Below are 61,239 nucleotides of genomic sequence, written 5' to 3'. Positions count from 1 at the left end.
GCTTCTCCCGCTAAGCGGCGGGGAATAAATTGCTCGACCCGTCAGACAAAGCGGGAGGATCCGGCTGGTGTTTTTTCCCCCCTTTTCTTTAATGCCCGCCGTCGTTTTGCATCATCCCCATCAGCTCCCACCGGAGCTATTGGGGATCAGAAGGCTTGGCAGCGTAGACCCCTAAATTTTAGCGACCAAGGGTGCTGAAGGGACGTGCTGATCCTGTCCAAAACCAACCGACCAACCCCTGCAGAAGCCTTTGCCAGCGGCAGGCAGAGTTTCATTTACACGTTGAAAAGCAGAAAGCACACAATGGAACAGATGACTCCCTTGTAATATTAGCTTCTGAATCTTTTGAAATCAGTAACCTAGCATTTCAGAGGTGAACGAATGAAAAGAAAGCTGTTTAATGGTTGCCTTTCAGGGACTTCTTTCTTTACTCAAAATCTGCTCCTTCCTGGCTGTTTTCCACTGGTGTGGTAAAGACATATTTGTAGCTTGTAAAGGGAGTTAGGCTTCAGCAAGTCCTGCCTGCAGAAGCTGTTTTCAACTGAACAAAAGAAGTCAGAGGACCCACTAACATTGGGCTGATTATCATTCCCTGCAGCTGAATCTTGCTCTCCAAATAGAGTATGAGATTTGGCATGAAAATCACAGCAGCATCAGCAGGCATTAAGAGCTGCAATTGTGATGGCTCACTTTGGGCAGAGATAGCGGTAAGTAGCTTGGGTGGTGAATATATATATATATGGACACCTGAGAATGAGCAGAGAGCAGGTTTCTGTCCAAACACTTTAACTTGTTCACGGATTATCTGAACCTGGGTGGGTGAACAGTGGAATATACATTTGGAAGGAATACTAATTTGCTCAGTATAGTGTAATTCCGTGAAAAAAGATCCCAAAAGATATCTACTAAATGAAAAAAAATTTTTTTTTGCCCATTTTTATTCCATGTTATTGACAAGCATGTTGATCATTACAGAATTCAACCAAACATTCTTAAATGTCCAAAATGAATTGCTTTCCTTAAAAGGAGCTGAAAGACCAACCTGATGTGGAACAAAAGGAGGCCCTGTAATATTTACCTCGTTACCCAGATGGCTTCCTGCCTTCTTTCCAGATCCTCAGTTCACATTCATTTTGTATTCTGGAATTCACACAGCATTCTGTGGTTTCAGCAGTTAAAGCATATGCTGAGTCTTCATTGACTACTTTGAAGGGGAACAGCCTTCTTGGACATTCAAATGCACTCCAGCTTACCAAATACCTGGTTCCATTTTATCTCCCATCTTGTCTATACTCATTCCCTGCTATTAGGGCAGGCATAAAAAATTTGGACTAACAAAGAATAGAAAAAAAGATTGATCCAAAAATTGTCACTCAAATTCTACAGCCTCTAGCAATATAAATTTGCTAGGTTTTATTGAGTATGTCAAATTCACTCTTAATTTTTGTAGTTTTATTATATGTTTCTGTTCAGGAACAAACAACTGTGCAGCATTCCTAGGATCCCTTCAAATTAAATGTACTTGCTTTACTTCCCCCCCACAAAAATACTGATACATACCACACTGGTAGATAGGCAGCAAAAACGTCTTGGCAGGTTTTCAAGCCCCCGACCTTCTGACTAGGAACACACTAGCTGAGAGTGCTTTAAAAGACACCCAGAGCTCCACCATCTGAAAACAAAAATCTATTGGATTTTTGGGAGAGCAGCAAGATAGATCAGGGCTTCAGCTGCAGAGCTTTATCATTACAGGTTAGACTTACACCCACCCTTTCTGTAAGAGCTCCAGGCATCCTATACAGAATTCTCCCTTTATTTTATTCCCCATGATCATGTTAAAAAGGCTGAACTGGGGAGTGTGGATTAAGACTTTGGTCTCTCCAATCCTTCTCCAACATCATAACACTATACCATGCTGCACCTGTGTGCAATTAAGTTTAAAATACAGCCTTTTGTTTTTAAAATTCCATATACGTAATTTGCCACTTTTAAAATCCAAACCCACCATCTCAGAAAGCAACCAGGAACCAATGAAATTGGTTTATGATTAAATGAAGCCAAATTACGCTCTGCATAAAGTTGTGTGTGCTTGCTTGCAATGTCTATTAGCCTTCTGCAAAATTGTTCCAAGAATTTTAAAGCTTTTGCCCGCCCCAGATAACAAGCCTATATTTATTAATCATTGCATAGCCCCAAGTGTTGAACTCGGTTGCAGATGACAAGGAAGTGCTATCCAGACACATCATGAAATCAAGGAAAATTTTAATGAGAGGTAGGGGTCTCATACAAATAGTCTCTGCCCTTCAACAGGCTAAAAATAAATGAAGCATCTGAAGTGCAAAGGGGAAATGCCTGATCACTTTTGCACAAGTCTTGCCAGGACACATTATCTTGGTAGTCAAGATCTCCCACCAGTCATCCCAGAATTGCCAGCAATTATTCCATGGTGTATCAAACATAATGGCCTCCTCCTACTGTGGGTTTCGTTGTACCCTGCCCTTTTTTCTGGGAGTTGACTTAGCCCTTAGTCCTCCAGGAGAGGGCCAAGCAGCATTCAAGAGTCTGGACTTTTTCTGAAAGTTGCTTTGTTTGGAGGCAGCAAGCGCTTTCTTCTTTTTATTAGCTTTCAACTCCCCTTTAGCCTCCTTCCTGGCTGCGACTGCAGCTGAAAGCTCTTGCTTTGAAGCCTGCTGCGGACTGGCTTTACTTTCTGCATCTTTTTTCTTTTTAGGTGGAGGTTCAGTTGGAGCAGATCCATTTTTTACTGTTTGCATTGCTAGCTCCTCACTGGGCACTTCATCTAGAAGTTAAAAAATAAAATTAGATTAGGAGCAGTCATCAGATTACGACGTTTTTCAGTTTTTAATTTATTTCAGTTTTTAACATCTTTTAACAGGAGATTTCTGGGTCCCAATTATTACTAAAGGTTCTGAGAAGAGGTGGTACAAACCCAATTCTCATTTTAATTTAAACTGCACCTTCCTCACTGCTATTAGAGAAAGGTATTGGAATGTTCAAACCACACAGTAATTTACAGTTGATTAATTTACTTTTAAGAGTTAGCTTCACTGGAACACGTTTGTAAAATGTCAAATTCATGTACACATATTATTGTAAAGGTGTGCAGCGTTTGGGTCTAATGCAGGCAAGAGGGCTTTGGATCGAAAAAGGCATCCTTGGCCTACACTGCAAAGGAGATTTTCTGGCCTTGCATGATAGTTTCCTGGGCTCAGCAAAATACTTGTCTGAGTTAAACATGCATAGCAGCCTGCCTCCATAGGTTATGTATCTCAACTCAAACATCGACTGCAGAGTATCTACTTGTGACATCTAATATAATAGTGAGGTGCGACATTCACAATCTCCCCAACGTACTTAATTTTCTCCTTGGTTTCCATTCTTTAGCCCTTTTCCTAGCAATTATTTAGGTACTGTTCAGGTCCATCTCAAAATAAAAGCTTGTTACTCAACTAAATAGATTCTGTGGATAGCAAGATGAAGGGTAATCCAGCAAAGTAATGTAGTCTGGTTGAAGATGTTAATTTATTTCCAGGTTTATGATTCCTGGTGGGTGTTTGTTAGCAAAACAAGGTTTCTGAAAAGGCAAGCTCTCAGACTTATTACCTTTCTGAGGTTTAGGAATGGCATTGGAAAATTTTTTCAATTTGGCCACAAAAAAACCATCCATATTGTGGGTATGAGGATAGAAACGGCGTGTGGATTTCAAGGACGGATGGAAACGACGCTCCCTAAACCTAGATAAATAAATGCAAAGAAAAAGTGATGCATTTCCAATACCCGAAGCATTTGAATGAATCTCCACTGTCCCACTTTATTTTTCAGAATACAAACCGGGTAAATCCTTCTTTGCCAAAGTCCAGACCCGTTGGCACCAAGCGGACGTTGCGCTTCTTCAGGGCATAATCCACCACCCACTCGTTCTCTTCCACCTGTCACCACAGAGCACAGGCAGTCAGGTGGGTCAATGTCTCCAGCAGAACAAAAGCGTCAGTGCAGGCAGCAAATAAAACAGACACCTACCATGACTGAACAAGTGCAGTACACAACGTATCCCCCGGTCTCAGAGGCTGCGTTAACAGAGTCAATGGCACTGAGGATCAACTCCTTCTGTAGGTGAGCACTGCGCAAAATGTCCTTTTCATCCTGAAGAAAGACAGGAAGGTGAATGTTAATAGAAACAAATCTCAGTACTTTTTTTAAAAGGGGAGATTACAACTTTCCACCAGCAGACAGAGGGGGGACTGAACTCTGTATTTTTTAGTGCCTTTTTTACCATCAGCAAGGGTCTAGAACAGGGGTGGCGAACCTATGGCATGCGTGCCCAAAGTGGCACACAGAGCCATGTCGTCAGTGCACCCGTTCCTCTTCCAGGTTTCTTGTGCACATGTGCACACAAAGATCACCTGGACTTTGTGTGTGTGGCAGTGCTGGAATCCGGAAAACCTGGTCTTCCATTTTCCGGTGTGAGCCTGCACGCAGGGCAGCTGATTGGTGCATGTGCATGCATGGCAGTAACCGAAGACTTGCTGACTTGCGTATGCGCGCGCTAGAAACCAGAATTTCAGTTTCTGGCACACGCAGGCCCCCTGGGCAGCTCCTCTTCCTGGTTGCAGCCCAGACAAGTGCTCCCTTTTTCAGTACTCGATGTTCCTTTTTGGCAAAGTGCTCCCTTTTTGGCACTCAGTGCCACACGCGCATGCACACACTCCCTTTTTGGCATTTGGTGCTGAAAAGGTTCACCATCATTGGTGTAGAACAGTGTGCTCGTCTGGGCTGCAATCAGGAAGAGGAGCTGCCCAGGGGGGGCATGCACGCACTGGATACACATGCACCGATCAGCTAGCCAGCGCGCATGCTCATGCGGGGAAACGGAAGACCAGCTCTTCTGGTTTCCGGCACTGCCACACACATAGACCAGCTGATTGTCACGTGTGCATGCACACCAGAAACCTGGAAGAGGAACGGGCAACACCCGCGTGCCATAGGTTCGCCATCACAGGTCTAGAATGTGGACAGAAGAGGATTGCCTGGATAGTGCTCATAGTTGGGGAGTTGCTTCCTGGAGGTGTTGCTAAGGAATTTGGTCAAAGCATTCATTTTGCCAGAATTTGTGTTGTTAAAATTTTTTAAAATTTATTTGAGTTCTATAGCCACTCATCTCAACAAGTAATTCAAACCAATTATTTTCAGACTATTATTACAAAAATATTATTTCAGCATACTGGCATACCCTTTGAACCTGTTAAAACCAGTTTTATTCAGCAATATACATTTTATTATCAGGGTTCTAAATATACTCTGGAGATCCACAAGAGTTCAGACTATTCCGCAACTTCAATTATTTCAAATTCTCTTTGAACTAATCTCATTTATATGCCAGACCTGCACCAACCCAGTGTGGACCTTTCACACAGTTTAGTTCCATGACCAATTCTTCCAAGGGACAGATCCAGCCAAAAGTTTTAACTCCTGGCGTGATAAAACCTCTCACCTCTTTCAGGTATCCTTAAAGAGGCACCTCGGTCCAGCTTGTAGCAATTTATCAGAAGGAACAATGGATGTATCGTTCTGAGCTACTCCATGTGCCCATTCCGATACTGCTGTGCTTCATGTAGTGAGAATGAATAAATTTACCTTATTAGTTTTGACTGTGGGGTCCTTTGAAATAACACCAGTACCACTGCAGGGAGCATCAAGCAGGACTCTGTCAAATCCACCCAGTACCTTAAGATGAAGAAAAATGGACTTAGAAGGAACTTTCTCTCGATTCTACCTGCTCTTGATTTGATCAGCTTAATAGCTGAAGAATAAACTCTGATTTTGAAGTCTAGTCTTCCCCACAGAGCAGAAGGCAAACCAGCCATGCCTGGTCCTCCCTGGCCTCCTCAGCAACCTGGGCACGAGTCCAGCCCAGAAGGGGGAGGTTGAGGCAGCTTTGCCCCTGATAGTTACCCCAAGAAGGTGCCCCTCATCCCAAAAGACACATGGGGCCAATGTCCTCAGCAGCAGCATACCTTAGGAAACTGGCGCCCATCACAGTTGCTCACAACAGTGTTTGTGACTCCTAAGCGGTGCAAGTTTCCCACCACACTGTGCAAACGCTCCGAATTGCTGTCATTAGCTAGTATCACCCCTGTGTTCTTCATCAGCTGGGCTGCCGGGCAGAAGAGAAAAGTGCGCGTCAGGGCTGCCTTTGCAGCAATGATGCAGCAACTCCCAAGAGGCTTCCCTTTCTTCCACACAATTTGCTGTTTTGGAGTGTCCTACATAGGCAAATCCTTCTCCTCTGTACAAAATGGAGAAAATTGCTTGCATTCCTATAAAGTAGCCTTCTCTGTGGGTTACTCAGCACAGCTCTAAACTCCTTACACCATCTTTAAAAATAGTTGGTTGAGGACAAGATTTCTCCATTTCTTCCCTAAAGCCAGAGATGACATTTAGTTCCCTCTAGGCTGCTAGTTATGAAACAACTTAGCAACAACCAAGGCAACAAGGGTGGCAACTGTCTTTTTATGGCATTTGAAGGCTGGCAGGGGAATTTTGGGAGCTGAACTCCACACGGCTTAAAGGTTGTCGAGGTTGAAAAACACTGGTTTAGTAAACAAAACTGAAAAGCACATTAACCCTACTTCCTATGAGAAATGCAGAGAACAAGGAGGATGAGCAGGATATGCAGGCTTCATTACCAAAGCAACAAGAGGTGAAATATAGCAGTGGACTTATATACCGCTTCATAGGCCTTTCAGGCCTCTCTAAGCGGTTTACAGAGAGTCAGCATATTGCCCCCAACAATCTGGGTCCTCATTTTACCCACCTTGGAAGGATGGAAGGCTGAGTCAACCCTGAGCCGGTGAGATTTGAACCGCTGACCTGCTGATCTAGCAGTAGCCTGCAGTGCTGCATTTAACCACTGCGCCACCTTGGCTCTAAATATGTCAAGAGTCCACGATAGATAACATTTGAAAGGGATTTAGAAATCTCCCTATTTCACAGGAGTATAAGAAGGGAGAGGACAAAAGATCTGCCAGTTAGCCTGGGGGACCAAATGGGTGAGCAGAGGGCAAGTGGTTCCACGTGGTGGAGGCTTCTAGACTGATGGCAGACTCTACCTCCCCACTTGCCCTCTACCCACTCATCTTTGTGGTTATCATTTTGTGTTCCTTTCTCATTGTTTATTGTTCTATTATTTTACTTCTGTTTGAGCTTCTTTCCTTTTCTTCCTTTTTATTATTGTTAAGCTGCCTAGAGTAGCCCCATGGCAAGATAGGTAGTAAATAGGTTTCACAAATAAAATAAATAAATATAGCACAGACTTGCACGGCTCTGTTATTATGCCAATCTCAATCAAAGTAGTTTCAGATTTCCTATGAAGTTGATGGTCTGGTTCAACTAGTGCAGTTGAACTAGCAGAGCTGGCTAGAGAATTCTGGGAGTTGAAGTCCACAAGTCTTAAAGTTGCCAAGTTTGGGAACCACTGAACTAGTGGGACGGACAACAAGGGGCTCAAATGAGACAAAGGTGCTAAAGTTGAAGAGATGAACCTAAACCTTGACTGCACTGGTTCCTACCAAACAATTACCTCAGGACAGGAGGAAAGACTATACGTATGCACACACTTTCCCTCTAGCCATGCCATGAGGGGCCGCAACAACTGAAGAAGAAATTATATCAATTTAAAAACCCTCTGCCTGACATTAAGAGACCTTGATAAAGTCCAATTCTCCATGCCATTTCTACTAAATTCCAGGAAATAAATAAAAAAATTCCTTTTTAATCCAGGGATTAGGGAAATGGAATGGGAACAGAACCAGAAATATTCTTTAATTCATCATATGCACTTCTGTGTTTATTGCAGGCATTCAAATACTAGTCTGGCTGAAATATTAACAGGGTTCTTCTTTTCTGTCAACTCAGGATATCTCTATCCCTGCCCCCATTGAATCCTCGACATTCCCTCTCAAGAATAAAAAATAAAATGGTAGCTACAGGAAAACAAAGTGTTACTCTTCTAATTTCTCCACCTAAAGCTCACCCTGTGATAGCTGCGTTTTATCCTTGGGCTTAACAATCAAAGGAGGAAATTGGAAAAGAACATAGAAGGGGGATCTACAACCAATTCTATGGAAGTCCACGGAAACATGGAGCTATACTTTACTCTGTTAAAGGCCTTAAAACTGAATCTCCTGGCATTATTTCTATTCTTGTTTTCATCTGGTTCTCTTGCTAGGAGAATGAGAAATCAGAGGGTGAAGAGTAAGCCCAGATCTTATTACTTGGTTTTTTTTTAACCTTTTCAACTCTCTGCCTGTCCTGTAAGTGAGAGCTATGTTGCAAGAACTCAACTAAGCCAATATGAAACCTACAACTGTTCCTACAGAAGGAAGAGAATGACAATTTCTGTCTTCAGAGGAGAAGTGGACCTTCAGAAGGAGCCTGCCTTTTAATGGAGAGTAAAGAGCAGCACTGATGGTGGGCAGTCTCCAAAACGGGGAATTTGAACCCATTCTTCCCCAACAAACATTAGTACCTATGTAACTGGTCTTGCCTCCTGGGGCACAGCACATGTCCAGAATGCGCTCGTTCTCCTGAGGGGCCAGAGCCATAACAGGGAGAAGGCTGGAAGCACCTTGCAGCATGTAGTGTCCAGCTAAGTATTCTGGGGTGGCACCTAAGAGAGGGGAATAAAAGGAAAAACCAAAGGGATAAATACAGGGAAAGCAATGGCAGAGCGCATGTATACAGGCAGGATTTGGGGGAGAAAGAGAAGAAGGGGGTACCCACCTATAGGTACAGAGGAGTCATAAACAACAAGCCCAGTTTTTGACCACTTTCCTAAAGGGTCTAAGTTCACTCCACGATTTATCAAGGCCTGCAACACAAAGGAGGCAATTTAGCTCTTCCAATCATGGCAAAAGAGGAGAGAAAAAGGCTGGGGATGCTCAGGTACAGACCTGGGCTAAATCACGGCGTCTTGTCTTCAGTGTATTGGTGCGGAGGGTCACTGGTCGAGAGACCTCATTGGCTTCCAAGAATTCAACCAGCTAAAGGTAGGCAGAACGAAAGAATGGGAATTTTTCCTCATCAAGAAGCAGTGGTTATACACCCATTGTTTTTCCCCCCATGGAGTAGAAGTATTGAGCTGACACTTGATTTAAAGAATACTGATCTATCTAAAGAGGTGAATAGGACAAAACTGAACATTCTTTGTTCTTGTCAATTGATGCTATGCAAGAAACCAAGACCAGTTCTTAGTCTCCCGATAATAATCTAAAGGCAAAAAGCATCTTGTCAGCCAGAACTAATATTATATGGGAAGAAGCTTTTATGGCAGGGAAGAAGAGGAATATTTACAATTATACTGGAGTTCTTGCAGCAAGCAGATCTGCACTAATGTAAGTGTGCACATTGATCTGCATGTCAATACAGTGAAACTTACAAACAAAAGAAATTGAAGACTGAGAAAAGTTTGGCACCAACATAATTATCTGCCAAGATTTCAGGTCTGTTGTTGATTGCAGCCACCACATTTTTGTGTTTCTGACTAAAAATCTTTTTAGAAAAAGAGTACCTCAGACAGAGGGAAGAGTTCTGTCATCTTTCCAATTAAGAAATCACTGTAAGAGTAATAGGCGGCAAGATCCTGATGCAGAAGGGATAAATATTCCTGCCTTGAGCGTCCTTCCTCTCGCTTTGAACTGAAATTCTGAAGCACCTCCATGTTATCTTTTATACGCTGATGAATGAGTTGGAGATCAGGAGGCTGAGCAGGTGAAAAGGAGTTAAGGAACAACCACAAATTAAACTGTCTTATACAAAGTCAGATAAAATACCAAGCTATTTTACTAATAGCTTACTCAGCCTTTTGCAGTACAGAATCCAGAGATTATTGATTCCATCAGCAACTTCTTCACGCCTCCACAACGGGGGCACAAAAGAGTAACTGGAACCTACCAAACAAGGGACCACTAGTTAGGATTACACAAATACAAACTAAGACTATTAGTTGACAGAAAAAAATATTCTTTTGCAGCCCAGATTTGGTAATCCCCGTACTTAGTTTGGTCCTCTTGCACAAATATAAAAGTTACAAGCAAAGTACTTTGAATCCCAAAAAGGCAACTTTAGGAGTTGAAGCTTTAAACCTTCATATTCTACCATCCAAAATACAAACTGGTTGCGAAAGTGTGTCACACTGTAACCACACCACATTCATTTACTTATTACATATTTATCTCATTTAAAAACAGTCCTAAAATGGCAATGAACTGAAATGTTTTAGAGAGGTATTGATACCCAAGCTGTCTTCCAAGAAAGCAATTCAGGACTGCCATCCTTCTATGGAAAGTTTAACAGAGTATTAAGGGGTCTATATGAATTCACCATACAGACACTATAATCAAGGGTTTCCTTTGACATGTGGACTTCAACTCCCAGAATTCCCCATCCAGCCATGCTGGGGAATTCTGGGAGCTGAAGTCCATGTGTTTTAAAGTTGCTACGGTTGGGAAACCTTCCCTGTAACAAAATTGTGCCATACAAAGGGATCTCTAGGGAAAGACTCAGGAAGAGGCACAGAGCAACTCTGGACAACCCCCTTAATATTATCTGGGTCCACCATGATAAGGATATTTTCTTTCTCTATCTCCTGCCCACTGGGAAGCACGAAGCACTCCTCTGCCTCCATGTTGAGCTGTAGGTCTGCATCCTTTTCTTCCTTTTGCTCTATCCTCTGGCTGGATGGTGGTGTCTCATCCTCACTGTCATCCTCACTGATGTCCTGCCTGCAACCCAGAAGAAAACCATTTTGCAAAGGGACTCACAGAGTAGGAGAAACATTGGATCCACTGTAAGGGGGGAAGGCTCAGCAATTCCCCCAAATTAAATATTCTGGATTACTCACCCTTCCATCTTTTGTTTTCGAGCAGCTCGTTCTATGGGCAGAAGCTGAATGTAAAAGCACACAAAGAACCACTTAATCAAAGGCCAGGAGTATCCTCTCCCCACCCATTCTAAATAATGCAGATCTACAATATAAGGAATGGGAAGGAAAAGTATATTAACATCAATTTCATTGAATTAGATCGAGAAGGCTTCCTGAATCTGGGTGGTCTTAGAGCAGGGGTCTCCAACCCCCAAGCTGTGCCCATTAGGAAACAAGCCACGCAAGTGAGTGAAGCTTCATCTGCACATGCACAGGAGCTAGGTAGCATGTGAAACCACACACACCCCTCAGGTCCGTGGCAAAATTGTTTTCCACTGATCCAGTCCCTGGTGCCTGAAAGCTTGGGGACCATTGCCTTAGAGCAGTGGTCTCCAACCTTGGCAACTTTAAGACCTGTGGACTTCAACTCCCAGAGTTCCTCAGCCAGCTTTGCTGGCTGAGGAACTCTGGGATTTGAAGTCCACAAGTCTTAAAGTTGCCAAGGTTGGAGACCACTGCTTTAGAGAATCCCATGTGTGGTTTTTTAAAAAAATATATAAAATATGTACTCATTCTGTGAACGCAGCTACCTTTTTATAAACTGTAATGGTGACACTAGAACAGACTAGAACCAGTCACGAAAAAAAAAAAAGGAGTAGGAGATCCTTATAAAAATAATTTCATTAAACTTCACTGTTGCAGCAGACCATCCTATTTCAGTGGAGGAGCTTTCCCCCAGGACTTTAATACTGGGGAATGTATGGAGGTGGAAGGAGAGAGGAAGGAAGGAGCAAGATTAACGTGACCATTATTTTTCATTATTACTCAGCAAGGCTCAAAGCAAACCTTTGGAAAAGCTAGGAGGCAAATAAATAAAACAAACTTCCCACCACCCTTGGAAAGCCACCGTGGTATCTCTTGCACAACAGTCAAAACTGACAGTTTTGTCCTAGGCGCGAGACAAACATCATCTTCAGCCTTTCAGGTGTTCTTGGTCATTCAGGCAGATCCCCAGAGTTGGTCTTAGTAACCAAGTTAAATGAAAAACATACAAGTCTCCTAGTATACTCCGTTTGTATTGATAGCCCAGCTGCTTTGAAATGTTAGATTACAGTGCATCCCAACACAGAATATAGGGTCCTAAGTCAGGGACAAAATGGCCCAAGAGACAGAGCAGAGACACAAATTTCAAATAAGAGACAATGACAACAACTTCCACCTTAATAAATAAGGAACATTTCCATCTATCTGAGTAACAGCCACCAAAAAGCCAAATATTCTTACCTCTTCATCACTAGAGGAAGCAACTCCATAGTCATCCCTAATCTCATCCTCACTTAGATCATCTTCATCACTGAAAGCCATGCTCTCTTCTTTGTCTTCTTCACTCTCTTCGGTCCTGGACCTTTTCTTCCTTAAGGCAGGGGAAGAGAGCTGCATGGCCGCATCAGTGCTGCCGTTAGTTGGGTTGTCCTCTGGGGAACTTTTCCCCTTCTTTGCATTCTTGAGTGTTTTCTTTTTAGCTGCCAAGAAGGACAATAGAACACCGTGAGACAACTACAATGAATTTGTCTGCCTACTTTGGAGCACAGCCCTTCACCTCATGTAGATGGTGAAGAATGAAAGGAGAAAGATGGTGAAAGTCCGATGAGGTCGGCAGGGCCAATGAAGGCAGGGTAGCTGCGCTGTCAAAAGGCAGGAGAGAGATGAAGGGTGTGTGTGGCAGAGGACATGGGGCAGTTATGGCACCTGCGCTCGTCAGAGCTGCAACCCGGAAAAGGACCTGCTCAGGGGGCATGCGTGCGCCGGAAAATTAACTTCCTGTTTCTGGCATGCACGTGTGCCCCGTCTAGCTAGTCTTCCAGTGACTGGTGTGCATCAGCAGGCTGGCATACATGCTAATGCTGGAAAACGGAAGACAAGCTCTTCCAGTTTCTGGCACTGCCGCATGCATGAAGGCCAGATGATTGTCGCACGTGCATGTACGCCACAAACCCGGAAGAGGAATGGGAGACTTTGTCCATGCCAGGCGACATGGCTCCACGTGCCACTTCGGGCACCCATGCCATAGGTTCACCATCATGGACATAGGGCATAGGCAGATGAAGAGAGTTGAGGAAGAGACATTTTGTCCTTTATCTTACTGAAGCTCGGGGCTGGGAGGGACCAAGTTTGAAGTGGGTCCTCGCCTAATAACTAGCGGGGTTCAGTTAACGATGGCAACAGAAAATACTGGGATTGCCATTGCTGCGTGATGTGGTCACATTTCCAAGCAAATCAATGCCAGCAGAGTAGTAACTGAATCCCAATTCGACTACTTTTCAACCATTCCTATTTTTGTTTTTTGTACTTAACTGAGGAATCCTGATCCTGCTTAATGTATATGTCACAGAACTTTCATTTGGACTAAGATTATATATGCCAAGTGATCAATCTTGCTAAAGTTCTGCTGATTCGTTGAATAGAATTGCTAAATAACCTTTAGTCTACAAGTGGTAAACGAATAGGCGTACCAAAGTGGCACAAAAATAGCTTTCGTTTACCAAACTTACATCTGAGAATATAGAGCATTATGAAATTTGTTAACAGTGGTTTGTTAATCTTTTTGTATCTGTCGAGGACAGAACACTCGGTTATTCTCATCGGGTGGGAAAAGGAAAGTTTTCTAAAAAGATTTATAAATGACATAGAATGAGCCTTTGAGTCCCTGGGGTCCAAGCGACTGACATGAACAGACTGCAATAAGCAGATGTTGGGCCTGGAGGAAGAAAAGGACAGATCCCATCCTCATTCTGCCTACACTGTCCCACTAGAACCCAGGTTCTGAATACTAGCCAGTGACTGAAGTGGAATATCCTTCCTAGTCTCCTGAATTAGGATGATACAAAGTTGGGAAAACACATTGCTGCTCTACATCCATCAATTGTAAACCCTGAATAGTAATAGCTCCAACTAACCTGCCTAAATAAGCTTAATGAAATATTTTTTTGATTCTATCAATGTACCTGTCACATTTTGGTGATTGGGGGCATTCTTGTTCTTCTGCAGTTGCTCAGATTTAACCCGTCTTTTTGCAGCTCTAAAATGAAATAGAAGAATTAATAAAAAGCTACCATGTTCAAGACAGTAAAAACCAGGAACGTGGATGTAACACTTTTGAGTAAATTCATTTAAAATGATTAATTAGCAAAACAACTGTTTGAGAACAAAAAATGTTGGGTTTCCCTTATTGCCATTTTAAATTCTTCACATTTACTATAAATAGGTGGAGGTGCTTATTTCAGGAAAATTGTGTCAACTGTTGCTAAAAAGCCTAATAAAAAAACTGGGTTGAATGAAAAGCAACACCTCTAATATTATAGGTCATCGGTAGATGGCAGGATTGATGCGTTGCAAGCTCTGATGTGGTTTTTTTTAGCATCAATTCTTTCACTTCATTTGTTGGGAAGTTGCTATGAGAAAATGTTAGGTGGCCATGGTTTGAGAAATAGAAACCTGCAATGAATACTTGACAGTGCAATGTACCATGATTGAATTTCTGACTACCAAAAAAGTCTCTCCAACTAAAATTCCACAACTATATGCAGGTTGTTTATCATGATAATTATTCTTTCATGAGTACTGTGCACTAATGGCAAAAATAAAATCTAAAGATAGTGATCTAAAGAGAGCTGATTTGTATGATCAAGAACAAAAGGGAGGATTTGTGATAGAAACCAACAGGTTTTACATGAGAAAGGCTGATGAATTAATGAAGGAGAGCTGGCAGATCTCTCAAAGAGAAGTTGCTGCTAAATTTGTATTCCACAGAAAGATTTGTATCACATTATATGATGTTCTTCAATATCAGAAGGTACAGGGCTCATATTACCACATGTGGTGGACTTGCATTGAAGCTAAAAGATACTGGACTAAAATCCACATGTGGCTGGAGAAAATGACACACAAACAAATAGACTTTAAACCAGAGGTCTTTTATTGGGGATCATACCAGAAATCTATAACAAAGACTTAAAATATCTGATTGTAAATGTGTTAACAGCAGCCAGAATCGTATTTACAAAAAACTGGAAAAATGAAACAATACCAAAACAGGAAGAAGTTATTTGAAAAATAATGGACTGTGCTGAAATGAGTAAATTGACATTTGAAAATAGAGAACAAGAGGACGAGCAATTTTATAAGATATGGGACTTGTTTTATCAGTGGCTGGGGGAAAAAACTTGGAAATGAAAAATGATTTACTCATGCTGTAACTGAAGAAGTTAAATGATAACACAATCATGCTGTGAAATAAATTAACAATGATACAATGAAAAATTAATATATCTATGAATTGAATACTTTAGAACTTTTTGCTTTAAAAAGGATAAGGATAATAATGATTTCATGTATACTTAATAGAGGACTGGTGATATAATGTATAACGTTAAGAATGTACTATAATGATATCTTGTTGTTGATAAATAATTTTAATAAGGGAATAATTGAAAATTGTTATATATATGTAGCGACTATTTAGAATATTTTGTCGAAAAATGAAGGAATAAGACTTCTGTTTGAAAGTATGATGTACAAGGATAATAATGAACATAAGCATATTTTCTGGGAAAAAATAATACTAATGGTAACTGAATATATATTGTAGAATGAAAGTGAGGTATTTAGTTATACTAGATGGAAAATCTGAGATGGTAAATATTATTCGAGAATATGGATGTTAAAATACCTGTAACCAAACGACATGCTGTATGTGATGATGGGTTTTTTTTGGTTTTTTTGTTGTTGTGTGTATTAATTATATCAGTATATATACAACAGAGAGATACAAAGTGTGTGTGTGGGGGGGGAAATATAGTTAGGATAGATTAGCATAGGTAAGGGAATAAGAAATGATACTAAAATATGTTTGGGTTGGCGGAAATACCATCCCAAGGAAACATAAACTGAGATTCAAAATAGGCACACCAACAACAATAGAAAAGAAAGGGAGAGAGGAGGAGAGAATGAAAGGAAGACGGGGGAAAGAAGAAAGAGGTAAGGAGAGGAGGTTGGAAAGGAGAGAAACAGGAGGAGAGAGGGTAGGAAGGGGAAGAGGAAGAGCAGGAGTAGGAGAAAGGTACAGGAAGAAGGAAGGGGAAGGAGAGGAGGAAGGAAGAAAGTAGAGAAGGGAGAGAGGGTGGAAAGAAAGAGGTAAGGAGAGGAGGATGGAAAGGAGAGAAAGAGGAGGAGAGAGGGTAGGAAGGGGAAGAAGAGCAAGAGTAGGAGAAAGGTACAGGAAGAAGGAAGGGAAAGGAGAGGAGGAAGGAAGAAAGTAGAGAAGGGAGGGAGGGAGAAAAGAAAGGGAAAATAAGGTGGTGTTACAACAGGAGGAAGGGATGGTAAACAAAGCAACCCAAGCTGTATATTATAACCTATTAAATGAAATAATAAATGTATAAGAATGATAAATGTTAAAACACCTGTAACCAAACGACATGCTGTATGTGATTATGGGTTTTTTGTGTGTTTGTTTTTTTTCCATTGTTGTGTGTATGTGTTGTCTATGTAATAAAAATATAAAAAAAATATAAAAAAAAACCAGAATTGATGCAAGATGGGTTCCTTACGTGGTGAAAAATGAAAGCTTCAAGAGTTTAAATTTGCCAGCAATTCTCATCACAGACTCTGAATTGCAGACTCTTTCTGCAATTGCTGTCACATCATGAGGAATTTCTTCATTGCACCGTGAATGCAATGAAACACACACTCATCATTATGACCCAGAAATGAAACATTAGTCTATGAATATAGTCAAAAGGTTTCACCTAAAAAAAATAATTCAAAATTCAGGCACTGGCAGGAAAACCCATGGTTCTGATGATAATCACTTTTATTTCCTTGAACTTTACGCTACTATCAATTAGCATGCCAAGTTGCAATACTGAAAACTTTGAAATAACAAGCATAATTTGTAAGCAGAAAAAGGGTATTTTGCTGCAACATAAACCTTAGACCAGTGTTTCTCAACCTTGGCAACTTGGCAAATGCTGGCTGGGGAATTCTGGGAGTTGAGGTCCAGACATCTTCAAGTTGCCAAGGTTGAGAAACACTGCCTTAGACCTCATAAGCCATCCAAGAGGCAATGGCAAAATTAAATCTGACCATTTTACTTCATCAGATTAGACTAGCACATGTGACTTCCACCTTTTCCCAAAATTAAAACTTGGTGGATATCTGTGTGACTCAAAAGAGGTGGAAAGGACTGGTTGGAGAGACAAAGTATGGAGCTCTTTCCTGACAGTTTTAAGAAGCTTGTTCATAATACTTCACTGGACCAAACATGTAAACATGGTGAACCAATAAGAACTGATTTGTGCAATCAAGAACAAAGCAGGCAACTTGTGGCAGGAACTGATGAGTTTCACATGAAAAAGTTAATGAACGTGAGGTTGATTAAGGACAATAGATGAATCAAAGACAAATGGGTGTCACATTTGGCATTTCATATGAAGAGAAATGGGCAGCAAATAGTAATTATAAGCAGAAATAAAAATAGATAACAAAAAAACCTAAAGATCGCAAAGATTATTTTCCTGCTTCATTTATTAAAATACTCCCATGTAAAGTTATAGAGATGAAGGCGTTACTTTCATTCAAGCCTCATATCACAGCTTATATATAATATGCTTTCCTAATAATGTTGAAGCTATCTGCAAAACTACAAAAGCTCCTATTAAACTGCAGATACATGTATTGCAAAGCTATATAAAATTGAATAGCATAAAACGGGGGGGGGGGGGGGGGACCTGTGGCCCGGATGCATCACACGCTAGCCACGTCCACCCCCATTTTAGCAAAGGGGGGGAAAGTCACGATACGTCATGTGACGGCAATGTGACGCCGCAATTTGACACCCCTGGCATAAAAGATCACATTAAATCTTATGGTTTGCTCTGAGCACTGATCAATCACTACCTGAGATCTAGAGGATGTTCTACTAAGTATGTAGTAACTTAGCACTAATTTCAAATGCTAATCTGCACAATTTAGGAAAAATAGGAACTATGATTCAGAGACAACTAATCTCGGGATCTAAAATGAGCATTAAAAAAACAAGTCTAAACCAAAGCACTCCTGATATCTCATTGAAAATGCCCTAGCAATAAGTGTCAGATGTTGCGCACTAAATTGTAAATATTTACATTTTTAGTATCTTCATGGTATCTTAGTATCTTCTTATATTGGGGGTTCTTTTGGCTACAACCAAATGCACTTCAGGGTTGATGAAACCCTTCATACTGCACTTCATGACATTCCATACTTTTCATGTGAAGAAGACTTTTGTCCCGCCTAGAAAAAAGCCTCCTTCCCCATGCTGAGGAAGTGGGTGGAGCAAAGTAAACTAACCTGCCTCCCTGCTGACATCAACATGGTCTTGAAAGGCCAGAATCTGACTAAACCAGAAGCTGTTAAGATATATCAAAGAGCTGGATATGGAATGCTGGGATTGTTGCCCATGTGTCTGTGTCTGTGCTGGTCAGTCTACCTGCTTCATCAGGATGGGGGCAGAGCCGGGGAGGGAACACAGCACGTGTGTGTGCGCGTGCACGTGCATGTGTGTTTCCAGTTTCCGGCACTGCTGCACGCACAAAAGCCAGCTGATTGTTGCGTGCGCATGCGCACCAGAAACCAGGAAGAGGAATGGCCGGCGCTGCGGGCACGCATGCCACAGGTTCGCCATCACAGCTTTAGGATATCAATGTACAATATGGTAATTTAAAAAATAAGCATTACCAGTATAATAAATGCAATTATCAGCTGAAAACATTTTTACCAATAGGCAGGCATATTAAAAAAAGACACCGTGAAATATGTTTTAATGTAAACTAACCTTCGTCGGGCATGACTGGAAAGTTTGGCTGCATTGTCATCAAGTGCTGGGGGAAAAAAAAAGACCAAATCACAACATTTCAAGAAGGGAAAATCTTTGTAAGAAATACAAAAACTTTCATGACATTTAAACACCAATAAGTTTCTCAGGTTATAAACCTTTGTAGATAATCTACAACCCACAAACTTTTCAGAGCTTATGGGAAAGCTGATACAAACAAATCTGAATTTGACAGAACAGAGAAGTGAGACTTTTAATGCCAAAAACAACAATTTTTTTTTTAAATTGTCAAACTACAAAATGCACATCTATGGAAAAAATAGAACCAAAAGATCCTATTGCCTCAAGTCCTCCACATAAAATTGAAAATATCTGCAAAAGTCCCAGAGTCTTCTCTGAGATGATTTCTATTAAAAATATTGGGGACTTTCATAATGAAGGATATATGGCATTTGGGTTTAGCGTGGTTGTCATGTAATTGATTAAATACTGAAAACTGATTTTTATGAAGAAGAAAATGTGCATCAAATTGTACATCCAAGTTTACAGCAAGAAAATGAAATATCTTGCTACTGATTTAGTAAGATACATGTTTTTGGTAAATAACATAGTTTGATTTCCATACCTCTTCCCTCCCCAGCACAAAATTAAATATGCACCCATACAACAGAAAACACTTTCCCTCATAACTTTTTGAATGGCCTCTTTTTACATTAACAAAAATTGGGACTTTTGTTCAAGAGAATTCTGGTTCCACACAGATACAAAGAAATCTCATTCTCAATAGAAACATGTCAACAAATGTTTCGAAGTACTGTACTACAGCCAGCCTTAGAATTCTTACAACTAGCCTAAAAAGGAAAGCAGAGACATTGCCTCGCTACATGAAATAGTGTGCGAAGTTTAGTGCCCTACCCAAAGCCAACCCTGCACTTGAGCTCACAGATTTGAACACATTTATCTCCTTAACAGGTATGGAACAATATTAGGAATATGAACCTGACTTCCAACTAAGCACAGCAACAGGCAAAATTCTGAATACTTAATCACCTAAATCAAATACAGGAAAAAAGAGCTCATAAAATCAACTTGCTGGTGGAGTGCTGGAATAGCACCATAGCAAAAAAGGCTGTGCTTCATGTACTGTAATCCACCAAAAAAACAATCCAATTCAATCTTCATTCCTAAAAACTGGAGGCCAGGGGAAAGAACTGAAACCTATTTTGTTTCATCCAGGTGCCCAGCCCTGAGAGAAAAAACAGGAGTTTGCTAGCAATTTCCCCAACTAATAAATTTTAGCAAAAACATTAACTTTTGTGAGTTGTAGCTCACTTCATCCAATGCACAGAAAGGCTAAACTGATATAGAATTTAAATTGGGGTGAGGCCATGGAGGGGAGGGAATTAAAAAGAGGTTGGTGATTAAAACCATTGCTGAAATCATCTGAGATGACCAGAACCATTTGATGTATATAAATTCAGCATTTTCTTTTCTAAACAATGAAGTTAAAGTCTTGCTTTTTTCAAAACAGTAACTTTGAGAGCTGCTATAGATGGGGTGAGATGCCTTGCCTGATATTTACCTTGTCCTTGTTTTGAGCCAAGATCTCAAATGTGTGCCTATACATTCTTAGACATCACAACTCAAAACAAGGACAAATTAATATCTCAGCTACCAGGTCACTCTGCAGCAAATCTCAAAGTGACTGTTTTCGAAAAGCAGGAGTTTGAACGCATCATCCATTAAGAAATTGTGGGATTTCAATAGAAGAGAATCTACGCAGCTCAGGATTGAATTGTGGAGTCCTTGATACTCCTGAGCTTGGTTGTTTTCTTGCAGACGTTTCATTACCACCCAGGCTGCCACCATACAAGAAGTGCTCTGAAGAGGTTACCTGGTTGGGTAACGAAATGTCCACAGGAAAATTAAGTAAGCTCAGGCACCAAGGACTCCATATCAGAGGCTTTTCGTCTATTTCAGAAGGCTGCAACAAACCCAAGGGATTTAACCCAATACAATTGCTAATCCATTAAAATGCTTGTAATCTTTCTCATCTGTAACCCCCATCTTTACAACCAGCCGATCTCAGCCCAACCCTAATTCCCCACCGTAACCATCCATGAGTCCAGCCATTTCATGCGTGGGGCAGATGAACCGCATGTCATGAAAGCTGATGCCTTCGAAAATGGGTTAGTCAGAAAAGGTGCCACCAGATTAATTTTTTTTTAACCATCATCGTAGGCTAATAACTAAGTTCTGGCAGAGGGACTTACCGGGCGGCAAAAAGCGGGCGAGCTCCTCCTCCGCCCCACGCTGCTTGCGGGCCTTCCGACCTGGCCCCCGCTTTACCTGCCGGGTCGGGTCCAACTTGCGCCCCATGGTTTACTGAGAAGGCCTCCGCTTTGGCGTGGAGTGGGACACGTGGGTAAGCTCCGCCCCCTCTGTGAACATCCCGACTTCCTTCCGTTTTCGGACAAGCCTCATTGGCCGTTCTTTTCTCCCACCTCCGCTTACTTCTGCGGCCTTGTGATTGGTTAGTTGGTTGCCGCTTTCTTTGATTCATAGATTGTGAGTGCGAATACTTTGGTGCAGAGGTCTCCAACCTTTAAGACTTGTGAACAGCTGGCTGAGGAACTCTGGGAGTTGAAGTCCACAAGTCTTAAAGTTGCCGAGGTTGGAGACCCTCTGCTTTGGTGGGATTCGTTGCTCTTTTCCCTGCCTTTTCTCTTACACTCCCAGTACAGCAAGGGGGGTGGGGGAAAGGCTGGTCCGCAGAAATAAATAGGGGGTGGGGGGGATTCGAAAGCGGGATCTGGTTTATCCACTCAGTTTAATCTCTCCATCACCTTCTATTTTATGCAGAAATTAGGGTTTGTTTTTTTACGAAACCAGTTACAAAAAAGAAGAGCCACTAAAGTTCGACGCCATATTCCCAGTTGGGGAGACGAGCTTCTGGTCCATCGCAGCTACTTCCAGAATGTGAATGTTATTTCCAGCATAGGTCCACGCTTCTAGTCCGCAGGAAAAGACGCCGAAAGCGGAAATAGGAGTCACGCCGTTTCAGCAATCTATGCTTGAACTTTCCTGCAGCCTCTGACTTGCGCATAATTCTGCCAATTCTATTAGACGGTGAACTTTTCAGTGAAGTCAAAGACATGCTTATTCCAGGAGTGTTTTACAATCTGAAGTGTTCTCTTCTGATTCGATATGACATGTTTCTCCATTAAAAGGTGCAGCGTGTATTAAGTATCCTTTCTCGGTCTTTTATCAGCCAACTGGACTTGGAAAATGATTTCTCCAGAAGAAGTGTTGACAGAAAACAAGATATCTGCAGCCAGGGTTAGAAGCATTTCACAACTGTGTTTCTCAACCATGGCAACTTTTAAGATGTGTGTACTTTCAACTCCCAGAATTAGTTATGCTGAAGTTTAGAAACACTAGCATAAGTAATTAATTGGATTGTGCATTTTTTTCCATTGCTGCATCTACAAAAGATACTGTTGGATCTCAGGAATTTGGAGAGGACATGTGACTCAAGGCAATTCTATGTATTTAGTTTAGTCACAATTACTATTATTTTTTTAAAATGCCATCATTCAACGCAACTATTCCAAATATACCTACAGCCCTGGGACTTCCTGGTGGTAGCCTATGCAAACACTATGGACATGAATGAAAGATGCTTGCTGCTCATTTTCTTACAATTTCTATATAGAAAAATACTTGCAGAGAATTATCATGTGGGCCCTATCAAAAACGCATGAGGTGCATGTCTTTTTTAGAAAATATCTTAGATTAACACATTGTCAAGAGCCCCTGTGACAACTGCTTCTACAAGTGTCAGCATTATGTCCCAATGTAAATCAACTGTGTGTCTGGTTTGTTGAATACCACTCTGAAAATAAAGCATTTCTCAGAACAGAAGCTTGGGGTTTACTCAGAAAAACTCCATAATATCTTTTAATTGCAATCTTTTTACAATCCCATGTGAGGTTGTTGGATAGAGTAACCATGGCTGGGTTCACACATTGTGCTAAGTAATAAAGTAATGAATCCAACCATGATAGTCAATAATCCAATTCATGGGCCAACAAATCGCATGAATGAGCTTGTAAGTTGCTTGTGTGCACTTTGTGACATTCCAAGATACAAAACCATTATTTATGATATAAAAGGAACAGATTTAAAGTATACTGAGCCTATAGTTTAGATAAATTCAGACAAAATGTGACACTGTCATGTAGGTGCTGCCTGTAATTGCACATTGCAGCACATTTTTATTTTCTATTACAAAGCCTTTTAAAGTTTATCAACTGGAAAAATTATCTAGGACAGCCTGGAATCTCTCTATCTTGGGCTAAGCTGGAAGTGTACGTATTGTTTGCACATGTACACTTTTCTATCAAGATCACAAGTCACATTAAAATTTTAATAAAGAAGCTGTTACATCCCCCATATATTTTGCCCAAAGCAAATAAAATACAAGGAAACCTTTATTTTTAACTTTATCAAGATTTGTCTTTTTTCCAGCTGTTTCAGAGGACAAGTCCAGTCAGTTTTTGTATTAAAAGGATCTTGATGGAGGTAGCTGTGTCTGTCCTGACGTTTGCTTTCACTCATCTTGGTAAACAAACTGAAAATAAAATTAAAATCAAAGGAAGAGTGGGCCAAGGTGATGAGCATTGCAGCCAGGTCTGTGTAACAGATGTGACGCTGCAGCCTCCAGTCACTATATACAGAGTCCATCCAATGTTCCTTTTCACCCAAGTGCAATCTAAGTGCAACTGGCAGCTTATGGAAGATTGCACTTCCTCCTTTCTCCAGTCATATCCTCCATCTGAGAGGACATCATCTGTTTAGGAGTGCCAGACGGAGGGGATGGGGATGGGGCCAGAACTGAAACAAGGGTACACGTGTCACTTTAGCTGAATCACTGGATTGATGGCACCAGTCAGGTATTTCACTGCTGCTGAGCCACCTAGGTTTAAGGGGAGAAAGGGAGAGAGAGAGAGAGAGAGAGAGAGAGAAAGAAAGAAAGAAAGAAACATTTAGTACAGTATACTCTATGCAACGCCCAGTCCCCTATCTTATGCAGTCACCATGGGCTCCCTCCCTCCAGGATAGGGATAGAAATGGCAGGGTCTGGTGCTTACCTGCTGGTTTGGTGGTGGTGGAGGAGGTTCACTGCTACGATTTGCCAAGCGGCTGAGGATGTTGCGCTCCGACATCTGGAGACGCACAGCCACCGGAGGAATGCGGGCAATTGTGGCAGGTAGCCGTGTCACATCGGCCTTCATGTCGCTCAACAACTCTTCCAGCTGCTTCAGCACTGGAAGAAATAAAAAGGAAATTCTGGACTCTCTGTAAATGTATTTTCCTTAAGGAAAGGAAGGCAGCTCATTTTGGGAAACCTCTCCCCAAGGACCAGAAAGACAACTACAAATCTGAACTGGAGAAGGGCACATTCACTTGACTTCCTAAACACAATTGCTAACAGTACAACAGTGTCTAAACCATAGCTATAGTCAATGGCTGTAGAGAACATGAGACTGAAGGAGTGACTCCAGCCCTACATAAAAAATATCCTTACCATGAGATGCAACATTACTATATACACCTTGGCACAACTGCCCTTTCTTTAGAATAAAAATTCAGTAAGTTCAGAATCTCTCTCAACAGGGGAGAAGTGGAGGGTAAAGGGCAGCTAGCACAAGTGATGCATACTGGGAGCAGGTTTGGCATTTCCAAAGGCTTTTACAGCCAATAGTTGCGTTAGCCAAATCTGTACAATTCAAGTAAACTGAACACACAGAAATGTAATGGTATCCATACCCTAAACCTGTGATAGCGAACCTATGGCATGCGTGCCAGAAGTGGTATGCAGAGTCATCTCTCTGGGCACACGAGCCGTTGCCCGTTGCTCTTCTGGGTTCCGGCGTGCCGACCAACTGGTCTTCATGTGCACAGGAGTGCTGGAAACCGGAAGAGCAGCCACCCGGTGCAAATGCACACCAGGAAGATGATCTTCCGGTTTCCGGCACGTGCATGCACACTGGCCACCTGGCCTTCCAGTTTCTGGCATGCACGTGCACGCAAAGACCAGATGGCTGTTGTGCATGGCAACACTGCCCTAAACCAAGGGAGCTCGGGAGAGGGGGGTAATGTGATTTAAGAAAGCTGCATGCAATTTCCCTGTGACTAGTTGCTTGAAAATTGTCTTTTTCAATTTTACTGTCAAGCTGCCATGTAATCAATCTTTATATCCATGAAAATGGGTTAGCAAACTACAACATAATGCACAGTTAATCTCAGAATTGAGTTAATGAATATTTTGTCCTTCTACAGCACCAAAATAAATATTAGAAATAACTTTTGAAGACCAAACTTTCAAAGAGGGATTCTTTTTCAGATGGAAACTTAACTAAAGCCCTGAATTCATATTCAGGCAGGGCAGAAGAATGAATAGGAAAAGGGTCACAAGGTAAACAGATTTGAAGAAGTGAAATTATCTGGCCTGCTGAATAGACAAGAGAATAATTGGATAGTCACAGCAGTAGCAATTTTTAAAAATAATCTGCTGTTATTAGTCAATGAAGACTTTGTGCCACCTGGATGTTAAAAAAAATATTGAAATGGCTTTTTAAAAAAATCCATGACAATTGATGATCTCCTACACTGTTTTCCAAATAGCTAGCTACTGATCTTTTGATATTTGATCTTGGAGACTTAAAAGTAGACATTAGTTGCCAATAGAAAAATACATTTAAGCACTATGAGTCCTTCCCCTAACTAAATTGCTACAGATTATATTTGACTTTTATCTATTTTCTGGATGTTTGAAATAAAGCAATGGAAAAACAGTGACATTTTGTGTATATTGCTTATCTCTCCCCACCCCCCGCATCTTAAATTCAATCTAAGGAACATTTTTTGTAAAAGTGGTGGCAAGAACTGTGGTGAATTCTATGGTATTACTATGGCAAAGATCCATATATTCAATGACATAATCAAAAATATCTATTTCAAAAAATTAATCTTATTCTGACGTTCCAACTGTTTAAGCAAGAGCTTCCGGTGCAGTTTAGTAGTTCTCTATCAGGATACATATAGCTACAATATAATAATGTATATATTGTGTCTATTGGTGGGGAAATCTGATTTATAGACGTTAACCCCTAGGTTGAGAAAAAACCCCAGATGACGGCTCAAGCAGATAATTAGAAATAGCAATAATATCTTTGCCAATTATCACTCAACCAATAAGCAGATATCCCTGCTCCCACAAGGGAAAAATGAACATTGATGAGGGGCCTGGAGAGATATCAAATTGGTAATACTGGTTTATAAATGTGAAAAAATACAGCAATTTATATTTGTAAATAGGAAGGTTTTCAAAGAAGAGTCTGAGAAAAAAGAAAGCTGGAGTGCCTGGGCCTCTGACAAATCATCCATCAACAGGTACATACACATAAACAACGTCTACATACAAAAAAATAAAAAAAAAGGGAACAAAAAGACCAAAAAACCTCCTCACCAGCAATCAATACCCAGATGAGCAAAGATTAACATCAAGATTAATATTAGACTAACAATCAAGAAGCAAACAATATCCCCATCAAGAAACTGCCAAATAAGCTAACAACAAACAACCAAAGAACCACCAAGATCTCTCACACAAATAATGATAGAGCAAGTATATAAAATGAGAGCAACCTCCACTCCCTTCCAGCATTGATGATGTTAATAGTTAAGAGTAATGAAATGTCTGCAAGAAAACAAGCTCAGAGAACACTCACTGAGAAAAAAAAATTATGTGGAGATTTCTGTATGCAGAATTTGCTTTAAGCAAAACAATGACTTGCAAACTTTCAAGCTAGTGTTTTTTTAGAATGAAGAAAAGTGTGTACTTTAGCATTTTGGAAAATTCTGTGACCTAACTTCTGAAGAGTGATCCTTTTTTTTTCTTTGTTTCAGTTTTAACTAGAAGAATCTTGCAGGAAGCTGAACACAAGCTACAATAGTATTTTAAAGTTTATGGTCTTTTTGAATTTTCATATTTCTACATAAACATGATCCAAAATGTAATTCGTTCTCCACACAAATCTAAATAAACCAAATTAAACAAATGTCAAAAACAGACGTGTTCATTTATTTATTGAAGAAAATGATACAAAGCTACATATTTGTGTGGCAAAAGTACATGAACCTTTGTTTGGTAACTGGTCCTGTTCCCCCCACCCCCCCAGGGCAGCAAAAGTTGCAACTAAACTTTTCTGATAACTATTGATAAATTCTGCACATCAGCTTGGAAGAAATTTAACTCATTCCTCCTTACAAAAGTGTCAATTTAGGGATGTTGGTGCGCTTCTTCATATCAACTGTCCACTTCAGATCGTTCCATAACATTTCTATAAGATGAAGGTCAGGACTTTGATTTGTCCATTCCAAAACATTAATTTTCTTCTGCTTTAACAATTCTTTGGTCATATTACTTGTGCGCTTTGGGTTGTCGTCTTGCTGCAGGACCCATTTTCTCCTGAGCTTCAGTTCACAGGCAGAAACACTGGTGTTTTTCTGTAGAATTTACTGGTTCAATTCAGAATGTATAGTTTCATGAATGATGGCAAGCTGTCCTGATCCAGAAACAGCAAAGCAGGCCCAAACCTTGATACCGCTACCACCAAATTTCATAGATAGGATAAGTTTATGCAGGAACGCAATGTTGGCCTTTTGCCAAACATAATAATTTTCATTCAAGCCTCAACATTTCTATTTTGATTTCATCTATCCACAGAACATTCTTCTAATGCCTCCTGACTTATTTATGTTGCAAGCGGTAGACAAGCAGCAATGCTATTTGGGAGTTATTTAGTGGCTTTTTCTTTGTATCTTTGCCATGTGCACTGGTGTCATTCAGTTTTCCTGATGGTGGTTTTTTGAACACTAATATTTAGGAATGCAAAAGAGGTCTTTAGTTCCTTAGACTTCTTTTGAGACCTCCTGGAGTACTGCATGCCTTGCTCTTGGTGTGACCTTGGTTGGTTGATCACTCCTGGGGAGGGCAACAATGGTGTTTAATTGCCTCAAAGTGTATATTATCTGCCTGTCAGTGGATTTGTGGAGTCCACGTGCTTTGGAAATATTTTTGTAACCTTTTCCAGCCTGCTGCTTTTTGAAGATCTTCAGAAATTGTTCAGTCCACGCCACACCTCCACAACGTTGTGTTGGAAGATCAGATTTTGACAGTGAATTCAGAATTATGTTGTTTAAATAAGGCAGGCCTACATTCATATATGATTGTCATTCCATTGATTGAGACATCTGACCCTAATTTTTCCTTCAAATGAACTAATAATCCTAAAGGTTCACCTATTTTTGCCCCACACAAATATGTAGCTTTGGATTATTTTCTTCAAAAGTTTAATTGGCTTACCCAATTTTAGAACCTGTATGAAGAACAAATTACATTATACTTATGTAGACATTTTGAAAATTCAAAGGAGTTCACAAACTTCCAGAATACTACGTAGTCATCAGAGCTGGATCTTGTTAAGTCTTTAAGAAGGGCTTACTATCCTTCTTAAGAAAGAAAAGAAGCAAGGTTTGGAAAAAGTTTTTTTTAGTACAGGCGGTACATTTTATCATTTATTACATACTTCTGAAGGTTCCTGAAGAATCTGTAATCCAATAAAGAAACATTATTTATAATGTAGAATTGCTTGTACTTGAATAACTATATATAGTTTCTCTATTTTCATCAGATAGCCATTCAGACCATGATGCTGTCCCCCTCTTCCCCAATCACTATAGAGCAGACTGTGCAAAAGATGTTCTTAATATGTAGCTTAGAAATATAATTTTCAGAATAGATTAGCCTTATAACTGTATTAGTATATAAGAAAGCATTCACAAGAGTGATATTTTTGAGGCAATGGTTATCACAGAGCTCTTATCTTTTGGGACAGTCCAATCTTAAACATGTCTTCAATATCTTGCAGGACTTATTTTCTTTCTTTACAGTCTGCACAGGGCCTTATACACAAACCCATGTTTTTATTTTTAGGTAGTGATATGATCTATAGCATCTACGAAAAAAGCAACACTCCCATGCTCTACACTTTCTTTCTGCCTGTACTTATAAGAGGAAGAAGAGAAGGATGGAGAATGAAATTTGAGAAAGTTATTCCCTGATTTCTGCTGATATTATGGGGAATATAAGCATTTTCAATCCTATGGAAAGAACTTCCAACATTTATTTATTTATTTATTTATTTATTTATTAATTATATTAATTAATGTATCTGCCCTCTCACCAGAGGATTCTGGGCAGCACACAATAGAATTTTAAGGATGGACTTCTTGTTGCCATTTGAAAAAGAAATATTCAAGTTGCCTGAATTCACTACAAAAGAAGTACAGTAGATATAGAAAGTCTACACATCCTTGTTAAAATGCCAGGTTTTTGAGACACACACACACACAAAATCAGACCAAGATAAACCACTTCAGAATTTTATTCACCTTTAATGTAACATATAAGCTGTACACTTCAACTGAAAAACAAATTGAAGTCTTTTTTTGGGGGGGTGGGGGTGGATTTACAGTAAAAAACTTACAATAATGTGGCTGTAAACTAACAGTTTAAACTAGTACTTTGTTGAAGCATGTTTTGATTTTATCACAGCATTTGGGGCAGGAGCCTATCAACAAGGCACATCTTGCCTTGAGACTCTCTGCCTACTCTTCCTTGCAAAAGTGCTCCAAATTAGGGCATCTCCTATTAGGGCATCTCCTGTACACAGCCCTCTTCAGGTCAAACCCCCCCCCCCATTTTTAATTGGATTTAGTCCTGGGCTCCGATTGTGGCATTCCAAACCTTTGATCTTCTTTTGGTGAAGCCATCCTTTTTTGGATTTGGAGGTATTTTGGGTTGTTGTCATGTTGAAAAGTGAAATTGCTCTTCAGCATTTAAAAGAGACCTGAAGGTTTTGTGTCAAAATTGACTGATATTTGGAGCCATTCATAATTTCCATCACCTTCACTAAAGCCCCAGTTCCAACTGAAGAAGCCCCAAAGCATAATGCTTCACTCTGGATATGATGTACTTTGATGACGCATAGTATTGTTTTTGTGCCAAACATACTTTTTGGAATTATGGCCAAGAAGTTCCACTTTGGACCATAACATATTTTCTCACATGCATTTGAGACATGATGTTTTTGCAAAATGTAACTGGGCTTAGATATTTTTCTTTGTAAGAAAATGCTTCTGTTCCACCATGCTATTCCACAGCCCAGACATATGAAGAATACGGGAGATTGTTGTCACATGTAATACACAACCAGTTTTGGCCAGGAATTCCTGCAGCTCCTTTAATGTTGCTGTAGGCCTCTTGGCAGCCTCTCGGACCAGTTTTCTTCTCGTTTTTTCATCAATTTTGGAGGGACATCCAGTTCTTGGTAATGTCATTGTTGTGCCACGTTTTCTCCACTTGTTAATGACTGTCTTCACTGTGTTCCATGGTATATCCAGGGCCTTGGAAATTTTTTTGTACCCTTCTCCTGACTGATACCTTCCAATAATGAGGTCTCTTTGATGCTTTGTAAGCTCTTTGCAGACCATGGGTTTTGCTGTAAGAGGCAAATGTCAGAAAATTCCTACTAAAAATTGAATTTTCTATGGGACTGGTCAGTTATTTTAATTAATGGCATTTATTTAACCTCAGTTTGATTGTAATTGGTGAATTCTGAACACAGGCACATCCCTACTTATAAGAGGATGTGAACACTTAAAGTGGATATAAAAAGTCCACACACCCCTGTTAAAATGCCAGATTTTTGAGTTATACAAAAATCAGACCAATATAAATCACTTCAGATTTTTTCCACCTTTAATACAACACATGAGCTGTAAAATGAAACAAACTTAAATCTTTTACGGGGGTAAATGACAAAAACTAGAATAATGTGGCTGCATAATTGTTCACACCCTCTTATAAGTAGGGTTGTGGCTGTGTTCAGAATTAACCAATCCCAGGGATGTGATTGTGTTCAAAATTAACCAATTTCATTCAAACTGATATTAAATAGTAATCAGTACAGACGGCCCATCAATTAAAGTGACTCAGGATCAATCCCACATAAAATCCAGCTGTTGTAGTAGTTTGACATTTACTCAGTTGCCTCTTACAGCAAAAGCCATGGTCTGCAAAGAGCTTACACAGCATAAAAGGGACCTCACTGTTGAAAGGTATCAGTCAGGAGGAGGGTTTAAACAAATTTCCAAGGCATTGGATAAACCATGGAACACAGTGAAGGTAGTCATCAACACATGGAGAAAATATGGCACAACAGTGACATTAGTAAAAACTGGATGTTCCTCCAAAATTGATGAAAAAATAAGAAAACTGGTTCAAGAGACTACTAAGAAGCCACAGCAACATTAAAGGAGCTGCAGGAATTCCTGTCAAGTATTGGTTGTGTACTACATGTGACAACAATCTCCTGTATTCTTTGTATGTCTGGACTGTGAGGAAGGGTGGCAAGATGGAAACGTTTTCTTACTAAAAATAAAAATCTAAGCCCAGCTATATTTTGCAAAACCCTACATCATATCTGACAATTTCGTGTGAGAAAATGTGCTATGGTCTGATGAAACCAAAATTGAACTTTTGGGCCATTAATTCCCAAAAGAATTTTGGTGCATCATCGAAATACACCATACCCACAGTGAAGTATGATGGTGGCTTCATCTAGAACTGGGGCTTTAGTCAAGGTGGAGGAAATTATGAACCGTTCCAAATATCAGCCCTTTTTTGCACAAAACCTTCTGGCCTCTGCTAAAATATTGAACCTTCAAATCAACAAAAGATCAAAGTTTTGGAATGGCCCAATCAGAGCTCAGGCCTGAATCCAATTGAAAATCTGGGGGGTGACCTAAAGAGCTTGCAATCTAACAGACTTGGATCACTTTTGCAAGGAAGAGTAGGCAAGGATTCCCAAGGCAAGATGTGCCATGCTGATAGGCTGCTACCCCAAAAGACTGGATGTTGTCATAAAATCAAAAGGTGTTTCAACGAAGTATTAGTTTAGGGGTGTGCATCTTTATGCAACCATGTTATTGTAAGTTTTTTTATTATTTCCCCCTAAAAGATTTTAGTTTCTTTTCAAATTGAATTGTAAAGCGTATATATTATATTAAAGGTGGAAAAATTCTGAAGTGATTCTATTTTTTTACATCTCAAAAACCTGGCATTTTAACAGGATATGTAGAGTTTCTATATCCATTGTAAGTTGGAACTTTTTCCATTATCCTAAATTGAGCACTAAAAACCTTCTTGGAAATGTAACCAGGACTTCCTTTGTGGCAACTATTTCCTAATTAGAAATGTCACCAAATTTAAAATATTGAGAAAATTACCTTATGCAGGAAATAAACTCTTGGGCCATATTTACTGGAGGAAAAAATGCTCCTCTATAGTTACAAATACTAGGACAATTTTGCACAAAGGCTAACCTGGCATCCACCTCATTTTCTGCTCTATTTTTGGAGTAGTTTTTTATATTGTTTTGTATTTGTAAAACCACCAGTTGTTTGGGGAGCTTTCCTACTCATTTCAAAATGGACTTGTTTTCTTGAACTGAAACAGAGGCTTTCCCCAAGTACTAGCTGCCCTCCTTCCCTTGAAGAAAAGGAAAGGTGCATGGAACAATGTGTGTCAAGGGAGAAAGGGGGGGGAGGGCCCAGTGAAACACAATTCAACCCCTAATGTTTCCCCAGTCCTCACCTTTGTGAAGCACTGCATTGGCTGGTTTATTCCCAGCCATAGATTCCTTGGATAGATGCTGATGGCTCTCAGCTAGGCACTCCACTTCAGCAAAACGGGTATTAAGAGCCATAGAAGGATGAGATGGATCTTCTGACATGTTTAGATATGCAGCTCTCCGTAGTTGCTCTTCAATCACTAGGGCTTGTTCCAACAGCTGTAAAAAGCAATGTTGGTCCTCAGTTTTTGGTACAAGATCCACATTGCTTATCATCCCTATAATGTTACATTCAGTTGAACTCAGTTTATAATCTCTTGTAAGACCTATACACTGTTGTTCTAAGTCAGGGGTCGGCAAACTTAAACACTCAGAGAGCCATTTGGACCCATTTCCCACAGAAAAGAAAACACCGGGAGCCACAAAGGTCCTAACAAGAAGCCCCCTGTTCAATTCTGGAGCTGACCGGAAGTTCAGTTCCCCCACCATGGAGTCTCCTCCTCGTGCGGCATACTTTTTCCTCTACCTGTCATAACGAAAGCCCTATCAATTGTCGACACAACTGGAAAACCCTCTTCTTGCCATAGTCTTCTCCTGGTGCACTGTGCTTCCCCCCCCCCCCCCCCCGAAGCTCTTCTTAAAATTGTGGCGCCGACTGGCGACAGAGCTGCAGCAGAGGGAGGAAAGAGCCACATGCAGCCCCAGAGCCGCAGTTTGCGGCTGTTCTAAGTGAACATTCAAAATTCTCTAACAAGATATCATAAAATTTTAATTGCAAGGCCATGTGGCACAAATGCACAGCTAATTCTTTGCCCTGTTGCCGCAAAGAGACATGGATAAAAATCTTAAACCTAACCACTAAAATAAGAGTAATAAATAACTTGACAGAATATTTTAAGAAGAGTTTTGCTTAAAAATTACAATTCTTTATGAGCTGAATTAAGCTTTACCATATGGTCAACAGCATTATCATAACCTGAGACATTCTATATAAATAAATATATATATTTATATTATATTATATTATATTATATTATACATACATACATACATACATACATACATACATACATACATATATATATATATATATAAACCTGACTTAACTGCATGTAAAATCAGAAATTTCCCTGTTTTTATATGGCAAATTTTAAGGGGCAAAAGGGATGCCTTAAATCAAGTCAGAGGGCATTCATTTTGCCTTTAAAGCCCACCCTTACCCTTCAAACAAAAAAGGGAACGATACTTTCAACTCATTCACCCATCTATCCTGTCCTTAAGCCCCCCCCAAAAAAATCTAAAAAAGGGGAAAAAAGCTGACTTGTTTTTGAAGAAAAATCTAACCTGTTCATTTGCCACATTTAAAAAGAAACTGTATCCTAAGAAGGATGCTCACCTTAAACCTCCTCGCCAAGAACTTATTCTTTATTTCTAGAAAGTTACCCCTGTTCATTTCACCCTTGAAAGGCTCATTGAGGATGGCATAACGGGAATCGTTCTGGATATCTTGCCATCGAGCATAACCATGACTGTAATTGGAGAAGCTCAGGAAAAAAATAACCTGGAAAATGTGGTAAATCAGTAACAATTACAGTTTATTTGAATTAGTGAGTAGTGATATTCAAGCTCAATTTAGGGATTATAGTAGGATTCAAATTTATTCACAGGGAAGACTTTCAGGTAAAATCCTTTCTTTGGACACTCTCAGTCAGGTTTCCTCATATTATTACTTCATCTGCCAAGTCACTGCTGAAAAATTTGGTATAGCAGACCCTCCTTGCAAAGAGGGATCTATTTGATCCCAATAAGTAATAGGATACGCTGAACCACAGGACAGAATACAGCTCCAAAAGTTGGTGAGAACAACAGTAAATGTAAAATGAAGTAAAGCAGGAAATCTGAAAATCCACCAGAAGCAAACAAGCATTTCTATTAAAGAAAGCATTTAAATATAATACAAATGTATAGACTGCAGTGTGCAGAATCTATTCTTGTTTAGAGATATGAATGCAAATACCAGACTTGTTTTAAACTCAAGAATCATACTGTTTTGCCGTAGCTAAGTCAAATTCTCAATCAAATCTATCATGGCTCCTAGAGAAAGGATATCCTAAAGGTGCTTTTTCAAGCGGCAACCGGACTCCCCGCCACCAAAGACGTTTCATTTTTCATCCAAGAAACTTCTTCAGCTGATCCAAGAAGCTTCTTGGATGAGAAGCGAAACATCTTCAAAGAAAAACCAGAAAGTCCAGCTGCCCCTTGAAAAAGCACCTTTGGGACAACCATGACTTGGATGACTGAGAATCTCCATAGACATAGGGGAAGGATACTTTATAATTCCTGCCAAGAGCCAGTAGTCATGGCGCCGGTGCCAGATCTCGTATGTCTTCTTGGTAACAGTAGCTGCTCGCTCTTCATTTTGCCACAAGGAATGCAATTCTGCAAGGAAGTAAAAAGGCAAAAGTGTTTACAATTGAGTAGAAAAAAAGCTCCCAGAAAACATCTATCCTCATCATCAGTTAGTACCAGTGAAGCCGCCATCTGCAATGTTGAACATGAACCGTTGTTTTATGGCTTTCTTGTGCCGATCATCCGCAGGATCTTTAAGTGTTTCCCCATTTTGCAGCATGACTATATCTTTCTTCTCATCTTTTTTCTCTTCTGAAAAGAGAACAAATAATTAGATCACAATTACCAATGAGTTCATCTCAATATTCCAAACATACCCTAGCCTCTGCCTAGAAAACCTATTTTATTGGGTGAATTAAATATACAATAAATAGCACCCTTGCCTTTTTCATCAAGGTTAATTGTGGGAGGTTCAGCAGGTGGCTCCACAGATGGCTTTTCTTCCACTTTCTCCGTGTCAGCTATAGAGAAAAATATTTGTATAAATGGCCGTCTTGGGTGCTTTTCACAAAACTGTACTCTCTCAATCCAGGTTAAACCCTGGTAGCATTAGGAGCTTCCATTTACACCAAGAACTCCCATGCTCTACAATTTCATTTATCTGTGGAATAGGATACATAGGAACTACAGTCATACCTTTACTTTCTGTTTCCATTGGCTCCTCTTTCACTTCCAGGTCATCTGGTTTCTTCTCTTCAGCTTCTACAGTATTTATAGGAGATTTTACCTCTTGTGAGTTGGTCTCTGTTGAAGGCGGGGCCTGCTATATGGGAGAAAAGTAAGCAGAATATTTAGTCAACAAGAGTGTAAGAAAGTAAAACCAGTCCCAGCATATCTAGTAACAGCAGAAAGTTGTCTTAAAATTAATTGCATACAATAAAGAATGCCTGTGTATTTTCCTATTTTAATAGGGTTTTGCGAAGCTTTGGATTCAAAGCTGCAAATTACTTCTGAGCATGGAGGGATACTTATAGAAGTTCTCTTCCTAAATCAAACATCTGGCAGACACTCACCTCAACTGGAACTTCATTTTCAACAGAAGCAACAACTGCAGGACTGATCTCCTTCTCCGGTTCTATGGGCTCCACTTGATCCTTGGTAGTGTTTCCATCTTCTACCTTCACTCCCTCTTCTATAATCAGCACAAGCAAAGAAACTTTTCAGAAGTTTTTTCCTCTCTCTCATGAGAGACTGATGTTTCTCCATACCTGACCTCTATACTCACCCAACCCTAAAGAAATTTTATTCTGATATGAATATTCCACCTGAGTGTTCTCTTCTGCCTTTGAGGGCAGTTCAACACTTGAAGAAGCCCTCCTAAGATAAGAGTGTTTTATTTACGTCCAGTCCCAAGCTCTCTGCCACAGTTCTGGCAGGAGGAGCAGAAATTGAAAGCTGGACTGCTCTTTCTTGAAGATATTAACTCAAGGCTCTCACCTACAGAAGGAACAGGTGCAGGAGTATTAGGCTGAGTATCTCCTGGAGTAGAAGGAGTTGGGGTTTTGGGGGAAGGTGAACTTGGCTGCAAAAGCTTTTTGTTCTCCTCTATCTCTGCAAGTTCTGGCATACTCCAGCGTCCATTCACATGTTCAAATTCTTGTACCTTAGGTGGAAAAAATAAGAAAATATATTACTCTTTTCAAAATCAAAACAAATGAAGAATGTCAGCATCTACATTCCTGAACTCCAATGAGTAGAGGCAAAAAGATACACTAATCAGTGTATCACATATGCATGAAGGATTAGAAGGCCTTTTAAAATATTTTCTTGTAATCTGTAGCATAGATGGATACTGCATTTTAGAGCTCACCTTCTTGCGTATGAGAGACATGACCCCTATTCGTGTGAGAACATGTTGTCGGGACAAGCCCTCACGTGGGACTCCATCGGCAAATGTTTCTGCACCATCTGCTCCTGGTTCACACAAGTGACGCATGAAGAGCGAGACATAGGCCCTGCCAAATGCAAAGGGGGAGAAACCTTTATAGTAATAATAGTCACTCTGCAACAGCCCCACTCTTAAATCAGGATTATTTGCCTGGAACAGCCAAAGAAATTAACATGGAAGAGCTTGAGCAGCAGGCACCATTATTCTGCCTACATCAACTTGGCTCCTATGTATGCTCATTAGAAAGTACTTGCCAAATTCTAATATTGCTCTTCCTTATCTCCATGGCATTCATTGGGTTTCCCTTCTCCTGAGCTTTTAAAAGAGATTTCTCTATTATTGCACCACAAACTCACTTGAACTCCTTTTCCGATTTGCCACGGAGATCTCGGACCAGCCACTGGGTAGTAAAGGCATCCTGAGGTGGCATCCCGTAGCGCATGATGGCATTAAGGAAGGCCTTCCGCTGTCGAGCATTAAAGCCCAATACCTGTTACAGTAAATAGATTCAAGGGAAAAGATTTAGATGTAATGGTAACATGTTTGTATGTTCAAGTATCCCACGTAGGGCTGTATTAGTATTCTTAGAACACATTAGACCTTCCTTTTTCATAACATTCTCATAATTATTTACATTACCTCTATGTTTCCTCCCACACGGGCAAGGAGTGGGGGCAATGGCTTGTCTTTGTCATTCCTTAGGCCTTTGCGACTAGGTCGCCGTGCAGCTGACAAAAGGAAAGGATGGGTCAGTTAACAGCACAATTTAAACCACAGGACTAGAGTATGATATACTGTTATTGAAGACAGGAAGCGTATGAAGAATGTATGTCTTATTTAATACTTTAGTTCAATATATACTGCTTTTCTTCCAAGAAAGGGACTGTGCAAGCCTATTTACCTGCCCATCTTTTATAATCTTCACCCTCAGATATTTTAGGTCAAAGTATAGCAAATGACTTAAAGAGCTTCAGGACTGGGAAACTGAATATTCCTAATCTCCCCAAACATCTAGATTGTTGCTGGGATTTTAACAATTATACTGTTTTCTCAAATTGAAAGAAAGCAGTGCCTGAATTTGCATCAAAATTTACCTTCCGACCTCTCATCAAAGTCTTCATCACCTTCCTCGGAGGCAACAGAATAGTCAGACTGATTATCTGACTGGTCATCCTGCCAGTCTGGGGAAAAACAAAAAGGCTGTGAAAATTCTCTGAAAAAGACTACCTTCAAACCATAATATTCACTCTCACTTGTTCATCACACACCTCTATCTTCTTGTGAGCCATCGTTGTAGTTGACTTGTTTACGAATGCGCTTGCCCTTGCCTAGATTCCTAGCCAAGTCCTCTTGCTGCTGCTCATAATGATGGCGAAGCAGTTTTTCCCAATAGTCTGGATCCACCGATTCTTCTTGCTTGATAATCTCACGTTCAACCTCTTCTTCCTCCTACCACAACATCAGAAGGTAACAATAGTTCAGTATTATCCATGTTTATAAGAGAAGCAGGTCTCCCTGTTTTCAGTGTTTCCTAGTAAAGGGGTTTTTAATTGCCAACTTCATGTGAACCTTTTATCAAGAACAGGGTTTTTTGGGGGGGAGGGCGGAAATTATCTAGCAAGAGCCAATCAATTCACTTACCCCCATTTCTTCTTCACGCACCACATATTGGGCTACTTTGAAGGAACTCAGGTACTCATTCATACCCTGAAGTTCTGCATCCTCTATCTCATCCTGGTTCCTATCCAGAAGTCGTTCAATTGCTTTTTCATCATAATGGATGACACTGCTGTCCTCACCTTCCTTATTATCCCCTGGAAGATGAATCATTTAGTAGATGAAAAGGAACAAAACAAAAGGAATCATTTAATAGATGAAAAGGAACAAAACACAAAAGCAAATAAAGGAAAGTAAGTTACTCACTTTGTGTTACACTGCACAGATTCTTACCACCCTCGGTAGCTTCATCTTTGAAAAGCTCTTCAGTACCAAACTTAAGAATGTCGTCCAGTTCTTGTTTGGACATAGAACCAGTCTTGGAGCCCAATCCTGGTCTTACTACGAGATGTGTTAGCATCATTTTCTTCTTGGCCACTTGTGTAATTCGCTCTTCTACAGAGGCTCGTGTAACAAAGCGATAAATCATCACTTTCTTGTTTTGGCCAATTCGGTGAGCACGACTAAAAGCCTGACAGGGAAAAAAATGTAGATGAAAACAGGCTTTCAGATATTCATTAGACCAGCCTGTATTCTCACAAACCATGTTTTTACCCATTTCACCCAGCATTCTCCCCAAATGCATTGTTTTCCAAGGTTCAATCTTGGAAATTTTTGTTTTTCTACTCAAATTCACCTGGATGTCATTGTGTGGATTCCAGTCAGAGTCATAGATTATTACTGTGTCTGCAGTGGCAAGGTTAATACCAAGGCCTCCAGCTCTAGTGGAAAGTAAAAAGCAAAACTGTGGGGCACCAGGAGCTAAAAAAGAGAAATGAGGGTTCATCAGTTGTCAATAATTTGCAATATCCATTTAACCTTCAAAGCTTGTCTAATCAGTCCCAGATTAACTTTAGAGATATTAGCTAGTAGAGGGGAAGAAGATGTAGAGTCATAGCTCCGGCTAAGGTAAGTAAATTTGTTGGCTGTACCCATCCTAGGTACTGGGTACCCTGTACCCAGTCTCACAAAACTGTTCCATACCATTGAAGCGATCAATAGCTTCCTGACGCATATTTCCTGTGATCCCACCATCAATTCTCTCATATTTATACCCTTCATGTTCCAGAAAATCTTCCAATAGATCCAACATCTTAGTCATCTATAAAATACAAAGAAATAAATGGAATCAGTAGAAAACATGTTGCTAATCCATAATCAAGTGAACAGCTTCTGTGACATGTAACTACTCCTAATCAAGAGGAAAATACTGTTCCTTTCAGTTACCTGAGAGAATATCAACACCCTGTGGCCCCCTTCCTTGAGATTCTTCAACATTTTCTGAAGCAGAAGTAGCTTCCCAGAAGCTCGGATTAGGGCACTACCATCATACATCCCATTAGGCATCTTTGGTGCTTCCTGTGGGTGTGAGAGAGAGGTTAAAAGCTCAAGTTTCTTTGGCTTTGGTCAGGTTTGCTACAAATATCCTACAATTGAATTTAGTGCATATTATTTCAATGCCATTTTTTATTGTTTATATCGCTCAAGTAATCCTTATTACTTTCTTGTCTTGACTACTTTTACCCAAAGAAAGACTTTCAATTGCTGTATCCAAGAACAAGTATATCAATGTAAAAATGTAAAATGTTGAGCCAATCCATATTGTAAAATGTTAGCAGTCCATTTGGAGAGAAGAGTTTTATTAAATCCAAGACAACACAGCTGACAAACATTGGGTCAGTTATTAAATATGTACGGATTAAATTTAAATTTGAGGTGCTTGTCAAAACAGTTTTTCTCTTGTACCTGAAAAAAGTGATTGGCTACGGTACCTACAGTCAAGAAATTCCATATCCAAACAACCAATAAAAAATAATAGAAGGTTATAGGCTTTTTAATCAAGACCCTGAAGGAGCCAGAACATACCATGGCAGCCACAGGGAAGAGATATGGATGGTTGCAGCATTTCTTCAAATCCATAACAACATTGAGCAGAGATACTTGGTTGCCACCACCCCGTGCATTCAGTGCCTCAAAATTTCTTGTTAGAATGTATTTGTAGTACTTCCTGTAAAATGTTAATGTTCACATTATTGGTTATTCACATGACTTGCCTTAAAATCAAGCAACTACCTTAGGAGTACCTTTTACAATAAATTTACCTCCATTCTCCACCCCTTAAATGTAGTAAGAGGAAATAGATTGGCAATAAGAAACGGGAGGGGGGTGGGGAGAGAGAGAAATTTTAAATCAATATCCTAAGACAAAGCAGGTGGGTGCTTATTAGGATACTTAACCATTATTATTTAAGTTTAAAAAAAAGTAAAGAGAAGCTAACTATTCTGTGACACTCACTTTTGCATAGGGCTTAGTTCCACTCTCACAATAAGTTCTGTCTTTGAAGGCATGTTCTTGAATACATCAGCTTTCAGACGTCTTAACATGTGCGGTCCTAACATATCATGAAGCTTTTTGATCTGATCCTCCTTGGCAATGTCTGCAAATTCTTCCAGGAAGCCTTCCAAATTACTATAAAGGAATTCAAAAAGAAATATGGAAACCTCAAGCTAAGAGGAAAATAAGCCACCTGAGTCACCTCAGTGAGATTAGTGGCATAGATGTAAACAAACAAACAAACAAACAGGGTGCACTGTAGGACTTACTGAAATCTTTCTGGTGTCAAGAAGTTAAGGAGGTGAAACAGTTCCTCCAGATTATTTTGAAGAGGGGTTCCTGTGAGCAGCAGTTTGTGCTGAAGAGAATAGCCATTCAGGACTCGGAAAAACTAAAGGGTGCATACCGAAGGAAAAGAGCTATTAAGCACAATTTCATAAATTACAACACATTTTAAAATATGCATAACTGTGATCCAAAAAATAAAAACCATTTCTGTTCACCAAGAAATTTTCCAGCAAACATCTAAACTGGCAACAGTGAAATAACATTTTAAGGAATCAATTCCAATCTGAGTCTCACAAAACTGTTCCTAATTTTTTAAAAATGATAATTACTATAAATATTTATCTTGCAAAGTATTTATAATAGTACATAAAACTAGAAGGATTCAAAGAATACACTGATCTTTTACAAATAAGCTGCATCAAAAATTGGCATATATGTGCATATATACAGCACAAGACGACTGCAGCTGACAAGAGTTCCTTGAAAAACCTGTTTAAATGACCATTTAGGAAAAAATGAGAAAATTCCCATTCTAAGAAAGTTCTTGTAATTTTGGATAAATAGTAAGAATTACAGGAGAAATAGAAATGAAGCAATGTATTCCTACCTTGGATTGATTATTCTTCAGTCGATGTGCTTCATCCACTATAAGGCAAGCCCAATCAATAGAGCCCAGAATAGCCATATCAATAGTGATCAATTCATAAGAAGTAAGCAACACATGGAATTTCACGGATGCCTCTTTCTGTAAGGATCAGAAAGTATTGATCGGTTTTAAAAAATAGAAATACAAGGTACAGACTCACAAGATACCAAGTTGTCACTACTCAACCTTAGTAGAAATTCTAAGTTGCTAGAGAAGAAGAAATAGACAAAAAGTTAAATTAGTTGCCAAAATACCTTCATCCTGGAAGCCTTTTTTCCTCCACGTATAGCATTGTCTTCAAAGGAAAATTCATTTTCACGGATGATGGCCCGGCTGTCTTTATCCCCAACGTAAGTCACAACATACATATCAGGTGCCCACATTTCAAATTCTCTCTCCCAGTTGATGATGGTGGACAATGGAGCACTCACCAAGAAAGGTCCTTTGGAATGGCCCTACAATCAGATAAATTCTTGAAATAAAGGCAACAGGAAACAAATTTTTAGAATGCTGTTTATGAATTATACATGGAATGCTGCAGCCCTACCTCTTTGTAAAGAGAATACAAAAACACAGCAGTCTGCACAGTTTTCCCTAGACCCATTTCATCAGCCAGAATGGTATCTGTGCCTTGAGCCCAAGAGAAACGCAGCCAGTTCAGGCCTTCCAGTTGATAAGGATGAAGAGTTCCTCCAGTTACATCTAAATAATCTGGTTGTCTATCATATTTCACTGTGGGCTGTAGAGAGGTTGGAGAGAAAATGAAAATGTTTAGTGTCTCAGCTCAGTAACACAAGCTTGTTTTTTTTTTTTAATTTGCTACCATAAACAGCTAGTTTTTAAAATATCCAATTTATCTTTTTTAAAAACTTGTGCAGTAGAATTAAAGCAAATATCTAGGGAGATTCTCAGTCAACATGGTTGTTCCAAAGGTACTTTTTTCAAGAAGCAACTGGACTTTCTGGTTTTTCTTTGAAGACATTTTGCTTCTCATCCAAGAAGATTCTTCAGCTCTGATTGGAGTTCCATTCTCCACCACCCAGTCAGAACTGAAGAAGCTTATTGGATGAGTAGCGAAACATCTTCAAAGAAAACCCAAAAAGTCCAGTTGCCTCTCGAAAAAAGCACCTTTAGAAATAAAACTTTAAAAATGATTCCATAAGAATTAAATTATTTAAAATAATTCAGTTGGTTGTCCAATGTTGCTCTAAGAGTGGGTGCAACTTTCAAGTTTATTACAAATAACAAAAGAACATTAAGACTTTGGAGGGGGGAGATGGTGTGATAATTATTTTACTTCTGACAAAGTGAAAATGTATCAAATGGCATTTACTGAATTACAGAATAAGAGTTGGAAGGGACTTGGAGGTCTTCTAGTCCAACCTGCTGCCCAAGGCAGAAGTCCTTATAGCATCCCAGGCAAATGGTTGCACAATCTTTTCTTTAAAACCCCGAGCGGCAGCCTGTTCCCTTGATTAATTGTTCTGTCAAGAAATTCCTCCTTAGTTCCAGGTTGACTCTCTCTCTAAGGAACTCAACCCATTGTTTCTTGTCCTGCCCTCAGGTACTATGGAGAATAAATTGAACTCCTCTTCCCTAAAACAAGTTTTCAAGTATTAAAAGACTGCTATCATGTCACCTCTACCCCTTCTCTCTGTTAGACTAGATATACCCAGTTCTCACAACTGTTCGTTGTATGTCTTAGCTCCAGTCCCCTAATCATCTTTGTTGCCCTTCTCTGCACTCTTTCTAGTGTTCTAAAGTCTCCACATCTTTTTTGTATCATGGTGACCAAAACCAGGCACAGTATTCCAAGTGTGGTCTTACCACTACAGTATAAAACGGTACTTACACTTGCTTATCAATCCACAGACATCACCTATTATACTCATGCCTGAACTTAACTAATAAGATTCTTTGTGTATAGAACACACAATATAATTACATAGTCTGATGCTTTGCCATGACCAGAGTGGATACTCATAGAACTGCTGAGGATAGAAAAATTTCAACTTTGGCAAAGAAGGTAATTCTTTAACAAGGCCTAAAGTTGTTTTACTGAAGCATCTCTTCAAAGCAAATGTATTATGTATTATTAAGGTTCTGCTTCAAATTCAAAGGCATAAAGGTACTTTAGAAAAACATCCACTGCATCTGTTTGCAACTCCTTAAACCCAAGCAAATCATTTCCAAATATTGTGCTTCAGTTGCAGAGGACAGTCAAGTAACCTTGGAAAAGAGGTTGCTACTTGGAGGCTGATAGTTGCTGTTAGACACCTAATACATATCAGAGATAATATTCTGCTTCGCTTTGCTTTAACATACTTCTGATAGTAGTAAATTGCCACATAAAACACAGAAATTATAAAAAGAATCTTTGTGATGGTCAATTTTCTCTAAAAAAAATGTAACAAAACCCCACTAAAAATATTATATCCCAAACTGAATATGAAGACTGTATGGCCATGAGGCTGCATCAATCCATTAACTTACATCCACTGTGGGGGTTTCTGGTGGTCTCTCTAATTTTCGTAATTTCACTTTCTTTATTTTTTTTCCTGGTCTTCCTTCTTCACCTCTCATCAATTCCCTGTTTAGGAAGAGAACCACACAAATTGAGCTACACAAATATACGGAGCATAAACGTAATGGGTTTTCCAATACATTCAGAAAGTAGGCTAGATAAATTCCAGATAGTATCCTTAATGGTATCAATCTAGTAGGAATAATTCTTCTCTTTTTCCCTTATAAATTTACTGTTCAATTATGTTCATATACCTGTGGTTCCAGTATGACTGTTTGTAGATATCATAATCCTGTACCTCTGCCTCTTCATTTTCCCAAGAAGCTTGATCATATGGTAGATCTCTCCACTTAATAAGATAATGAACATTCCCCTTCTTATCCACACTGGAAGAAAAAGAGAACAATCAACATAACCTTCTAAATAAAGCTAGTCCACAGAAGCAGAAGATTAAGCTTCATATTTTTCTCCTTCCTGCAAATCCACTAAAGAATGGAAAAACAACAGGCATTCACTAATAGTTTACCCAAGTGCATATTCTTAAGATAAGACAATTTGACAGTTATGCAAAAGTAGGGTGACTTCCTACTAAAAGAATCAAGATATCAGCAGTAATGGCTGCCAAATAAGCATGCTCACCCTTTGCTACTTTATGAATAATTGTGTACAGGTTTGTTTTCCAGATAATAGTTCCTTATTTGCCTAACCTGTGATTGAGAATTCGATGGACCATCATCCATTCTGGTTTAATCCCATATCGATAAAAACGTTCCTCCATCTCTGCAAACTTGGGATCCTTGTTTTTCCGTTTGCGACTTTTCTCTTCTTCTCCCCCAAAGTCTCCTGAAGGTGGCTCATCCATATCATTTTTACGTTGATAATTGCGGAACATTACTTGGCAATGCAGTTCCAGCTGGGATAGAAGCAGATTACATATCATTTGAACATAGTCGGGCAGCTTCCCTTCCCTAATCAGTTGAAAAATCAGCTTTAACTTACCTGCAGCTCAGAAACCCAGGAACAGTGCCAGTAGGACATCCCCTGCCACTTGACAAAGAACTGCCTCTCAGGTCTTCCCTCCAGAGGCTTAGGAGAAGGTGCATTTGGATCTGCATCAGCAGGCCGTGGCACTGGAGTTGGTAATGGAGGCTGTCCCCACTTCCATGTCAAGATTTTCTGCACTTTGCCTTTCAGAGATGGACACTAAAGGTGTGTAAAGGCATTAGAAAATGTTTGCTCTGGGTCCTCTGGCATTTGCTAAAGCTTCCCAATACTTTAATTATATCACTATTGGAAAGACAATATCCACAGAGTTAGGAATATAATCTAACGGTTGGGTTGGCAATATATAAATCATATAGCAATGCTGTACCTGTTTCTTTAAATCATACTGTAAAATGTGATTGGTTGCTGTTTTCCTCAATCGGCCATAAGAGGGAGCCAGAATGATTGTTAGCTCTCTGTTTGTTAGATGCTGGGCTGATCTGATCTAAGTGTTTTGGAAGCTGGCTGTTAGAAAGTGCCATGAGCTATTGTAAGTTTTGCAACTGCTAGCAAACTTTGAGTACTGAACTGATTATATGATACTGGACTATGTTATTTGGATTATCCCTTAACTGAAAGACATTGATGACTGACTGTCTCGTGTATGACTTGGACTGTTTGATGGACTCTGATACCTCTATTTCCACAAAAGTAAAAGCCTATTTAAACTGCAGTGTCTCTGTATGCTGGTTTGTGTGTTCTCCAACACAATTCTCACAACGTTTCGCTGAACGTACTCGCTCTCCCAACGGGGAGCTTACCTAACACACACATCTATATTCTATCCCAGAAAGTTTTAAACTATGGAGAACATTCCATATTCCTTTTCAGGATTAATAATAAAAATAGACTACAATGAGAACCACAGAATTATACTTAATATATTAGGTATCTTCAATAACCAGAACAGAAAAACAACTGTCTAATATGTAAGTATTGTAGCATGGCTTACAGATCCTTTTAAGTGGTTTCAAGATGGACACTTCATAACAACTTGTCTTGTACAGCATAAAAGCATTCCAATATTTGGATCATTAGAAATTAGCAAGTGGAGAAAAATCAGGATAGCTTATAATTAGCGAACTATTTTGTTAATACGAAAGAGTGGTTCAGACCAACATGCAGAAAATGTTTTGAGTACATGTGATTTTTTTTTAAATGATGGTGGGTTAAGTGCCAATATATATTCTGTTCTAATACTGTGTGATCCAGATATTTCTATAAGCAACCAAATTCCTCATTAAGATTTCTTGGTTTGATAAAATTCCATTAGCAAATAGACTTAAGATTTTCTGATGACATCTTGAAAAGTCTGGCCTCAACGTCTAGTTATTTTTATTATAGCTCCTTCCACTCCATGATCTAGCTCCTACTCAGGGTAGAACAGTATTTCCTATTTAATCTGTTCACAAAGATATTCACAGCTCATTTTCTAAATAAAATATATAAGATCTACAATGAATTATTCAAAACCACGCTTACATACTTCTCTTTAGGAATATAAGTTCAGTAAGACACCTTTTATCTCATAAAGTTATTCCCATAAATAAACACTATGCTACATTTTACACTAGGTACAAATTATTGTTAAGGACTCACCGTACAGCGTGGACAAAGCCACTCCCCATTGGGGATTTCTGGCAAAGGAGGATTCAAACAGTGTATGTGATAAGATGAAGGGCAGGCATCACAGCAGAGAAGTTCTCCACCATCTTTGCAGACACGACAGAACTCCATGTGGTGATCATCTTCTTCCTCTGCATCCCCCACAACATCCTCCATAGTTTCCTCACCCTCTGAGTTATCTTCTTTGGCCTCCCACTGGATACCTTCTTTTTCCTAAAGGAGAGGCAAACTGTTAGCTCCAAGTGCTGTAAGCTCTAGCGAACATTCACCTCTTTCCGTCTTCTACAACCCAAACTCACACAATGGGGGCAGCTCCACTTGCCCTCTGGTGCTTTCTCCATATCTGGATCCAGACAAACCATGTGATAGGCACGAGGACAAGTATCACATAGGATGATCTCTCCCCCCTGCTGGCACACCTCACAGTAGTCCTGATGATCCGTCTCATAGCCATCCACAGTTGCAGTTGCATCCTCTTCTCCTAATGGAGGCAATAGTGTTCAAAGCATTGAAAAACGATCAATTAGTTAGGTTCTTTAAGCAAAATAAATGTATTTCAGACTTATATCATAGAGAATTAGCTAGATAAAAGATTTACAGTTCAGATAACTAACAGCTGTAGATATGGCAATTTAAATCCACCAGACATTTCCAAGGACTGCAACAATGAAACAGGTATACACTAAAAGGACCCAACCAACAATTAAGATTTTCTTTGTTTTTATTCTGAACAGGACTCATTCATTCCAGAATCTTTCAGTTTGATTCTTTCTCTAGACTGACAGTAGCAAGTTCCCTTTTATGGATTTGAGGCAGGTTCCAACCTCAAACACACAGGCCCATTCTATTCTTGAATCCTGTACTCCCTGGAGATCTTTTTTATCAGAGTTCAGTACCTTTCTTTTTCCTCTTTCCAGCTTTTAATTTTTTACGGCTGCGGCTGCTGCGACTGGTAGAACCATCTGACACAGAATAGCTATTGATACTTGCATCATCGAAGTCTGATTCAACATCCAAGTCATCTTCCTCACTCTGAAGAAGAACGAATACATTAGATAGGCAGATATAACAATAGGCACCTCTTCCCAATCTCATGAATGCTGAAGGAAGCTACTGCCTGAAGTAATAGATTCTACTCTCTACACCCAAGTACCAGGGAAAAAAGTAAAAAACTCACAGATGATCTTTTACGCTTGGAGCCAAATCCTCCGAGTTTGATTTTTAAAGGTGCCACCTTCTTGGTTTTGGGTTTTTTGATGTCAGGGACACGAGGACTAGCCTTGGGTTTTTTCCGCGCATTAGGGCCTAGAAGATATCACCACCCAGTTAAATAGCAACTAGAACTCAACTATATTCAGTGTATTAACAATATTTAAAGAAATTAGGGTTGCCAGACACATTATTAAAAAACCTCTATAGCTACATTTTCCCCTCACCTTTTCCTTCTTTGGTTTTGGCCTTTCGAAGTGGGACTTCAACAGGGGGCTGAGGAAGAACAGCATCCACATTAGTTACCATGCTCTCCACTACAGCTACAGCAGCAGCAGCGGCCGCTGCCACTGATGCTCCAGAACTCCCTTTGAAGGGATTATTTGTGCTGAACTCTCTCCATTTGGCTCCCAGAACCATCATCATTTTTGAGACAGCAATTTTAGGATTTTTTGCAGCAATAAGTGGCCTATGGGAAGGAGAAGAGAAAAAAGAACACTAGTAGGTCATGCTGGACTGAGTGGGATTTAAGCTTTCTTCAATTTCAATAATCACATCATTCCCACCAAACAAGACAAATTTCTGTGTACTGGCTAAGTTCTCTCCAAAATCTGAGATACTAACACAATCAAAACAGAAAAAACGTTTCTAGCACTATTTTCTTTCTATTATAGGCAATATTGAACCAATTTGTAGGGCCCTCAATATCTATAAAATTAAATCCTCAGGCATAAGATATTGCAATATATGGAAATTTTAACGGTACGTAAGTTACCAGTATTGCTTATTACAGCTCAACAGTATTATTAACTTATTTTGCAGATGAGGTATAGAGGCATGGAAAAAGTAGCTGGGCTTTTTTTAAAGCAGTTTAACAACTATTTAGATTTCCAGTTCACAGTTCATGCTTTATTAAAACTACTTAGTTATGCATAATTTAATGCAGTATTACTGAGACATAAGGGACAAAACAGACTCATACCTGACAAACTGGCTGAAAGCCTTGTAATTTGTTAGAGTGCGATAATCTTCTTCTGTGAAAACGTGATCAATATCTTCCATGCCCCAGTCTTCTAAAAGCTGGGCAGAGGACTTAGGTTCCTAATAAAAGAAGGATACAGAAGGTAGTATTAGCAGAGATAAAATCTCAATTTGAAAACTCTTTTTGGTACCAAAAAAGCATTTTACCAAAGAAGTACCAAGTGAGAAATATAGAAACCAAGCAAAGGAAAAATACAAGATAGACACCAAGTCAACAAAGTTCAGAAAGTAGAACAATAATCTTTTAACTGTCCATCCCGGAATATTCTTAAACTAAACTAAACAAATAACTTTAACAGAATGTTTCAGATTCACCTTGGAATCATCATCTTCATCTTCTTCCTCTTCCTCCTCCTTACGCTTGGTTTTGTTCTTCTTCTCTTTTTTAGCCCCAAGTTTTTTCTTTTTCTTTTTGCCAGGAGTATAGTCACTTCCCTCACTATCTGAGCGTAGCAGCACCTCCTCTTCTTCCTCTACAAATTCATTTCCTTCACCAGAGCTATCTCCAAGCTGGAATGGAGGCAGTTGAAAAAATTAAGATAAAGTGAACATCAAACCCTTGTTCTTTCAAAAAGAACATCAGACTTTCTGCCATCAACATGAAGTCCCATCTATTCAGAAAAAAAGCTTTTTTCTCTTCAATCCTCACTGTATTTTCCTATTTCCTTTTGTATTTTATTCTATAATCTAATTTAAAAAATGTTCAATCCTTTACAATTACCACACATGCAAAGACTTTCTATTTTCTTACCTCTTTTTTCTGACGCTTACTGAGCTTGGGTATCTTAGGTTCTTTCACCTTCTTGGGCTTCTTCTTTTTCTTGATTTTTGGCAACTCGGCCTCAGATAACAGTTCTTCCTCTGGCTCTTCTTCAGGCTCTGAGGTAAGTAATAAAACCAGGAAGAGAGTTTCTAAAACTCAAATGTGACATTATATTCTGTTCCTAATTACATCCTCCTACCTATACTTACCTAAAGCTGTCTGACTATTTTTTTCAAACCACAAGGTAGGCAGTTGTGTAATCTTTAAATTCTGGTCTTTACTAAACTCTTTCTAGTTTCTCCCCATCATGAAATATAGGTAGTCCTCAACTTACAAACATTTGTTTAGTGACTCTTAGAAGTTATAATGGCACTGAAAAAAATGATTTATGACCAGTTTACACAGTTACAATGGTTGTAGCATCCCCATGGTCATGTGATCAAAATTTGAGCTCTTAGTAACTGGCATATATTTATGAGAGTTGTACTGTGCTATGGTCATCCGATCATCATTTGTGAATTCCTAGCTGACTTCTGACAAGCAAATTAAATGGGGGAAGCCAACTTCGCTTAATGACTCCATGATTCACTTAACAACTGCAGTGATTCACTTAACTGTGACAAAAAAGATAAAAAACGAGGCACACTCACTTAACAACTTAATTAGCAATGGACATTTTGGACTTAATTGTGGTCATAAGTCAAGGACTACCTGTACTAGTAATATATTTCCTAAATGAAATGTAACATTAATGTAACCATTCAAATAGGCACTGAAGGTTTTTTTTTAAATGGGCAGATGCAATCACCTGTTAAAAATTACACATACGAAGCTTTCATTAAAAGAAGCAATTTCTATACAGCACTCATTTTTTCTAAGCCAAACTGATGTAACCGGACATACTAACTTCCCTATAAATCTGTATCCAAATCCCGAATAAAAAAATGATCAAAGGAATACTCTTTACTCCAGAGAATCTACCCCTGTAATACAGTCAATTGGCTTTCTGCATCCATTTTCTATGTAAGTATCAAAACAGCATAGGAAATATCAACAGTCCTTGATAAACAAACGAACAAAAATCATATGAAGCATCTACCTTATTATCCTTCTTGCCTCTATTTTGAAACCTTTACCCTCACAACAAACGTGATAGGAAACTGTGTGAACTCCCCTACTCTACCTAGCACTTACTGTTCAGGTATCCAAGTTCAGCAAGTGTCAGAAAAGAAGAAACATAACCTCCATTTCAATCATTAGGTGTTTATTTGGATATCGGTACTTTTCCAGTTCAGACACATCTTCTCAATGCAAATGCAAGCTGTAACTCATTCCTTCTCCCTTACTCTCTTTTTCAAACACAAATTTAACACATCATTCCAAAACACCATAATCCCATCCGTCCTTCCAATCTCCCGCTCCCCAAAGCACATAGGAATACGGTCAGTAACCAGCTTCCTTTGTGACAGGATCCACAGTAACCCAGTCATTCTTCTTCCCCTCCCCCTTCATCAGCCACCCCCGCCCATTACACGCAGCTAGAGTCACTAGTTCTCCCTCCAAGGAAAATGGCCTCCTAACCACAAGCACCGGGCAGGATGAGGGAAGCCACAGGTCAAAGCAGTTGCTGCACTGAAGGACAAGAAGCAGAGGGAAACTTCTGGGTGGAGTCCCGTATTCCCAAACCAGAAAATACATCTTGTGCCAGAAATATTTTTTATTACATCCCTTCTTCCCAATCTTTCTTACTATAAACGTTTCTAAACTTAACCCTAAATCCAAGTATTCTGGACTAAGTGTTCTTTCCACTCCTTTTCCTATGCAAACTAATACCCACATAGGTAGCTATCTTACTTTTCAGCTGATTAACACAAAATAACATTAATTATCTACTTCCCTCTTGAATTTTGGAAGAGAGAAAAGAAGAGCTGGCTCTCTTATGGTAAAAAAAAAAGAGGTCATATCCAATTGGTCCAACTCTTATGGGAACTTCAAAAGCAATGACTCTGAAAAAAAAGTTGGTTGCTGCAGAAAATAACTGATCTCAAACACAAAAGTTTTCTGAAAACAACTAAAACGTGACCAAAACCCATTGCTCATTTGCTGCATCAAGTTGACCGTATTCAATCCAAACAACTAAGGTGAGCAGTTGTAAAGTAAGCTATGCTAGGTGCGGCTGGGAACAAAAATGGGTCATATAATTACCCAAAGCAATGATCACTTTGGATACAGAAATACTGAACTTTCAAGTGGGCAATAGAAAGAAAGTCATGCACTTGTCACTTAGATTCACTCTTTGAGGGTGAAATGTTTGTTTTGATAGGAATCATTATCCATACCTCCCAGTCTCATCTCCTTTAATATCCATGCAAGATACTCTCTGCACATCAACAAATAAAATAAACCAAACAGGTTTTAGAAAACGGATGCAGACACCTGAGAGACACTTTCTGTAATACATGCATGCACTAATAAACAAAACCTTCCATAAAATTTTTCCCATTTTCACATACATTTAAAAAATGACAAATTACTAATTCAAAATATCTGAGATCTACAAAATGCTCTTCCCAAACACAGCAGAACTCAACTTCTGCAAGGAGCAATGGATACAGAAGGAAGACATACCAAATATTAGCAGTAGCTGTAACCACAGATTCATCTGCAATCCAAGCAGAAGTTTGATGTCATTTTAATACTGTAGGGAGAACCTCACATTTTTACCATCTATGTTCTTTTTAATTGCTGATACTACATAGTGTTTTCATCATAAAGTTATCATCAAATATTAGATGAAGGGTAACTAATTACTTCCATGTCAGCCCTATAATAAATCTGGAGTGTTCTGGTGTTTCTGGTCCAATATAAAACAGATGACTCTGTAGCTAGTTCTGGTTCAGACAGTTTTATTCATTGCCTTAAAAACCCCTTCTATCACAGCATTCCTGTGTACCTTGATGTTGATGAATACTGTTGTTCAACAGGATCTCCATCTCCTCCTCATCACTGCCAGCAGAGCAGGGCGATGGGGATCCTATGCCCGACGCCATGCCCTCTGATTAAGAGGGCTTCTGGGATTCAAGCAGCTTGTGCTATCTTGGCACTTTCGTATTAATAATGGCAGTAACGTGCTACATGAAGAAAGAAGATTGCAAGCAATAAGACTAAAAGTCCCAACATCTTTTATACTAAGTTGTCAGACTGCCCAAATTGACTCCATAGACTATCAAGAAAAAGGCAGCACCAGGGAGAGCCAAAGAAGTCAACAACTTGGCCCAAGCACCAATCCAAAGTGGTCCTGAGGGCAATGCTAAATTAATTCAAGGCAATTATTTCATTCTAAGTAGATTGACAGGAACTTCGACTTTGGGTTTCCCAGTTCTTTTAGGATGGAGCCTGTGGGCAGGAAGGCGAATGTCTGGAATAATCTGGCTATACTTTCTAAAAGATAAAACTATCTGAAGGGCTTCCTTCTTGCTAACTTAAAAAGAAAAGAAAAGAGCTAAGATTTTACATTTCGGTGGTGACCAGTAAGTAGCCCAGCTGCAGGGAAAATATACCAAGGGATCGTTTTAAGCAAAATAGCAAACAAAAGGCACAGTCAGCTCAAAGGAAAGCAAGGCAAACTTGCTTCCCCCTGGGAAATGGGGGTGGGCACGAAGGCAGAAATCAAGCAGGGGAAGCGGGGAGGGGGGGGAGGGAGAGAGACGGTGGGAGGGAGGCGGGGACGGGACGGGAATCAAGGCCAGGTCTGGGAGATGGCGAGGAAAGGCCGCTTTCCCGGCTCGGGACGCGGAGGGAGAAGCGGGGCTGGGGAGCAACGGAGCCCCAAAGCGCTCTCCGGACACGTGCGGCGGCCGGGTCGCGCGGTAGACAGCGCGGGGTCCCCCCTAGCCTCCAGGCTGGTTCGGGGCCACGAGGGGGGCTCGCGGAGGGGCGGGCAGCCGAGGCGAAGCACCCCGCCTCCCTCGGGCGCGCCGGGCGGCGGTCTCCCGGGGGAAGCGCGGCAGAGCAGCCGGGGGGGGGGGCTGCCGTTTAACCTCCCCCCGTCTCTCCGGTGTCTATCCGTTCGTCCGCCCGCCCCCGGCCTCTCCTTCCATCCCGCCCTCACCCGACTCCGGGCGCCCCGGCTTCTTATTTCTCGACGCCGCTGAAGGGAAAATGGCTCCGGCTCCAGCGCCGCCTCTTAAAGGGGAAAAAAAAAGCCCCAGCCAAGCTCCTCCCCCTGTCCCCCCCCCCACGCACTCCCGCCTCCATCCCATAATATGCCCCTGGTGCCTTGGAGACGGGTCCCACCTCCGTCACCTCAGTAACCCCCCCAACTGAGGCATCCCATAATACTTCTCTGCCCACCAAAGTACCCGCTCGGAACCCGGCTCTGCATCCCATAATAACCATTCCCCTCCCCTTTCCAAAACATCCCATAATAGTCCCTGCGGGGGGGACCGTCCAGTAATACACGCTCCCCCCATGCGGAAACATCCCATAATACTCGCTCTTACTCATACACACCACAATAGTCACCCTTCCCCCATGGAGGCATCCCATAATAGTCACATTCTCTTCTTTCTTCCCCCCCTCCCACAGGCACCGTCTCACTGCCCTGAACATCCCATAATATTCACCACTACCTACTCTCATCCCCTTGCCTGGCTCTTCCAACCCACCCACAGTAATCTCTCCCCACTCACTCCTTCCCTGGCATATCCCATAATAAGTGCATGCTGGCTGCCAAGTCTGGTATCCCAGAACAAGCCCTCCCTTTTGCATTCAGCCTTGCCTCACTGAAATATTCAGGGAGCCCCCATGGCATCCCATAATAGGCACACCCAGGACATCCCATAATATCAACCATTTTCACCTCTCTCTCCTCCCCCTTAGCCAGGCATCCCATAATAGTCTCTGGCCAGTGAGATATCCCATAATACTACCAGCAACTCTTAGCCACAGCCTACAATGCTCGCACTTACTGCATCTCACTCTCCTTTCCTGCAGCCCATAATAATCACTGTCACACTGTTCTTCCCCTGACAAGTAAAAGCAGCAGGAAAAGAAGACCCTGCTCCAGAGTCTAAGTCACCCGGGGACCCCTCTGGACCAGCACCTTCCTACAGACAGCAACCCCCAAACCACTTGGCAAATGTGTTATAAATGTATCCCATCCCCCTACTGAACACACAGACCATAATAACCACTGGGGGCATGGGGCCAATAGCCTATCCCATAATACTCTAGCAAAGCCTGCCAGGAATCTCCATTCCTCCTTCAAATGATGCAGACTCTGCACATCCCATAATCTTTCATAGACTGCTATACAGTAGGGACATGTTAAGTTACACCATTGTCTGAGTACTATAAGGCCTCAAGACAGATTTCACCTTTCCACAATTGTTTCTGACAGTTTGATAGCACATAGATATGGAGAAAGTACACAGGGACAACTCTATATGTAATGATTACTGTATATGCAAATACAGTATCAATCTAAAATAATCTTCAGTCACAGAAATCCATAGGAACATTTCTTGGATACTCATTCTACTCATTCTGTGTCTAGTTGTGAAAAAAATTGGTCCACTTCAGTTTTAAAACTTTATTGCAAGTGGCTAATAAAAATTGTTCATGATTATTTCTATGTACACAAGACACATCCCACAACAGCATTTTAAGCATACTATTTTGTAGACAATTCTTGTCAGATATTCTTATTATCTTGTATAAATGTCCATACAAGTATTCCAAGAAACTACTGAAATGTAAATACAAAGTCTTATTTTAAATGTAGAGGTTCCCTTATTGACCCCCAATGTTTTATGTTATCTTTCAAAATGTCCCATACCCTGTTGATTTTTAACATGCATGGAAAGCTAGTTACAAAAATCTCACATTGTTATGCATTTTAGTACTATTAAATAAAGAAAATTTATAACATTGTTAAATGAATAGCATCGTTGCTCATTATATCTATTTATTCCCTGACTTAAAATAACTTGTTTTTATTCTGCCATTTTTTTTCTTATTCTAGAAATTTATACTATACCAGATATACTGGTGATATATTTTTAAAACAACATATTGGATTATTAAATTTAATATAGCATTAATATAGCTTTGACATTAAAATTACCGTTAATAGCATTTATTCCATTTGTTCCATTTATCCCCAAAAATATGTAAATAGGGTAGCAGATTTAAAATGAATAGAGATCTGAAGGCTGGATAATGTCAGTACCACTGGGGCAATTCCTGGCCTGAGATCATGCTTTTAGCATTTTTGGCAACAAAAATATATTATCCCTACCATCACTACCAATCCCACCATACCACCCTGCTCTTGCCACTCTCCCATAGCTCAATATAATTTTGACAAATGTTGCAAACACAATGTATGCTGAATGTATACGTGTCTCAGGATAATGTTTCAGGATCCAATCTGGGTTGGTCACCGGGACCAGAGGTTTACTGTTCCAAGCTTTTGGACTTGTGCTGGAGCCCATCCTCAGGGAATTTCTCTCTACCAGAATGTACACTTTGGACTATTCTATGTGTAGTATTTAATATATTTAACATTTAAATTATTTTTAAATATTTAAATTATGTTAAGAGTGACCAGAGGGTGGGGGGAGAAGTTCCCTGAGGATGGACTCTGCATGAGTCCAAAAGCTCGGAAGACTAAACCTCTAGTCCCACTGACCAACCCAGATTGGATCTTGTTTATACATTGTAAGGTTTAGGCAGGGGTCCTATTAAGCTTATAATGTTTGTGAAAGGGCTATGTCTGATATACACATGAGCATACCGGTAAAGAATGTTGTAATAGAATTGAGAAAAGTCACTTAAAGGGGAGCATGTGCAACCTCCCATCCCTGTAACAAATATAGTAGAATAAAGTCCTAATATTTTTTGTCTTATAATCCTTATAGCTATTTTGCTGCTGGATTTCATACTTAAACTTAAATACTTAATTCTTCATACTTAAACACCCATCGGTAACTCCCTCTCCATTCCTGCAATGAAAGCTGCCAGACCAAAAAAAGCTCAGATGATAGAAGAGAGGAAAGCTGGTGATCATGAACCTCCAGAAGCAGTTAAAGTCTTTATTGGTAAATGTAAGGCAGTTCACATTAATCAGAGGGGCTAAACCTAAGGATCACTTTTACTTTGCTCCCTGGAGCAGAATACATATTTACTACAGCCCCATTAGTTCTCTGTTTAGGCTTTAGGGAGAGAGAACCTAGGACTAGGTAATAGAATATGTTTGTAGCAGCATTGTTTCTTAGCTGCTTATTACAATCCTTTGGACTCCTCACAGGCAACTCTTTAACCAGTGAAGTGGTAAAGCCAACCCAACTCCTACTTCAGAGCACAAGGGATATACATTCATCAACAGGGATCCTTGTGAGTCTAGCAATTATTATGTGGAATTGCCAGCCTTTCTGTTTTAATCATGAAGATATATGTACATATATTTTTCTGTTAGCTATCAAATATTCAGGATGCTAGAATTCTGTGGGACAAGGTATTTGATTGAATTTTTTTTTTAGGAATTCTGGGAAATATATAAGCGTTTCCATTAGAGAATTGTGCACCAGCTCAAAACTAGCTTCACATATCAGTGATCCCATGACATAAGCAGTATTCAGACGCAGATATTATTTATTTCTGGCTTAGCTACAATGTGTTTGAAAGCCTTAGTAAATCTAATATTTTGTTAAAATTGTAAAACTCTGTGGCATTATGGGCAGTCTATTTCCACATCAGAAATTCTTTCCATACTCTGACTTTTGGGATTCAGCTGCATTTGCAGCTCCCTTGACTTTAAAGTCTGAACTATTTTAAAAAATTAGATTACTAGTAAATAATAGCAAAGAGTTAGTGCTATATCCATTGATTACTTTCTTTCAGTTATCTGGAGTTTTTCATCCCAGATCTGATAGCCACATCCTCATAACAATCACTCAAATTATTTTCCAACAACTATACAAATGCACACATTTGAAATAAGGGCATAGGAGATGCTGTAAGCCATTTATTTTATTTCCCTTTTGTAAAAGAAGCAGGAGTAGGGAAAAAATGTGATTCTCCAGGACCTGCAGGGTTTGGGAAAGAGCAGTTATTCATTGTTCTTTGTTTTCAGCATTCTTATATCAGTCTTCAAATTACTTTTAAGGGATTGGGGAATGGAAACATCTGGAGATATAGACAGCCCTTAGTCGCAATGCATCTGAAATGCACCAGACTGGGGAAGGTATGTAATTAAGCTACTATGTCAGCAGACAATGTCACCTAATAGTTCACAAGTCACTTTTGGTATGACTACTGAAGAATCTTGTATCAAGTGGATAAACTTCATACATGACTTCCTTCTTCCTATTAATGGGGGTTAAAAAAACTGGAAACTCCTTTTGTGTTTTATTGACTACAATGTGCAAACAAGACTTTCTGACTTTTCCCTTCCTAGGAAACCAACTTTAAAAGCCATGGTTTATTTTTATTTCCCAGTTTTGGTTAGTTAAGAGATTAATAAGCCAAGGATTCCTGGCTTGCATATTAAACAAAATATGAAGTTTTCATTAGTTGTTTAGCAATTCCTAGAAGCCAATCTTCAGTATGTTAATGTATTGGAGATGAAATAGACTGCACCTTTCGATATTTTTACCGTGATGATTTCCACTTTTTGCTCAAGCTATAGGTTTCAACTAAACTACACTAATTTTTTGATTGTGAACATAGTGGGGCCATATGGTCTGTCTATTCAGTATAACTCTTAATTAAGGGAATGTTAGGTGTATTTTAGTTGCGCTACAGTTTGCAATAATGTCTCATGAAAGTAGATATAAGGCACTTCCCCAGATAGCGTGCATTTAAATGAACAAATTCTATCTCATGATCTCTGGAAAATGTACAAACTGGTATATAGGTACATGTTCCCCAGTTTTGTCCTCATAATACTGTCTTGAGATAGGCAAAAAAATGGTGATTGGACTACAGCCACCTAAAAAGTTTCAAGAATAATGTGTATGTGTCAGTGGTGGGTTCCAGCAGAGACTACTGCCGGTTTGCTCAGGTGTGCACTGTGCATGCACACACTTGATGCACACCGTGCACGCATGCACAGTACAACTAAAATTGCTCTGTGTATGTGCAGAAGCAAAAAACAAGACGGCGCCGCCTATAGTGCCGCCAGGAGAACCGGTTCGGGGACATGGCAGCCCTGGGTCACTGCTGGTTCCAGCAACCTAGGCCGCCAAGCTAGTACCAGTTCGGCTGAACTGGTCCGAACCGGTAGGAACCCACCACTGGTATGTGTAGTACATGGGGGTCATTAATAGATAAGTTTATGGCAAAACCTTTCTCTGGAGACCAGCTCAGAACCACTGATTCTAATATTCATGCCATGTGAACATTTCTTCTTTAACTAAAATAGGTTTTGCCACACCCAAACTACAAATGCAGACTGAATTCTTAATATTCACCAGTAGTTTTTATTATCTTCAAAGTCTAATGTGGTATACAAGTACTTGACAATCATAATTTATCTCCAAAGTTACCTTTTGCAAGGAACTTCATTGAATACTTCATCAATCATCAAATTCTTGCTTATGAAAGTTTATGCCCCAATTAATTCATTTGGCGCCTTTTTATTTTAACATGCAGTACAAAGTATTTCTGAGTTTCATATTTTTCTCTTTCATCCTTCAAAGGGGGAAATTGGGGCACTGCATGGCAACATTTTAACAATATTCAACAAATCATAGAATATAAAAATTGTTAAGCATCTTGAAGACCATCTATTTCCTCACACAACACTTTCATCTTCTCATGCATTGGCCAATTCTCTGTATATATGGCTAACTAAGGAATATTAAAAGCACCACATATTCAGTGCTCTGCTCCCTTCCTTGTTCTTCTTTTAGTTTCTTTTCAGGGCAAGTATTTTTAAAACACAACTAACCAATTGGAGAGGGAATGGCAAAATTAGCCCTTGGAGCAACTGTGGACTAGAAGACCAGTGAGGGTGCAGAGGAATCCCAGGAAGGAATAGGCAGGATGAGATGTGAAGTGCTACTAATGGAAATTACCTGCCCTGAAGCTTCAGAGGAAATGCAATGAAATTTTGTCTGCAATGTTTTCTCTGGAGCAGGAGCCATGCTGGAAGTCCTGCAACATTGTGGAATCAACAAAGCCACCTCATCCAGGATGCCATAGGAATACTGTATGAATCCAGTATGTCCATCCAGTATGATATGAGAAGCTGAATGGCAACCAGTGCTTGAAGGTAAAGCTGTTGAGTACATTATCCAATGGGTTCAGAACTGAAGATGCTTCTTGAATGAGAAGCAAAATGTCACTGATACTCTAGCTACAATACTATATCACACTGGAAGTGTTAAGGATTGAATAGGTGAAAGATTGCTGTTTTGGGTTTTGTTTGTGGTCCTGTCATTTTGCTTTTAACATGTGCATGACACAACATGCAGTACTGTATATACTCAAGTATAAGCCTAGTTTTTCAGCCCACTTTTTGAGCTGAAAAAAGCCGCCTCGGCTTATACTCGAGTCAGTGAAAAATTTGCCTGAAATGGAGGAGAAAAAGGGGCGGGGCCATGCCGCTGGGTGACGCTCGTGAATGGCCCAGCGCCCCTGAGTTTCCCCTCCCTCTGTGTCAGTTTGCCGCGCAGCGTGCACCGCACCATCCCCCCTCCTCACGTTCTAATGTAATGCAGGGCTATCTTACGATTCCCCTTCCTCCCCCTCCTGCTGCTCTGCAACGATGTCCCACCTCCTCCATGTTATGGCAAGCAGCCACATAGCGATGTCCCACCTCCTCTGGTACAGTGATCCAATGATAGGAATCACTGTGCCGTGTGTCATAGGAGGCGGGACATCATCATCACAGCGGGACATCAGCATCATGAGGTGAGTGAAGTATTTCATTGAATACACTGGTATTGTGTGATAATAATTTATTATGCAGAGCAAATTTTTACAATGGCTACTGTATATTTAATGGGCACAGGCAGGCTGTATATGTTATTCAATGGGCAATGGCATTATTGGTATCTATTTTTATTTTTGAAATTTATCGGTAGCTGCTGCATTTCCCACCCTAGGCTTATACTCGAGTCAATAACTTTTCCAGTTTTTTGTGGTAAAATTAGGTGCCTCGGCT

General features: G+C 40.0%; 2 protein-coding genes and 1 non-coding gene across 3 annotated transcripts; all 3 read right to left on the bottom strand.

Annotated features, from left to right (window-relative positions):
- Positions 1–2,245: 2,245 nt before the first annotated feature.
- On the bottom strand, positions 2,246–21,250 carry NOP2 (NOP2 nucleolar protein). Its single transcript, XM_032214062.1, has 16 exons — positions 21,089–21,250; positions 18,816–18,861; positions 13,948–14,021; positions 12,227–12,465; positions 10,922–10,965; positions 10,651–10,802; positions 9,590–9,789; positions 8,973–9,062; positions 8,803–8,890; positions 8,549–8,689; positions 6,036–6,175; positions 5,656–5,745; positions 4,042–4,164; positions 3,853–3,950; positions 3,625–3,755; positions 2,246–2,800 (listed from the first exon to the last, which is right to left on the bottom strand). Exons 1-16 carry the CDS (start codon positions 21,192–21,194, stop codon positions 2,472–2,474), a joined length of 2,091 nt encoding a protein of 696 aa, XP_032069953.1. The 5' UTR covers positions 21,195–21,250; the 3' UTR covers positions 2,246–2,471.
- Positions 21,251–23,046: 1,796 nt separating this feature from the next.
- CHD4 (chromodomain helicase DNA binding protein 4) lies at positions 23,047–54,279 on the bottom strand. The gene is made up of 40 exons (XM_032212975.1): positions 54,178–54,279; positions 53,020–53,197; positions 50,055–50,182; positions 49,619–49,813; positions 49,245–49,363; positions 48,490–48,731; positions 48,231–48,358; positions 47,950–48,085; positions 47,353–47,534; positions 47,027–47,266; positions 45,383–45,586; positions 45,091–45,296; positions 44,638–44,769; positions 44,353–44,449; positions 42,407–42,598; positions 42,114–42,314; positions 41,821–41,958; positions 41,195–41,316; positions 40,887–41,060; positions 40,458–40,599; positions 39,819–39,950; positions 39,576–39,693; positions 39,229–39,353; positions 38,799–39,063; positions 38,517–38,689; positions 38,144–38,324; positions 37,970–38,056; positions 37,515–37,603; positions 37,232–37,365; positions 36,798–36,942; positions 36,425–36,590; positions 36,001–36,119; positions 35,624–35,750; positions 35,371–35,448; positions 35,105–35,239; positions 34,909–35,017; positions 33,975–34,107; positions 32,602–32,797; positions 23,969–24,144; positions 23,047–23,793 (listed from the first exon to the last, which is right to left on the bottom strand). The coding sequence occupies exons 2-40, from the start codon at positions 53,114–53,116 to the stop codon at positions 23,776–23,778; spliced, it is 5,781 nt and encodes a 1,926-aa protein (XP_032068866.1). The 5' UTR covers positions 53,117–53,197; positions 54,178–54,279; the 3' UTR covers positions 23,047–23,775.
- Positions 36,256–36,390, bottom strand: LOC116506901. The gene has a single exon (XR_004255107.1).
- Positions 54,280–61,239: the final 6,960 nt, after the last annotated feature.

This window comes from Thamnophis elegans, chromosome 3, assembly GCF_009769535.1.
Source record: "Thamnophis elegans isolate rThaEle1 chromosome 3, rThaEle1.pri, whole genome shotgun sequence".
Lineage (NCBI taxonomy): Eukaryota > Metazoa > Chordata > Lepidosauria > Squamata > Colubridae > Thamnophis > Thamnophis elegans.
The sequence above is the reverse complement of the archived record's forward strand: the minus strand, read 5'-3'. Positions and strand labels throughout refer to the sequence as shown.

Bases quoted from the DNA above. Each gene is read 5' to 3' on its own strand.
- CHD4 (XM_032212975.1), bottom strand. From the start codon at position 53,116: ATGGCGTCGGGCATAGGATCCCCATCGCCCTGCTCTGCTGGCAGTGAT. The intron at 42,599-44,352 runs GTAAGTTAATGG...ACCTCTCTACAG, and splicing joins CAGAAACCCCCACAGTGGAT to CCCACAGTGAAATATGATAG. The intron at 39,354-39,575 runs GTATGGAACAGT...TCTCTTTTTTAG, and splicing joins AGCTATTGATCGCTTCAATG to CTCCTGGTGCCCCACAGTTT.
- NOP2 (XM_032214062.1), bottom strand. From the start codon at position 21,194: ATGGGGCGCAAGTTGGACCCGACCCGGCAGGTAAAGCGGGGGCCAGGT. The intron at 8,891-8,972 runs GTCTGTACCTGA...TTTGTGTTGCAG, and splicing joins GACGCCGTGATTTAGCCCAG to GCCTTGATAAATCGTGGAGT. The intron at 4,165-5,655 runs GTAAATTTATTC...GTCTTTCTTCAG, and splicing joins CCACAGTCAAAACTAATAAG to GATGAAAAGGACATTTTGCG.